Genomic DNA, 71,898 nt, shown 5'->3' with positions numbered 1-71,898 from the left:
TCAGGCCCACATATACGATTTCACACTGACGACACCCAGCACGGACCTACAGTTTCAACTGTGGATATTGTTACACCCAAGGCTCCTGTTTTGCACAGCCAAATTTAAGACTAGTAGAGTGGATTTTCCTTTAACTGCCTTAATTTAACCTTCCGGATTGCCTTTGTTTTTGATGTGGCTGAGGTCCACACGCTGGGACATCTGCACTCCTAGGGCATTCTCTCCCATGATCACCTGTGCTAAGAGTGACTATCCCAGCCTGCTCCTACAAACGTTCCTTCTCATAAAGTTGGAGAACCAGCAAGGTAATTGTCCCTTGGCTCAAGACTCTGACAATGGATAGCTGTGCCTCTGTTGAAAGTTGTCTTAAATCAAATGTGCAATAGAAGGTGAGATTACCCTTTGGCCTCTCCTAGAAGTGCAGACCCTTGCTGATGCCAAATGCACACAGGTTCCCTTCTGCCTTGTCACTAAAGCACAGGTTCGACAGACTTGAATGCTAGTTACATTTGTTTGTATATGATATTTATTTTTACTTCAAGCCATCTTGCTGTTGACTAATAGGCCAAAGATGCTTCAGGTTGTTTTAAGCAATGAGAATGAACCTAGGAGGTCATTTTTGTTGTTGTTGTTGTTCTGACCTTAATTATTTACTGCAAAAAGAAAAGTTCTTTATAAACATGCAAGGGTCGTTTTAATAACTTAAACTCACCTATACATGATACCATCTCCTTTCTGGCAGGCCCTCCCCCAACCCAGAAGGTTTGACAAAGGGGGTTAACTGTAGGACGTTTCGTCCTTCCCCGGCATTGGGTGTGCAGTTTTGAGCCCTGTGTGGAACTTCTGAACTTCGTGCTGTAACTTTCAGAACTCTTAGAAGTGAGTGTGCTCACTGAACTCTAGGGACTGTGTGCTCAACGCTGCCAACACTGTGTATTCAGGACCTGAAGTGAGTACCATGTGGATCCAGACCAATCCAGTGTGAGACTACTGAAGAGCAAAACGGCCACACCAGACAGATGGAGTGCCCCAGCACTTAGCTCCTTAACTATCATCGGAATCATTCAGCCAGCGAGTCCATATCTGCTTTTTTTCCTAATTGTTCACCGAATCCAAATTCCTCCCAGTGACTTGTGACTACTTTCAGCTCATTGCTAAAGTGCTTGCCTAGAATGCCTGGGCCTGCCTTGGTTGGTTGGTTATAAAAATGGTAGCAGGGGAAAAACAATTATTTTTACATATATATATATATTCAACAGATTGAATATATTATCAAAGCTTTTTTTTAATTGTTCTTTAATTTATATGGAGAGCAAACAGGTGCTAATTTGTTTGGATACTGTATAAGCAGTTTTCTATCTTATTTAAGACTGGGTCTCAAGTAACCCAGGCTGGCCTTGAACTCCTTAGGTAGCTTGGGATAGTGTTGAACTTCTGATCCCCCTGCCTCCCCGCCCCATGGCTGTGATTGCGGATGTGTGCATGGGACTGACCCCAGGCTTTGTCCATGCTAGGCCAGCACTCTGCAACTGAGCTAGATCCCAGCCATTTCTCCATCTTTTAAAAGAACAAAACTTTGTTAGATGTGCCATCGTTGCGTTGAATTTTAATTCTTTTTTTTTCTTTCATAAATCATTACAACCTTAAGATATTAAAGACTTTTATTCTGGTTCTACTTCTGCCTTTTCACTCAAAAAATGGTTTTACAAATGATGCCTTGTTTACAGAAAGTTCTCTACCACAGGTCCTAATAGTGCATAAAGTCTCAGTTTCTTGCTTGGGTATCTTAGAGCCTAGCACACTGGCTTTAAAGGACACAGCCAAGAAGCTGATATCTTGACAGTGTTTGTAGACCTTTGTTATAAAAATGAATGTCCTGGAAAGGGTTGGGAGGGAGTTCAACAGCAAAGAAACAAGAATGTCATGTTGTTTAAATTTATAGTTGTCTAAAATGTCATCTCAAGTCAAGTCACTGGTCTGTTTGCATTTGATAGGTTTTTATACTAACTAGCATTGTAAAGTTATTTCATAATTAGAAAATACCTGTGGATATTTGTATAAAAGTGTGAAATAAATTTTTTACGAAAGTGTTCATTGCTTGTTAACACAGCATTGTGTATGTGAAAGCAGACTCTTAAGATTATAAATGATGCCCTGAGACGCCTTTCTTTGTATTTCATCAAGCCAAAGTAAAGCTTTCCACATTTGTTTAGTGTCCCATATAATTTCAGAACAGCTAAAGGTACCTACAGTCATACAATATGAATGTGACTGAAGATTTTTAATCTTATTTATTTTAGTGTGTACACTTGTATGTGTGCACATGTGCCACAGGGCACATGCTGAGGTCGGAGAACAGCTTTTGGGAGTTGGTTCTCTCTGTCCATCATGTGCTACCCATACATCAAGCTTGGATCCTCAGTCTTGGCAGCAGGTACCTGCTGAGCCATCTTACTGGGGTTTGGAGTTGTTTGAAGATGTTGTTGTTGTTTTAAATCCTCCTTTGGGGGCTGGAGAGATGGCTCAGCAGTTAAGAGCACTGACTGTTCTTCCAGAAGTCCTGAATTCAATTCCCAGGACCACATGGTGGCTCACAACCATCTGTAATGGGATCTGATCCTCTCTTGTAGTGTGTCTGAAAACATCAACAGTGTACTCATGTATATAAAAAAAATAAATCTTAAAAAAAAAAAAGAAAAGCCTTCTAGAAACAAACAAAAGATCCAGGCACATAGACATCTAGTGCTGAGAAATCATCTGGTGAGCTGAACAAAACCATTAAATCTTCCTTTGAATCTATTATTTGAATCTATTATTTACCTGTCTTTTTTTTTTTAACAAGTCATAGAAATATAGTCTTACAGGTGGTTTATTCATGATACCTGTAAACTGTGAGCTGTCTCTTTTCATTTTGATGTTCTGCTTCAAAGACTCAAACTTGGTATAAGGTTTTTGTTTGTATTTTTTGTTTTTTGCAATGATCCTATGGCTTAAAAATGAAGATTCATATAGCCAAGTTGCTTCTCCACGGAAATTGTAAACAGTCCAGCTATGATGGGACATTTAGTGAATACCTGATTTGACAGAATCCACCAGTCAGAAAATACTTTCAGCAGGGCATTTTGTTTAGATTTAAGCAGTTTTCTACAACTTCTCTAGCTGGATTATCACAATCAATACAAGAAAATAAAGTACATAGATAGTGTCTAGACAAGCACACCCTGACATGAACACGTTTCCAATCTGACATATATTGTTTGCCTGCTACATTGGGTAACTTTTCCATTACAGTTGTTGTATATTGAGTCTTGCCCTTCTTGGTTCTTTGAAAACAAACAGGTACTGCTACCCAATGAAATATGTAATTGGTACCTGGAATGACTTAGGTCAGTGCCTTTTCATAGCTTCAAGTCACATATCCAGTCTGGATATTCCATACTTACCTACCACAGCAACAGGCAACGATCACAGCCATTGAGTCCACCCTTAGCTGTGGTTTCGCTCGAACTGTGATACAGGTGACATGGAACAGAGGTCCTGCTGTCAGAAGTCACATAGGAATGCTCATGAACAATGATGGTATGGCAGGTTCTCTGCCACAGAGGGACTCATAAAGGAAATGTTGCAAGCAGGAATGCTTTATTATTGCAGATTGCTTGCCTTACATGTCAAGAGTCACAGACAGCCATGGTTTATGCTTTGCCCTCGCGGCTAAGTATTAATATTCCAGGATGTGGGAAGATTGTAGGTGGGAGGTGCTTTCAACTCTCTCCAGACCAGGAAAGCAGGACTAGGATGGGGCTTGTAAAGGAAATGTCTTAATGAGACACCCACGGAAGTGGGAGGAGAGAGTAAGGAATTGAGAGAGAGTTAGGTTTTAAAGGCAGAGTAAAACGCTGGAGGTGGTGAGGTCCTGGCTAATGTGTTCTCAGGACTAGGATGACAAATCACTCATGTAGCCTAAAAAATTATTCAAAGACAGTTCCTGAAGACCAAAGGGTCAGGGAGCCACTGGGAGGAAGAAACAGTGTTCAGAGAGTTGAGACTAGACTTCCGATGTCAGACGTGGCTTTCAAAAGCTAGTAGGAGGCTGTCCTTCCCTCTGGTCCCAATTATGGTCAAGGACAAAAAGCTAGCTTTTTTTTTTTTTTAAAAAAACCATAAAAACTAGTTTCTGCTAACCCCTCGCCAGGGGGTGGGGTGTGGAGCTGGCTGCGCTAGTGGTCTGAATGTAGGAGTTCCCCTTTGCTAATTTAATTCTCTCTGTTTATTATGTGTCTATATATATGAGGGGACATATATATGCCATAGCACCAGTGTGAAGGAGTTGCAGAAGTTGGTTCTACCACGTGGGACCCAGAAACTGAACTCACATCATCAGGCTTGGGGCCAAGCACCTTTACTCCTGTGCCACCTGACTCCACCCCCCCTTTAATTTTATTGTTTTATGTGTGTGTTTGTCTGTGGAATTACAGTTGGTATGAGCCACATGCTAGGAGAGCTGGGAACAAATCCCACACTTCCTCTACAGGTTGCTGGCCCTTTAAAAACAATTGTTTATTTGTAGGGAGCACCCTTGCTTAGGATCTGAGGCCAACTCTGTAGAGATGTTAACAACAGACCTCATCTAGAGGGAAATTCATAAGGGGATGCAAGACTAAGTACTCGGAACATAAGCTCTTAAACAAAGCAAAACGAAAACCCCAGATGGAGAAAGCAGGTCCCAGCCTAGCTCCTCTGCAGGCCAGGCGCTCAAAGGGCAGAGCTAAGCATGTAATGAGTGGTGATTACTCAGGAGGGAAGGAGTCAAGTGTAATTTTGTAGCTGTGAACAATGCTTAAGTGCCTCTTCCTTCTGCCTTGGCCGACTGCCTCTGCCAGGGCAAGGGAGCAGACCAAGAAGAGGTCAGATACAATTTCTTTTTATCCATCTAGAACATCTGCCCCAAGTCCTCAACTATAGGGTCAGAATGTACTGCTTTTGTCATCTCAGATCCTGGCAGGGTTCAATTCACCAATAATTAGTAGATTTAGGTGGGTGGGACGTGTATGTGTGTATCTATGTACACACATACACACACACACACACATACACACACACACACGTGGATATTGGGTTCTGAGAAAATAACATTCTGGCTCTGGCCTCTTTTTTTTAAGATTTATTTATTTTATTTATATGAGTACACTTTAGCTGTCTTCAGATACACAAGAAGAGGGCATCAGATCCCATTATAGATGGTTGTGAGCCACCATGTGGTTGCTGGGAATTAAACTCAGGAAGAGTAGCCAGTGCTCTTAACCACTGAGCCATCTCTTCCAACCCCTGGCTCTGGGCTTTCTAAAGGACCTTTTAAAATTCTCATTTATTACCTGCTCCCACACCTACCTTTTTGATGATCAAACCATGTAGCCTAGCCTGGTCTTAACTCTTAAAGATTTTTTTCTGACACTTTCTTGGAAATATAAACTGGGACAGATGGTATTAGCAGGATATGGTGACACTCCTTTAATCCCAGCACTCAGAAGAGGCACATGGGTCTACTGAGTCCCAGGCTAGACTCAGCTACATAGAAAGTTCCAAAGAAGCCAGGGCTACGTAGGAAGATCTTGTCTCAAAACAACAATAAAAAGATAGCATTAATAATTAGAACTGTTTTGTTTGGTTTTTGAGACAGGGTGTCACAGAGCCAGATTAGATTCACTAGTTAGCTGAGAATGGCATGAACTGATGACCATCCTGTCTCTACCTTCCCAAATTACCTTTATACTTAGCAGAATTAAAACCCCGAATGAAGATACTGACAGTTGAACTGTGAGCCTTTCTGGAGGAGTCTTAAACTTGCCCTGAGAGTAATCCCATTCTAAGTGCAGCCAAAGTGAAGACTGCCTTAAAGATCAACAAGCAGCCATGTATTCAGAGTCTTCTGCCCATGGAATCAAAGTGCCTCTTGTCCGTGGTAACTTCTGTGCCTGGCTGAGCAGCTAGAAATGTCATCCTCCATGCAGACAAGTGGGTGTCTAAGAACACAGACCTGGACAGAGTCAGCGTCACCTCTTAGAATGTGACCCTGCAGGTTAGTGTGTAGTCATAGCTCTGGGCTCTTGTTCCTCCATCTATAAATTAGAGAAATCCTTTCAGCAGTACTTACAGGGAGGAAGTGCTACCATGTAGAAGTAGTTATTAATGTTATGTAATTTTTACTTACACTTTTTATCGTACAGAATTAAAATGTTTTAAGTAGGAAGAGAGCCAAGAGAATGTAGCTGTACGTCATTTTCCAGATGGGGAAACACTGCTAATTTTTACTACTAAAACCTTTTGTCTTCTCATTATCAACCCATGATTTACTGTTGAGTGTTGTAACTACAACTCAAAAACCCAAATGCCCTCTGCTAGTTAAAATCACACTTGAGCCAGTGTGGTAGCCAATGGCTTTAATCCCAGCTATCTGAGAGGCTGAGGCAAAAGGATCTCTTGAATCTGGGAATTCACAGCCATCTTGAGCAATATAAGGAAAACCCATCTCAAAAAAATGTAATTATGAGCCTCTTTTATGTACTTACCAATGGAAGTCGGTTTAAATATCAGTGTTGACCTTGTGGTTGAGACAATGGCTATAACATGGGTGTGGGCTAGCATCTGGGCTTGCATTAATGTCAGTGTGCCTAATTGAGCAGGCATGTTGGATCGCCAAGGCTGATTCTTCCTGCCTTTTTTTTTTTTTTTCTGAAATAGAAATGTACAAAACAATACTTTTTTTTTTGCATGCTTGTTGAGTTTTTTGGGTTTTGTTTGTTTGTGTGTTTGGTTGGTTTTTGAACTAGAGAGATGATCAGTGGCTAAGAACATTTGCTGCTCTAGTAGAAGATTCAGGTCTGGTTTCTAGAATCTACGTGATGCCTCACAACCATTTATACCCCTAGTTCCAGGAGATCTAACATGGACTCTGAGGGCATCAGACACTTGATGTGACACACGTACATACACACAGACAAAACACTCATACACATATAAATAACTAAGTCTTTTAAAGAGTTCTTTTATATTAAAAGTACTTTTTAAGGTTTAGATTTTAATGTGTCTTTGTGAGTGTATATCACATGTGTGCCCTCTGAGGCCAGAGGAGAGCATCCCCTAAAATAATGTACCCTCACCTAATGTAGGTGCTGGGTCCCCTGGATGAGCTGCAAGCATTCCTAACACTTAACCCCTAGTCAAGTACCTTTAAGTGTTGGTCTCTTAAATAGCACAGCCTAAGGACGTTCCTGCTGCAGCTAATTACAGAAATAAGCAGCTAGGAACTGTTACTGTTTGCAGAGCTCTAAGATGGTTCTGGATGCTTAGCCCTCGGCTCCTGATGCTGTTCCAGGGGTTATGACAACTTGAGGATATGGAGCCTGGCTCCACTCGGGACATGCCTTGGTGGTTACATCTGTCACTGCTTCTGTCTGCCACCATGAGCAGAAGCTGCTGCTGCATGGTCCCTCTGACTCAAGCTCAGCCACTACATCTTGCCTCTGCTGCCATGGTGGCCTTTGACTGTCAGAAACCTGTCAAGCATGGTCACAGCAATGAGCAAAGTAACTAATAAAGCTTAATGAAAACGATGAAATTAAAATTCTTGCAAAGGAAACATTGGATGAACAACAGTATTTACATAGGCCAAAGTTTAAGGGTTTTTGTGTATCTGTGGTTTTCTTTCTTGTTGCTGCTGTTTGATTTTGAGACACTGTCAGACTGTATCTCAGGCTGGTCATAAACTGATTGTATAAGCCAATTGAGTTTGTGATCGTTTGGCCTCAGACCCCTGAGAGCTGAGATTATAAGTACACACCACACTAGGTCCAACTTGAATTTGGATACTTATGTAAGATAAAATACTCCTGAGTGGGTTGGAATGGATGGACTCCTGTTTAAAAAGGTAGATTAGTAAGAAAAAAGCAAGCTTATTAGAATGTATATTCCATATGTGTATGTGAGAAATGAACTACAGTTTCACTTGTACACACACACCACGGTACTTGCAATACAGAAAATGAAAGTTGGACATAAAACTAGCATTCTCAGGGATGTGTAACAGCACCTTACAGAGAGCATAGGAAAAAGACTTTGAGTCTAGAGGTAGCAGTTGTGTACAGCAAATGAGTAGCAGAGAAAATCCAGTGTGTAAAGCTTGTGAACAGATCCCCGGGTACCACCTCCAAGTTGGCAAGACGGGAAAACTGGTTTTCAGTCCGCTTCTGTTTTGAAGACTCTGCATGCCGGTTAAGAGGCTAGAACATCTGGACTGTGGAGGGATGGGATGTGGTAGGTCCTGCGGCAGTTACAGTCTTTATTCACATGTATGTAGGTGCAAATGGAAGCCCAGCCTTTATGTCTGTGTCTTCCTTGATATTTTTCCCCCAGTTTTCTTTTTGTTGCTATTGTAAACACTGTCGCATCAGCAACTTCAGGAGGAAGGAAAAGACTTAGGGTTTACATGTCCTGATTATAGTCTATCACTGAGGGAAGCCAAGGCAAAATTCAAGCAGGGCAGGAATCTGGAGATCTGAAGCGGAGACCATGAGGAAATGCTGTTAACTGTCTTGTTCAGTCTATGATCTTATATAACCCAGGACCACCTGCCCAGGGTGCCTCTGTATATGACTTCACAGGCTGAGGAATACTGGCAAAACTTTGGAATATAATATTAAACTTACCCTCTAGCCTCTACCACCCTAGAGCTAAGAATGCTATCTATTGCAATCTGAGATTTTCCTACTCTGCTCTGGCCCTCTTGACTGAAGCTGTCATCAGTATACTCAGTAAATACATTGGTTTATTGCTGTTTTTTTGTCCTATAATTAGGAAATTTTATATAGCGTCTGTCACAGTGGACTACTTTACTCAGGGCAAGGTGAATCCATGTTATAGACCGTGAAAACTCACATTTGGCTCAGAATCAACAAACTCTTGCTCCCTTTGGATCCAAGTTGTGTTTTATGTTCATACCTTTGTTCTCCCTTGTAGCAGGCAAAGGAAACCATAGCTTTGTAATCTGTTCCTCCTTGTAGGCAAATACATGGAGAGCAGAGAGCCCTGCTGTATCTCTTTCTTCCATTCAACACTCCATCACTCCATCCTTTTATGGGGAAGCATATTCTAGACTTACACTCTTTTCAAAATTCAGAACTCAGCAGATTTTTTTTTTTGACCCTGTGGAGAAACATTTCAGTCCTACATGCTAGGTAATTCAGACCTCAGGAGATTTTATCTTGACTCTCTGAGACACAGGAAGAGAAAAGGCCATGCCTTCTGAGTTAAGGTCTAAAAGAGCAGGGGTGTTCACCAACTGAGGTTGGCAAGCAGTTGTTGTGTGTTGAAAAGAAACTGAGGTGTTTGGGAGGAATTGGAACACCCAGAATGTCAGGGATAGTATGCTTAGGAATTTGGTCAATATCTGAAAAAGAGATAGAAAGGAAAGTGAAAAGTTATGGGTTTTGAAAAGCAGGCAGACTTAACAGTGCCGTATGGCAGAAGCTCTGGAAGCAGCTGCCTCATGAGAGAGGTGTCTTCAAAGTATGAGTACAGGAGCTCCCTGACTTAGTCAGGGGTTCTAGTCCTGCACATACATCATGACCAAGAAGCAAGCTGGGGAGGAAAGGGTTTATTCAGCTTACACTTCCACATTGCTGTTCATCACCGAAGGAAATCAGGACTGGAACTCAAGTATGGTCAGGAAGCAGGAGCTGATGCAGAGGCCACGGAGGGATGTTACTTCCTGGCTTGCTTCCCTTGGCTTGCTCAGCTTGCTTTCTTATAGAACCCAGGACTACTAGCCCAGGGATGACACCACCCACAATGGGCCCTCCCACCCTTGATCACTAATTGAGAAAATGCCTTACAGCTGGATCTCATGGCGGCATTTCCTCAAGGGAGGCTCCTTTCTCTGTGATAAGTCCAGGTTGTGTCAAGTTGATACACAAAACCAGCTAGTACACGCCCTAAGGGAATGCTTATTTTTTCCTATCTCCTTAGCTGTCTCCAGGTGAATCAGCCTTCCTATGGGGCCTGACTGTTGACCAGGTGACTGAGGGGCACAACTGAATCAACTCTTAAAGGAGACAGTAGTATGTCTCTACTCAGGGCAAGAGGTAGAACGAAGATGTACATTTTACCAGGTAGCCTTCCCTTCATTAGCCTCAACAAAGCCCTGGTACTTCCTTTTTTTTTTTTTCATATAATATAAAGGGGCAATTGTAGAGCTTTCCTTTCTAGTTTACCAGGAAAACAGGAGGTGAGGTCCAGTCACAGTGGCCTCCAAGGCTACTTCTGTATCAAAGGCAACCTGAACTCATACTCTCAGGCCATGGGCAGTCATATTGGCTCAGAATAAACTTGTCTTATGTTTTTAGTTTGTTTAACTTGGATTTTTTTTTATTGTTTTGTTTTTTGAGATGGAATCTCACTGATGTGAATTAAATCCCCTGAAAAGAAGTGACACCCCCATTGAGCATTCCACAAACAATGACTGGTTTGAACTTCAGTGATGGGGAGAGAGTGGAAATTGCAGGTCCAGAGCCAAATATCTTGAAGTTTTGTTTTGTTTTGTTTCCCCTTTCTTTTTCAAGACAAGATTTTTCTGTTTAGCCCTGGCTGAGATTAAAGGCATGCACCACACCCTAGTCCCCTCACTCTCCAGCCTCCTACCCTTCTGCTTATTGGGCTATTTTTAGCCCTCCAAATAGCTACTTAATTTCCACCTCCGAGTGTAACATAATTCTGGTGACTAATTCCAATCTTTTTGGAACATAGGACAGGCCTCGAAACTTCTACCAACTCAAAATCTACAATGTCCTTAGCCAGCATCTGAGAGAGGCCTACAGCAGAACTTCCCTATCTTTGTTCTAACCCACCTTCCAGATGATTCCAGCAATACATTTTTAAAATTTCTTTTTATATTATGTGCATTGGTGGTTTTGACTGCATATATATCTGTGTGAGGGTGTCATATCACCTGGAACTGGAGTTACAGACAGTTGTGAGCTGCCACGGGTGGCTGGGAATTGAACCCAAGTCCTCTGGAAGAGCAGCCAGTGCTCTTAACTACTGAGCCATCTCTCCAGCCCCACCAATGCATTTTAAAAGAATGCTGATTTATGACCTGCTTTCTTCTTTGACTGTAAATATTTCATGAAATTGTTATCATGGCGGAATACAGAATTTGAGGTGACATAGATCTGTGTTCCCAGGTTATGATAATTCATATTTGGCTCCAGAATAAACCCCCTCTAATTTCATTTGAGGTGGGAGTTGCATGGTTTACATTGATATTAAGTGGTACTTCTCAATCTTCCTAATGCTGGGATCCTAAAATACAGTTCCTTATGTTGTGGTGACCCCCAACCATACAATTATTTTCATTGCTACTTTGTAACTGTAATTTTTTTCAACTTTTATGAATCATAATGTAAATCTCTGGGTTTTCTGATGGTCTTCACAGACCCCTGGGAAAGGGTCGTTTGGCCACCAAATGTAGCCCACATGATGAGAACAGTTGATTTGGAGCCTATGCCTGCTTCAAGCTAAGGTTATCCTCCTTGTCTCTCTCTCCCAAGGGCTAGGAATATAGTCACACACCCTTGGAGAAAAGGCTGCATTTTACATGGACTTTCTTACATTGACAGACCAAGAAGGCCCTTGAATTCCTACATCAATGTGCTAGCTAGTTTCATGTCATCTTGACCCAAGAGTCATTTTGGAAAAGGACACTTGTATTGAGAAAATGACGCCACTAGTCTAACCTGTGGACAAGCCTTCTCTTGATTGATGGTTGATGTTGGAGGGCCCAGCTCACTCTAGGCAGTACCGTCGGTGGACTGGTGGTCCTGGGTACTATAGGAAAGCAGGCTGAGCAATTCATGAAGAACAAACCAGTAGGCAGCACTCCTCTATGGCCTTTGTATTAGCTCCCCTCAAGTGATGGACTGTGATACAGATGTGTAAGCTGAAATAAGCCCTTGAAATTGCTCATGGTCAAGCTGTTTGATCACAGCAATAGAAATCCTAAGTCAATCAGCAAACCAAAACCCAACCCAGGATAAACAGCAAGACCCAGTAGGCCTAGTCAATAAAAAACTACCAATTAATCTTTAACTATGGTCTTCTCCCTGGAATGAACTAAATAAGGCAGCATTCCACTTTAATCAGTATCTTCTTCGTCTTGTTTCTGTCTGTCCCTTTGTAGAGCATGGAGCCACGTATATAATTGTTACCAGCTCAAGTCTAACCCTTGCATTTGTAATGTGCCCAGACTTACAAGGTATTCATTTTTATTTTTTAAATTGAATGTATTTATTTATTTACCTATTTATTTGTGTGCGTGCACGAGTACAGGTGGACATGCAACACACGTGACCCAGCCTCTGCGAGAAGGGCCAGAGGATAACTCTCAGGGTTCAGTTCTCTCCTTTCAGAGTGGATCCTGCTGATCCATCAGAGTTGGTGGCAAGCATCAGTACTCACTAAGTTGTTCTGCTTGCCCCCCAAATTATCTTTTACCAGTGCCAATCCTAGAGTATCTAAATTCAGAGTCCTCTGTATCTATGACCAGCTGTAGATTCTTATTATCTCTCTGTTGCACTTCCTCTTAGTCTCCTGTGCAGGTCCCTATTGGCTCTAATTCTTAGGGGGAAATTTATCTTTTTCCTCCAATATCTACAAAAGCATAAAAGATCTAGTCTGTAACAACTTTGTGTGTGTGTGTGTTTGTTTATTTGTTTAAGGGTTTTTTTTTTTTAATAACTACTCAAAGTGGGCATTGAAAATCTGACTGCTCATAGAAACCTTTAATCTCAGCAGAGGCAGGGGAATCTCAGTGAGTTGGAGGCCAGCAAGTTTTACAGAGCTAGCTCCAGGTCAGCCAAGGTTACATAGAGAGGTGTCTGAAACCAAAACCAAAACAAAAACAAAAACAAAAACAAAAGGACTGCACAGACTGAATCAGCCTACTTCCTGCTTTTTGTCTCCCTTTGTTCCCCTTTGCTTAGGGAAGAGGATTCTTCTCCAGGCTTTCTCCAGGCTTTCTGCAGGCTTGCTGTTTGTGAGCCTTACTGGGGGAGTGGGTGGGAATGGGGGTGGGGGAGAGCAATAGGAGGTGGGGGTTAGGAATCTCTCCTGCTTCAAAGTACTTTCTCCAAATAAAGAACACTGTTTCCAAAGCCAGGTGTTTAGCAGTCCTTGTTTTTAATCCCAACTGCTCCAGAGGCTGAAGTAGGTGAATCTCTGAGTTGGAGACCAGCCTGGTCTATATAGTTAATTCCAGGACAGTTGTATGACCTAGTAAGACTGTCTCAAAAACAAAACAAAATAAAACAAAAGCAACGTTTCCCCTAAAACAAATCCTGATCAATAGATGGACTCCAAACCATGCACTCTGAGTTTTCCTGTTAAGAAGGCGAGTTTGGTGGTAAAATGCTAGATATTCTATAAGGCAAAAGCTCCTAGAGACTTGATTGTCTTCCAGCTGTTTCATAACTCTGTAAACTGTAGAAAACCAGATACAGCAGATCACGCTGTTAGCGGAGGGATCACCAGCGCTGTTTCCCAGCCAAAGCCAATTGTACAGCCTCTGCGAGGTTTTTTTTTTTTTTCTTTTGTATTACCTGTTGTTTGGCTTTGTCTTAAGTCTTTGAATTGGCTCTACAGTTTGTTGTTGTCTTCTAGTGCTCTCCTTTAATTTGTGTGTAAATAAGAAATTTGACACATGGTAATTGACACATGATCTTAATTCTTATCCTTTTTCTTGAAAACGACCTTTCTAGTGCGTTAGGAAATGACAACATGCTCAGAAGGGAAATGGACTAGGATTTGGTGAAGGGACTATTTTTAGGGGTGTGTGTTCAGCCACTGGGGAACTGTGGCCACACAGAGAGGAACACAAAGCCGGCCAGCAGGAAGGAATAGATGACCTTTTTCCCCTTTTGTACTCTCAGCCCTAGGAAGCCAGAGGGCACTGGAGACAGGGTGATACTACCAAACTTGTTTTCCACTCCTTCTCCCAAGCTTTTCTGCTAAACCCGTCCTTCATGGATCATAAATTCTTGGTGAATTTAAGAGTCTGGCTCAAGTCTGCTAAATTAAGGGGAGAGGGATTATGAGTATGGACCAGGACATCCTGGCTCATGCCTTTAAGCTCAGCATTCAGAAGACAAAGGCAGGTGAATCTTTTGAGTTTGAAGCTAGCCGGAGATCATGCATAGTGAGATCCTGTCTCTAAATAAATAAATAAATAAATAAACAAACAGAATTTTTAAAAAGGATTATATAAAACATCCCACACAGATGAGTAACACAGCTCTTTTTAAATGTCCTCTTCAGCACCAGGACAGCTTCTTCAGTTAGAAGCAAAAATGTAAGATGAGAGAGGACAGGGAGAAGGAAGGAGAGAACATTTGACAGACTATGTATGATCTTACATGCTCATTCTCTGTACGTCTGGTGGAAGCTTAAAGAACATGCGTGGGAGAAGAGAAACAGTACTTCATAAAACAGGTGACGGGGCTGATGAGATGGTAAGATGGGTTAAAAACTGTCCAGGCTGTTGTGGGTTGGCCTAGTGCTGTGTAATACAAATGCTAAATTCTGAACCCCAAGATCTGGTTGCTCCCAGATGAGTTAATTCACGTGTACACAAGCCTTGGTTGTGTAAACCTTGCTCCCCAATTTAAAGCTATTGGTTAAGTAAAAGGGGCTATAACCAATTACTGGAAATAATAGAGAGGTAGGCAGTGTTTCAGTTACTGAGCTGGGAGTTGCAGGTAGAGAGAGAATGAGAGAAAGAAGGAAAAAGAAGACAGAGTGGAAGGTCTCCATTAGAACAGGAGTACTTGGTCGAGGGAGAGAAGTGTATCCTGAGAACAAACTGCAGCCCAGCTGAAACTCAAACAGCAAGTAACTTGAGGAGTACAGCTGGGAAGTAACCAGTCAAGCCTAGAAAAATAGATTAGGGATAATTGCCCAGGAATTGTACTAAAGCTGATTAAATAAACCAATAGGACTTTGTTTTGATTATGGGGGGGGGCTGGCCAGGTCATCTTAACAACTAATAGAGTTATTATTAGCATTGACAACACCACCAGTCCAGGCCCCACTACTACTGACAGGTGGAGGGAGATGAACAATGCTGTGTCCGATCTAGCAGAAAGATCTGGAGCTCAAGGAATGATCTAGAAAGAAGAAGAAGAAGAAGAAGAAGAAGAAGAAGAAGAAGAAGAAGAAGAAGAAGAAGAAGAAGAAGAAAGAAGGCAGCAGGAGAGGCTGAAGTTAGAGTAGTGGAAGTGGCCAGCCATGGTGGCACATACCTTTAGCCAAGCACTTGGGAGGCAGAAACAGGCAGAGTTCTTGAATTTGAGGTCAGCCTGGGCTACATAGTGAGTTCCAGGCTGGCCATAGATATATAGTGAGATCCTGTCTTTAAAAAAAAATTAATAATAGAAATGGATGAGAGAAGCTGGAGAGAAGGCTCAGTGGTGTAGAGTTGTTCTTGTAGTGACCTACCAGGCTTGGTCCAAGCACCAACATGCTGGTTCATGGTGATCCAGAATGTCCGTTCTGGAAGGTTTGACGTCCTCATCTGACACCCATAGGCACACACATTGTACACATACATAGATACAGGCAAAACACTTATATACATAATAACATAAAAAATCTTTTGGAGGCCATCTGAATGATACTTAATATTCAACTTTAAATTATTTTCTACTGAGCCTCTGGCACACCATCTATATGAATAGTTCTTATAAAGTTCTAATGAGATGCCTTCTATCAGCTCTTTAGTAAGGTCTGAGCATTGTATAAACATATATAGCTATACTATTTATGCTAACAATAACTTATTAAGGCATTTGTTGTACTTTTCTAGTACTATATTGATACTTAGTGTTTTAGTTAGGGTTTTACTGCTGTGAACAGACACCATGACCAATGCAAGTCTTATAAAGGACAACGTTTATATGGGGCTGGCTTACAGGTTCAGAGGTTCAGTCCATTATCATCAAGGCGGGAACATGGCAGACATGGTGCAGGAAGAGCTGAGAGTTCTAAATCTTCATCTGAAGGTAGACAAGAGAAGATTGGCTTTCAGGCAGCTAGCATGTGAGTCAGTCTTAAAGCCCACACCTACAGTGACACACCTATTCCAACAAGGCCACACCTACTCCAACAGGGCCACACCTTCTAATAGTACCCCTCCCCCCTGGGCTGAGCATATACAACAATCACACTTAGAGAGATTAAGACAGTCACACAAGGAAAGTCATATGGTGAACACAGCACAGTCAAAACATTAAGCGGAACCCAGGCTCTTTTCATTACACTACACTATTTTCCCACAGCCTCCCTAGGACCATCTTTATAGGGCTGTTTTCTAGACTCTTAGCTAAGGGTCACTGACAAGAGCCCCTCCCTCCATGATGCCCATCTCAGTGAAATGGTTGTATAACCAACAACAGTTTTCCATGTTAAGTCATGTCTGTTACTCTGTAGTTTGTAACTGCTTTTGGAGTCATCCAGAACAAACTTAATCCTTTCAAACAACAAGCTCTATAGCATTAGACAGTATGGTGTGGTAGGATACCTGAATTTACTGTCCCAAATATGCTTCCTTTGGCAGATGTATTCGTTTGAGCTCCAGGCCACTGAAGAAAAGCAGTAAGACAGAAAAACAGCTATAAAAATCGGTTGTTTTGTTAAGGCTATTTCAATGTATAATGACTTGTCATTTCTCTAAACAGTCATTTCACTGTACTGTGTTGGAGATATTATATGCTGGGATTCAAGGGCACTTTTTGAAAATTATCATTTCCCAGCTATACGCCACAAATATATGAAATGAGCATCTTGTTCACCTCTCGTTACAGGGTCTGATCCAACAGAGGACTTAATGTTAGAGTAGCTGTAAAGACCCATTAAGAAAAAAAAAACCTAGCCAGGCGGTGGTGGTGCACGCCTTTAATCCCAGCACTTGGGAGGCAGATGGATTTCTGAGGCCAGCCTGGTCTACAGAGTGAGTTCCAGGACAGCCAGGGCTATATAGAGAAACCCTGTCTCGAAAAAGAAAAAAGAAAGAAAGAAAGAAACATTTGGTCAAGGAGATAGACCCTGCTCTGGCCTGGGTGGAGACCTAACGTTGCAGTTGGGCAGTGTCAACCAGCTGCCCAAGGACTCCTAGGAAAGCAGATTCACCTTGTGCTATACTAAAGAGATAGAAGCAATATTTTTTTCCTTTAATGAGATACTGTACATTTCCTTTCCAGAACCCTTCCTTCCCCAACAATGTCCCTACAAACCACCATGAGGTACTGGGTTGGAGTCAGAAAGGCACAAATTTTCCTTTTTTCCTCCTTCCCTTCATCCTCTTTGATGCTGACTAAAACCTAAGTATGCTTTTTCTGATACTTTGGGCTACCTTATCCTTTTCTCTAAGGTTCCCCTTCCCATGCCGTGGCTGACCTCCATTTGACCTCCATGCCAGTAACTGGAACAACGTGGGTTTTTTCGTTTGTTTGTTTTGTTTTCTTTCTCTACGCCATTCTCCTCCTCCAGGCAGCTGCTGACATGCACAGGTTGTCTACTTTGGAGTTTTTTCTTTTAAACTTTAATACAATTATCCTTGAGCTTCTACTTTAGTCTATTCTTAAATTCTTTTATAAATGAGACTAAGAACCCCAAGAGGAGACCACAATTTCTACTGGATACTTGAGGAAAAACTATTTTTCTTTGTCAAAATCATCTGCTTTTGTTTCCAGGTGGACAATATCCCCGCTTTGTGCTACACACAGTTTGTTGGATACAGAATAACAGCTTACTTTAAAGGGACTCTGATCTAATTTCTGTTTTTCTGTCTGGGTGGGGGTGTGGGTTGGGGTGGGCAGGTATTTGTTTCTTTGTTTTGCGATAGGAGTCTATGAATTACAGGCTGGCATGATTTCGAAGGATGACATTTAAACTTCTGACTCCTATACTGCCACCTTCACTTGCAGATCGCTGAGATTATAAGCTTGGGCCAACACAATGTTTCAGGTTTGGGGAGGGTTGTTTTTGTTTTTCCCTTCCTTGTGCTGGGGATGAAACCCAGGGCTTTGGACATGAGCTACATCCCAGCCTTCATAATTCATGTTTTTACAAAATCCAAAAGTGACCAGGTGGAGGTATGAAGTGCTATTATTCTATATGTACTTTATACAACTGATAAAACTTCACACACGTGGTAGGATAGTTTTCTTGCACCTAAGACGCAGCAAGTGTTAGGGTAGCTGGATGTGGGCGTTACAGTGTTCAGAAGACAGACATGATTTCGTGGGATTAGATATTATTAAGTATACTCTAATCCTACATTCACTATTTCTATACATTGAAAAGACGGAGCAGGCACTTTGTGACTCTAAGATAATGAATTAACAGAAAGACAGAATGAAGAGTCTTTAACTACTGTGGCAATATTGCTTGCAGAAAGTGCTTCAACGCGCTCTTCCGGGGACTGTCGAAGCTGTGGTATTCTTTAGAGCCACATCCCCAAGTTCAACTCTTGTACCACTCTTTGGCTGCACCTGTAAATCATGGGTTTACACGACCCAAGGGCGTTTCGAAGACAGGCTCACTGACCCCGAACAGCTTAGCGCTTTTCAGCTGAGACTGCGAGGAAGTACGAAAGACGGGATGCGAAGGGGTGCAAGACAGCTTGAGCAGGACTGTACGAGCCGGGCTCCCAGAAAATTAGCAAAGCTTCCCAGCGCCCTATCTCCCAAAGTGCCAGGATCCAGGCCACTTGCTCCGGGTGGTTTCAGCGGCCCCACCCGACAAGGCGGAGAAGCGTTCCCCTTTTCTTTCTCCGCCTCTGTCCTCCCGGGGCTCCGCCCACACGGGCGTGTCTTTCGCAAGGGGCGGTGGCTAGAGCTCCCTTCTCGCCCGCCTCCGCTTCCTCGGGGCTCCGCCTGTGGGGGCGTGGCTCCAGCGAGGAGGCGGTGGTCTCGGCGCTGACAGCAGCTCCCCGCCCCCGCGGCCCGCCACGTCCCGCACGTAGCGCCCAGGCAGCGGCATAGAGCGGCAGGTTGGCGCCGGGAGCTCCGGCTCCTCCGGCGGGGCTCGGTATGAGGTTGGCAAGGCTGCTGCGGGGCGGCACGAGCGTCAGGCCGCTCTGCGCCGTCCCCTGTGCCAGCCGTAGCCTGGCCTCGGACTCGGCCTCGGGCTCCCGGCCGGCGCCGGAGAGCGGCGTTCCGGGCCAGGTGGACTTCTATGCGCGCTTCTCGCCGTCGCCACTCTCCATGAAGCAGTTCCTGGACTTCGGTGAGGGCGGCCGCCGGGTCGTCGGGCCTTCGTGCGCGGGCCCCGTCCTACCAGGCGCACCCCTCCTCCCTCGTGTCGCCTCCCCTGCGTCTTAGGTGCTTCCTTCCTCCCCGGAGGGTGCGGGCGCTGGCAGGCCGGGCACATAACAAGGGCGTGCGACTATGGTGTGCAGAATAACAAAGCAGGGGCCCCGCGGGCTGCAGCCTTCCGCGCACGTGCCTAGGTGCGCGCTTGGGGACCCGGTGTCTTCGGGGAAGCCTTGCTGGGGTTCAAGGCCAGAGCTCACATTGCTTCGAGGGTGGCGTTCTGCAGAGGCGAGATCAGTGCCAGCACAGCGATGATCGTTTGGAGTGGCGTGATGGCAGGAAAACAAGTTCCTACTGGCCCAGTGCTTTTCTCTCCAGTGTTTCCACCGAGAGCAAATTCGTTTCAACAGCAGTCAGTCTCAAGCACGAGTAAAGTGCATGGTCTTGTCTGTGTGTAACAGATTGCAGAACTGCAGAATTAGGCCTTTGACTTTTGACTTCTCATCAGAAGTAATGAGGGAGAAAGGAAAATGCTTAATATAAACTCTTAACATTGAACTCCGAAAAGTTCTGGAGTAGAAAAAGTTATCTTTTGTGCCGTGCTGTCAGGTTATAACATGGTTATCGAGCATGAGAGATTAGTGGTGTAGATTAGTAGAGATTACTTTATCTTAAAATTGTGGTTTGCAGTGACAGGTGCTTTTCCTTGTATTTATTTACTAAGGGAATATGAAAGGCTCCCGTTTGTGTGTGAGTGTTTTGCTTTTATTAGTAAATGCCTGTACTGTGGTGTAGGAATGTTCACCTTGTTCATGAATACTCCATTAAACTTTGACAAGATGCTTTCCATTATACTGCTACTGTTGACAAGATAGTTACTGCTAAGGTTCCATCTGCAAGGTTGAATTAGTTTCAAATGGAGTGCTGAAATGTGACTTTTTAGTTCAAGTGAAGCTGCTTGCCAACGGATGAATACTTATCAGCTGTTCTGCCGAACATCTGGGGGAAGGGGCAGGTGATTTTCCCAGTATTCCGACAACTGAGTAGGTTCCACTTGATGGTTGGTGACATGGTGTTGATGGTCTTGTCCTTCTGTTGCCTGAAAACCTCTGTGACTGACTCTGTTCTGGTGGTTAGTATTTGTATCGAATCAATGACTTGGGTCAGAATTTACTCAAAAGTCATGAGTCAGAGTTTCTCTCTTCTCTTCTCTTCTCTTCTCTTCTCTTCTCTTCTCTTCTCTTCTCTTCCTCCCTCCCTCCCTCCCCCCCTCCCTCCCCCTCTCTCTCTCTCTCTCTCTCTCTCTCGCTCTCTCTCTCTTATGGAGACTAGGTTTTTCTGTGTGTAGCTTTGGCTGTCCTGGAACTCACTCCTGCTGGCTTTGAACTCACAGAGATCCACCTGCTTCTGCCTCCCAAGTGCTTTAAAAGTGAATTAAAGACATGTGCCACTATTTCCCAGCAGGAATCAGAATTTCTAAAGGCAGCAGTGGGGCATATAGAAGGGGCTTTTCCCAGTTCTCTTCACAGGCCCTGGCCTTATGCAGACAAATTCAGCTTACCCGAATTCTAGGATGGATAGTAATCGTGAAGTATAACAAAGTACCTACATGGTTGTACTGAGCTGTTGGAATTTCTGGAGTTGGAAGGTCATTCTGGAATCAGGGTAGCTTTATAGACCAGTTAGCTCAACTGTGCCTGGATATATTTTTGTTTCTTAGTCCCTTCCTCTCTATGGTAAATCTACCGTTATGGCCTTCCCAAGTGACTCCCTCATTTTCAAACTCCTGATACCTTGTGCCTTCTACTTACTGCCTTTCACTGTGCTTGGTTTCAGGATCAGTAAATGCCTGTGAAAAGACCTCATTTATGTTTCTGCGACAAGAGCTGCCTGTTAGATTGGCAAATATAATGAAAGAAATAAGCCTCCTTCCCGATAATCTTCTCAGGACCCCATCTGTACAGCTGGTACAAAGTTGGTAAGAGCCCATCTTTTTTGTTTCGCTCTGTTTTTTTTTTTTGTTTTGTTTTCGGAAATAGGGTTTCTCTGTGTATCCCTGGCTGTCCTGGAACTTACTCTTATAGAACAGGCTGACCTCAAACTCAAAGATCTACCTGCCTCTGCCTTGGGAGTGCTGGGATTAAAGTCAGACACCACCACTGCTCAGCAAGAGTCCCATCTTGTGTTTACAATTTCAGTGGACATGTGGATTTTGTCCAAGGTTAAAGAAAATACTTTTACATATTTTATTTATTTGGTTTTTGAGACAGGGTCTCACTATGTAACTCTGGCTGGCTTGGAACTCACTATGTACCGTGATGTCCACTTATTTCTGTCTCTGTTTTCCAAGTATTATGATTGATTGACTTATTTGAGATAGGGTCTCACTATGTATCTCTGGCTGGCCTAGAACTTTCTGTAGACTAGGCTGATCTCAAACTCAAAGAGGTCTGCTAGACTTTTTTCTCCCTAGTGCTGAGATTAAAGGTGTGTGCCTAAGAATAGACATACCACACATGTGCAGGTGTCTATAGAGGCCAGATGAGGACACAAGCTCCCTTGGAACTAGAGTTATGGGCAGTTGTGTGCTGCCTGATGTAGGTGGTGGGAATCCAGTCTGAGTCCTCCTTGAGAGTAGCATGTGTCCTTAACTATTGGACCACCTCTCTTGTCCTGCATATACTCTTCAGTAGACTCTGAAAGCAGTTGAAGCATTCCTCTGCTCTGTGTCTATCCTGTCTTCGAAACACTGTATTTCATTAAAGTCTCTTGGTTTTAAGAGAGCACATTGGGCCTGCACAGAAGTACTGATGCTAAATTTAAGATTTATGTTACTGTATCTGCAAGAGTGTTATATTCTACTGAGAAAAGTAGCTACTATTTGTTGGCTACTATTTGCTGGCTATATATATTTGTTTGTTTGTTTGGTTTTTGTTTGTTTGTTTGTTTGTTTTTTTCGAGACAGGGTTTCTCTGTGTAGCCCTGGCTGTCCTGGAACTCACTCTGTAGACCAGGCTGGTCTTGAACTCAGAAATCCGCCTGCCTCTGCCTCCCAAGTGCTGGGATTAAAGGCGTGCGCCACCACTGCCCGGCTGTTGGCTATACTTATATACACATTTCTTTTTATTTATTTATTTTCAACCATGCCTGATAGGTGTTATTAACTCCTTTTACTAGTGAGGAAGCTAAGACATGATACAGTTTTTGTCCAGGTGTGAGCACAGACACTGGAGCCCTGGGTTTCAATCCTGTATGTGTCTGTCTCTGTTATACCATGGTATCTCAGAGTGATAGCATGTATCCAGGGCTGCATGTACCTTATTATAAAGTGAGTTTATTTTGGTGAAGTGCATCTTTTTCTAAATTACAGACTAGGGGATGAAGATGTAGTGTGGTAGAGTGGTTGCTGGCATACACTAGGTCCTGGTTTCAACCTCTAGCACTGCATAAACCACAGGAAGTGGTATACACCTGCCATCCCAGCACCCTTGGGAAGTGGCGGCAGAAGAATCAGAAGTTTAAGGTCGTGCTTAGTTACATAGCAAGTTCTAGGCCAGACTCATCTATGTGAGATCCTGTTGCAAACAATAAAAAGATCACAAAAGTTACAACTTTCTTCTGCTTTTTAGTAGCATCTGTATTAATAAGTTCAGTGTGATAATGTAGTGTGCACACAGTTCTGCATTGATCAGTTTTTTAGTAACATCTGTATTAACAAGTTTGGTGTGATGGGGTGGTATAGTGTGAACATATGTCCTGTATTGATCAATGTTTCCCTTTTAAAAATAGAAGTTATTGTAATTACACAGAAACTGCAATTTTGCCAAAATAATAAGGTTTTTATATTTTAAAAAGTTTTTTATGTGTATAGCTGTTTTGCCTGGTTATGTATCTGTGCACCAAAGGTGTGTCTGGTGCCTGTGGAGGCCAGATGGAGGCATCAGATCCCCTGAACCTTCAGTTACAGATGGTTGTGAGCTGACTTAGGGTTGCTGAAAACTGATCTCAGGTCCTCTGGAAGAGCAGAGAATTCCTTTAGCCACTGAGCAGTTTTAAGTGTATATTTTTATGTGACCGCCTGTCCAAATCCTTTATATTTCTAATATTTGTTTATTTTGAGACTGTCTTCCTGCCTTTACCTCCCTAGTGCTGGGATTATAGGCATGTGCCACCACAGCCTGCTTGTTAATTTAAAAGTGTTAACTAATGTTGTTTTAAATTACATTTTACAATTTTTTTTATGTGTATGTATGTGTGAGAGAGTACCATGTGCTCGGATTCTGGTGGTGGTTGGAGAACAGCTTGCAAGAGTCAGCTCTCTCGTTCCACCATATGGTCCCAGGGATCAAACTTTGTTAGTAGGCTGGAGGACTGATGCCTTTACCCACTGAGCCATCTTTCTGGTACTCAGTCTTTTCTAGTTTGAGACATTGTCTTGTGCAGGCCTGGGGCTCAGTATACAGACTAAGCTGACATGAAACTTGCAGAGATTCTCTTGCCTCTACCTCCTTGGAACTGGTATTACAGGAATGTGCTACCATGTCCAGTTACTGTGTCCAGATAAAAGCTGCTTTTTTCTGTTTTTTGAAACGGGCTCATTGTGTATTCCTGGCTAGGCTAGAACTCACACTGCAGACCAGGCTGACCTTGAACTCACAGAGATCCACCTTCTGCTTCCCTAGTGCAGGAATGAACAGTGTGAGCCAGCATGCCAAGGGGGAGAAAAGCTTTGTTTTGTTTTGGGTTTTTCAAGACAGGGTTTCTCTGTGTAGCCCTGGCTGTCCTGGAACTCACTCTGTAGACCAGGCTGGCCTCGAACTCAGAAATCCACCTGCCTCTGTCTCCCAAGTGCTGGGATTAAAGGTGTGCGCCACCACTGCCCGGCTTGTTTTGTTTTGTTTTAGGTGGAGGAAAAGCTTTAAACAAAAGTTTTGTTTGTATGCATGGCCAGGGTCAAGTATGAAGTGGAAAAAAATGTAACTACAGAATATTTCTGATTATGATTAATGGAGATGCTAGTTTTCTCTTCGTAGGTATTATAGTTTGTGAGATAAGCTGATCAAACATTTATTTAAAAACAAGGGGGCTAGAGAGATACAGCTCGGAAGTTAAGAGTGCTTACTTAGCACTGTTGCAGAGGAACCCTGTTCTGTTTCCAGCACCTGTAACTCCAGTTGCAAGGGATCCAATACCTGGAGTCCGAGGACCCCGGTACTCACATGTGCACGTGCTCCCAACACACAAATACATGTAATTAAAAATAAGTCATGATAAAAAAGAAGACAAACAAGGGCCTAGAAAGTTGGCTCAGTGGTTAAGAGTGTTCACTGCTCTTCCAGAGGACCAAGGTTAGGCTACTCATAGCTGCCTGTAACTCCAGCTCCAGGGGATTTGTCATGCTCTTCTGACCTCTGAGGGAACACACACACAGAAATTAAAAGAAAATATTAAGGAGTAAAAGAATGACTGCCGAATATTGGTCCCCAGAGGCTAGTTAGTTCATGTATGGAGCCGCTGCAAATGTAGTTACATGAGGAAAGTGGTCTAGAAAGTATCATGGGATTCATAGCAGAGAATATAATCTTCCATTCCTTACAATTCTTCATTTGAACTAGCTCATCCTGCTTTTTGAAATCTGGTCTTGTCTTACAAGGGGTAGGAATTTAAATATCCCCTAAAGACTACTTTTTCTTGCCAGTGAAGATAAATTTCAGGGCTAAAGCAGGGTGGTGGCCGTGAGAATCACTGACTTTTGAGTGCAGCAAGGCCTGGCTAGGCTTCATGGAGTGTTTTCCCCCGAAACTCCATCCATCCTCTTTAAAGTAGGTGCGTGTGTGTGTGTGTGTGTGTGTGTGTGTGTGTGTCCATCTGTTTAATTATGTCTACATGATTGTATGCAATGTGTGTGGCTGCTCACAGAGACCAGAAGAGTGTATTGGGTCCCCTGGAGCTAGAGTCATTGATTGCAAACTGTCCTCTGTAAGTGCTGGGAACTGAACTTGTGTTGTCTAGAAGAGCAGAAGGTGCTTTTAACCAATGTGCCATCTCTTCATCCTGAACATAGATACTTCTATGATGTGCCTAGAACTTCACTCAAATGCTAGTGGGTGTAAAATTCCTATTTGAGGACCAGTATGCAGCTCAGCTAATAGAGCACTTGCTCAGTGTGCACAAAGCCCAGACTTGATCCCTAGAACTGCTTGAAGCTGGCCTTGGTGGTATGCCTGGCTTGCATGAGACCCTGTCTGAAATATAAGAAAACAATCCCACTTAAATTATAATTTGTAGGCGTATTCTACATTTAAAATTATAAAATATCAAAAACACCCTTTGTGCTAATTTTACAACATGAATAAACTCAGGTCTCTGGTTTGTGTTTCAGGTATATCCAAAGCCTTCAGGAGCTGCTTGATTTTAAAGACAAGAGTGCTGAAGATGCTAAAACTATTTATGAGTAAGTATCATTGTACCATCCTATTCTGAATACAATTTTATATTCTTTTTAAAAATAACTTATTTAATTTCATTTTATATGCATGGGTGTGAGGGAGCTGGAATTACAGACAGTTCTGAGCCACCATGTGGTTGCTGGGGATTGAACCCAGGTTCTCTAGAAGAGCAGCCAGTGCTCTTAACCACTGAACCATCTCTTCAACTCCCAATTTCATATTTTTTAAACACCATACAAAAATGTAAATGTGGTTGCCTTAATTTGCTATTGGTCCACTTTAAGGAAACCGACTTACACTGAGGATTCTTTAACTGTACAACATAGTTACTGTATCCATGTATAGCAACCCACACAGGTACTAAAGACATCAAGACAGTATAAACCAGGGAGCTGGACTGGATGTAGACCATGCTACACAGCCCTCTCTACTGTAAGAAGAGACAGTTGAAATGTGATGACCAGTAGAAATCTAGATGTTACCTGGATGCCTCTTGGTCTGTTAACCTGAGGAGGGCATGACATTCCCAGAGGGACAGCCACCTCTGCTCCACTACTTGTTCATGTGTGTATACGCTGCCTGGATAGTCGGAAATTAGTGGAGCAGTTGAGGCACATACCTTTAATCCTAGCACTTGGGAGGCAGAGCCAGGAGGATCTCTGTAAGTTCGAGGCCAGCCTGGTCTATATAGTGAGTTCCAGGACAGCTAAGGCTACACAGAGAAATCCTGTCTTTAAAAACCAAGCGGGGAAAAAAGTTTCAAGTCTAGATTTTTTTGTGTAAGATCTCTAATTTTGAAGCATAGCAACTGCTTATGCTTCTTTTGTTATATAGAAGAGGTATAAAAATATCTCTGGGTTTCCACGGTCTGTGATTTAATATAATGTAAATCCTATGCCCAGTTTCATAGTCCTGATATCAGAGTTGATAAACCCAGTTAGTTAGTCAGGGAGTTATCTGCTTATAATGAATGTTGTTAAAGAATATAAAGACCTGTCTTCAGAAACTGTCATGTCTTTTTTTTTTAAGGAGAAGGTGCTGGCTTTGGTTTTGTTTTTAAAGGGAATGTCAGTAATACATACTTTTAGTTTTAAAGTAACTCATCAGATGTTCACTCTCTAGGTGAGTGGTGTCATTCAGTGTTTAAAGCAACTCTACAGAGATAGTGCATTTATACACAAAGAGGGTTCGTAGCTTGAGGTCTTGTAGCTAGTAAATGATAGGCCTAGGCACACAACGAAAGGCAAACGGTAGAATATCCTATAAATGCTACAGCAGGACCCTTTGAAAACCATCACCGTGAGCCGAGCCTAGGGGATGGGGTGAGCAGTCAGGCCGAGTAATGCTGTCATCTATATTCCTTTAAAAATTCACGCATATGCAGGCTCCTGTGCGTGTGTGTGGAGGCCGGAGGACAGCCTTGGGTATCAGCCTCTGGAATGTATGTCATCTACCTACTTTGAGGCAAGGTCTCTTGTCTTAGAGAAAGTCAGTCAGGCTAGATTGGCCAGTGAATTCCAGTAGTCCTATCTGTTCCTCCCACCCTGAGGTTACAGATGTGTGTCAGTCACCACACTTGACGTGATCAATGAGTACAGACAGAACTCAGGTCATTATGCTTGTGTGGCAAGCACTTTAGCAGCTGAACTGTCTCCCCAAACCAGGTTTTGTTTTCTGAGACAGTCTCATGTGGCTCAGGCTTTCTTGGAAACCACTGTATAGTCCAGTCTGGCTTCTGGTCCACAGTGAGCTACCTGCTTTGGCCTCTGCCTGGCATTGCAGGTGAGTCACTGTGGCCTGCTCAACAGGTTTTGTTCTAAAGAGAGGAACAGAAAGGTAAGTAAGGAGGGGATTGGAATTTTCAGTTGTTTTGAAAAAAATTTAAAATTGTATTTTGTCTTAATAGCTTGGTTTTGAAGTTATTCCCAGCTAAGAATTCCAAAAGTGAGGAAATCATTGGTGCTAGTGGCACTCAAGCTGCTGTCTCGGGAGAGAGCTCCTTCAAAGGCACGACTAGTCAGGAGATTGGCTTGTTGCATCACAATTAAGACTTCTTTCTTTTATCTTACTCCTTAAATTGACAAAAACAAGAATGCAGTGTGACTTGAAAATCAATCAATATCTCTCTTCTCTCCTCTCTCTCTCTCTCTCTCTCTCTGTCTCTCTCTTTTTATGTTTTTCGAGTCTCTCTCTCTCTCTCTCTTTTTATGTTTTTCGAGACGGGGTATCTCTGTATAGCCCTGGCTATCCTGGAACTCACTCTGTAGACCAGGAAAAGCTCTTCTAACCCAGCAATTTTCTTTTTCTCATCCATTTGGTTTTTGTGTTTAGGTTTGGTTTTTTTGTTTTTGTTTTGTTCTGTTTTTCAAGACAGGGTTCCTCTGTACAGCTCTGGTTATTCTTGAACTCTGTAGACCAGGCTGGCCTCAAACTCAGAGATGCCCTGCCTCTGCCTCCCTGAGGGCTGAGATTACAGGTGTGTGCCACCATCGCCCAGTTTCTCACCCACAATGTAAATTCAGGGTGAATGAAATCAGAGTTCTTTTTTCGATTTTCTATTCCGGGTGGTCTCTTTTCTCTGAACTCTAGGGAGGAGAGCCATAGCCAGCTTCCTTGGCTCATCCAGCTTGATTCCTTGGGGAGCGTTTCCCTAGAAACAAGGAACTTTTCTTAGGCGGTGTGTCTCTGGAATGCCATCCTCTTTAGTGAGCCTCAGATGATGGATAAGGGAAACCCTTACACTGTTCGCAGTAGTATGTAGCATCACAGGAATCCAAAAATTATGTAAGCTTCCTTTTTGAGATCCTTGCACCTTGTGAGGTCTGTGTATCTTACGTGCTGAAATGAATGTACACAAGTGTGGGAAAGCCTTCACTGACTCCTCTTTCTCTGAAGGAGGGCTTTTTGTAGCTGCAGCTTGTATCTTAGTATTGAAGCCACTTGTCGAAATACTTGGCAGTTCTGACCGAGAGCTTTGTTTAGATTCACAGACACAGTGATAAGGATCAGAAACCGGCACAATGATGTCATTCCTACCATGGCCCAGGGTGTGACTGAATACAAGGAGAGCTTCGGGGTGGATCCTGTCACCAGCCAGAATGTTCAGTACTTTTTGGATCGGTTCTACATGAGTCGCATCTCAATTAGAATGCTACTCAACCAGCACTGTAAGTATCCCGAAGTTGAAAGAAGTAGCTAATTGTTATGTGTAGCGAGTGCTCTTATAATTATCCGGAAAATGTCCCTTTAGAGTGAACATTACTGCTCTTTAAAGAAGGCATGTTTATTGACTTTAAAAATACCATCTTTACGCTTAAGGAAAGTACTCGTTCTCCTGTTTAGTACTGTTTAAGTCTGGAAAGCGGTGTTAGGCAAATGTGCTTACTTGGTTTGGTTCTTCGCTTTTGATAGCTTTATTGTTTGGTGGAAAAGGAAGTCCATCTCACCGAAAACACATTGGAAGCATAAATCCAAACTGCGATGTAGTCGAGGTCATTAAAGGTAAGTGCATCTGTCCTTTGTAGCAGGATTCGGAGTCAGAGCTGAGCGTTGGTCCTTCCCTTACAACTCTCGCTGTATCATGAGAGCAAGTGCTAGGCTTGGAATCACTTCATGACATTAATTATACAGGATATAAGGTGAGTGTCTTCCCAACAGAATTCTCTGTTAGTAAAGTTTTGTATGTTAGCAAGTGTAGTTATCTGTTTTCCTTCGAAAATTCACATCTTTCCCCATCCTCCCTAAAAAATGGCCATTGAGATGGCTCAGTGTGTGAAGACTTAGAACCTAAATTTGATCCCCAGACCTTACCTAGTTGGAAGGAGAGAACTAACTACTGAACATTGTCCCTTTGATCTCCATACCTGTCCCTTGGCATGCACATGCCCACAGATACGCACACATACACAGGAAGTGCAGTGAAATATTCAGGTTCCGAGTCTGTCCTTTCTAGTTCCTAATTCAAAGAGTGAGTGAAAATTCGTAACAGTTTAATTTGCATCTTTTCAAGCATGTATGTTTGTTTTTTCAAACAGGATTTTCTCTGTGTAGTCTTGGCTCTGTAGACCAGGCTGGCCTTAAACTCACAGAGATCTACCCTCTTCTGCCTCCTGAGTGCTGGGATTAAAGATATGTGCCACCCCTAACTGGCTATTATCAAGCATTATTTATTGACATAACATGCACATCAATGTATAAGTTGATCTAGTTTTTGTTATTTTAAGTATATAGGTGTTTTGCCCACATTTATGCCTGTACATCATATGCACGCCTGGTGCTCTTGGAGGCTAGAAGAAGGGGTGGGATCTTCTGGAACTAAAATTACAGATGGTTGTGAGCCATCATGTAGATACTGAGAATTGAACCCAGGTCCTCTGCAAAAGCAGCCTGTGCTGGGTTTTTGCTGTTTTTCCTTGAGGCAGTGTTTCTCCATGTGTCTCTGACTATCCTGGAAGATGCTTTCTAGGCCTCCTGCCTCTGTCTCCTGGGTGCTGGTTTTAAAAACATGTACTGCCTGTGTTGAGTCTTCTCTGCAGCTGCTGTGGTTTCTTGTTTTTAGAAGATGGAGTGTTCCACACATTTTGGTACAAACTCATAGCCATGTGGACATAGCCCACATTTTTGAGTGGCTCTTTAGAATGTAACAGAGTGCTAGCCTATCCTTCCTGTAATGTTAAATTAGGTTGTTCTCATTTTCCCTTCCTGTTACTCACACTGTCCTAGTGAACATGGGTAGATACATAGTGATTTTTGCTACTAGAAGGCAAGAATCTTAGGCTTGCCAGACGTGGTGGTACACATCCTTGATCCTAGCATTCAAGACCAGGACCAGCCAGGGAATTCGAGATTAGACCAGCTGGAGTTACATTGTAAGACTGATAACTCAACAACAATAATAACAAATCGTAGAATTAAAAACATTTTTAGGCATTTAAGTTTTCAGTACTACCCCCCCCAAAAAAAAAGGTAACAAACAATAGATAAAAATGTAGACTTCTAGAACCCTGACCAACTCTTTCTGAGATGTCTCAAAGATAAATATATATGCACATATATATATTTAATGTATATCATAATCTCTTTAGCCTGTGCTGTTTCCTTTGCTTTGTTCATGGCATGTTTCTGCCCTTTCTGTCATCTTTCTGTTACGGCTCAGGCTTTGCGACGTAGCAGACCTTCCCTTGCTAAGATTGCTGAAGTATATTTCTTCTGCAGAGAGTTTTAAGTTTTCATTTGTCAATACTGTTGGCCTCCTGTTGGGTAAGATAGAAGTACATTTCTTTAATGTTTCTTTGTTCTGTTTGCTTCACACTAGATGGCTATGAGAACGCTAGGCGGCTTTGTGATTTGTATTATGTTAACTCTCCTGAACTAGAACTTGAAGAACTAAATGGTAAGCCTGCCTGGGGGCACCTGTCCTAAGTAGTGGGTGTTCTGATAGCCAAGGAGCGAGTTGTGATTTGCTCAAACAGTAAAGGGCTCTTCCCTCAACTCCATCACTAAGTGTGAAGGCAGAAGAGTCATGTGTGCAGCCCACATCCACACTTACTGAGTTTAGTTTGAATATTTTGCTGTTTTGTTTTAGTTCTCTTTATTTTTTTTTAACTGATAATTTTGATTCTTTGCTATTTTCTTCAGCTACGGAATACTAAGAAAAATTTAAAAATTTTTGTGTACAGCTCGTAGCAAAGTTTATCTTTTTTTCTACTTCCTGAATTGTAAGTCAGTTTTTATTGTTGAAGGCAGAAGGCTGGGTGTGTGAAAGACAGGAAGTGCTTACCTGTCTGAGCGGCTCTGAAGGCCTTCACCCTGCCTTTGGATAAAGGGTTCAGAGTTTTGGACAGAGACTGCTAATGGTCATTTGACGAGGAAACCTCTCCTATGTTAAGATGATCCTTTGAGAAGGTGATGGGAAGAAATACGTTTTAATAGGCTTGAGCTAAACCACAGTCTGAACCTCTGAATATGAGCAATGCGCACTTACCTAGTTGGGGTAGCGTGGCTCGTGGTTTCTTCTGATGGTGCCACCCAGTCAGTAAGAACCCCATGCCACAGGTGAGAGTTTAGGAACTTGAGCTGTATAGAAGTTTCAAGATCTCCCACTCATGTTTCCAAGTGGGAGCTTTTCAGAGGACAGTTTGGTTCACTGCTTGAGTTATAGTCCAGTTTTTTACTGGTCAGAGTATTCTGGAAGTACAGTGTCTTACCACTTTGTTCTCCCAGAGGTCTATGTTGTACATATCTCTTGGGTAATAATGCTAGCTTTTTTTTGTTTTTCTTTTTCTTCTTTTAAATCAAATGTTTTATCCATAGAAATGTCTGAAATAAAATAGACAGTATTCTACCCAGGTGAAACATTTTTTTTTTCTTCTAAGATATCCATCTTGGGAATTACAATCCTACCTGAAGATCAAATTCTTTTAAGACTTGCTGTCCTAGAGAAGCATGGGAGGATGGGTGGCTAGCCTCTTACACCAGAGTGTGAGAAATAGCATCAGGACTCTTATCCCTGTCATCTGTGAGTGTGAGTACAGGGTTCAAACTTTAAGACAGTGAAGAAGTGGGGTGCGAGTCCCCCCATAGCACCTCCCTCCATCAGTAATGTTCGCTCTTTGTCACCCCACAGTTTATTCTTAAGAATGCTTTGAGCACATCTCTCTGTACTTTCATATGTTTCTCTTCTGCTCTGTAGCGAAATCACCAGGACAGACAATACAAGTGGTTTATGTACCATCCCATCTCTATCACATGGTGTTTGAACTGTTCAAGGTTTGTAAAATAGTATTGTGTCACATTTACCAGTCCTTTCCTGAGCTTAGGAATCTGCTCTGAAAACCATATTCCTTTGGGCTTCTATTCCATGATGCTATGCCATTTTATGTGCATATTATACCACTCTGCTGGAAGTGAGCCTTTTGTCTATACAAATGGTGCCTCCATACAGACCAGGGAGCCAGAAAGACCTGGAGCTGAGTAAAGACTCTGCTGCTTGGTATGTAACCTTGGGCAAATGACTCAACGGCTCTCAACCCCAGTCCTCTTTGAAGCTAGGGTAATACTCTCCAGGGAAGACTGGGAAAGATGTATTGAGTGGCCATTGTAATAGAGCATCCTACAAGTGCTTAAATTTATGTTTGTATTTTCATGAACCAAAATATGTACAAATTGTATTTCCCAACTTTCTACCCCTGAGCAAGTCCCACTTACATGCCTTTGTTTTCATGTTTCTTAGGAAGTTGTTGATACTGGACTTAGAGAACTATTTGCTGTTTATACATATTTGGAAAACTCAGTAAAAGCATGCTGGTTGTGTTGAGAGTTGCCTTCCCTGCCACTGGGACACTTGCTAGGTGGTTGATAAATGTGGTTGGTTCCTGCAGTTGAAAAATGGCTATCCTAGATCAGCAGGCTGTGCCACCTCCTGCTTAGGTGCTCAGACTCCTGCCGGCAGCAGAGCGGAGGAGCGGGAGAGCTGCCTTTCTGTGGACTAATGCACAGTAACAGTAGGCTGGCCAGGCGGAGGGGCACACTCCTGTGACTGTGATCCCAGCACCTTTGAGGTGGAAGCAGGAAAGGTTTACTAAGCATTTTAGACCACTCTGAGCAGCATAGCAAGACCCTGGCTTAGAATCCAGAAAGAAAAGAAAATACAGAACAACATACTGAACCATAGAAAACTAAGAAAGTAAGGGTGGGACGTACTCGCTTTGCTTTGACAAGTCAAGAGCTGTGGCACCTATATTAATCTATCAAAGTGCCTAAAAAGCCATTGTCCCTAACACGTTTGAACTTTTTTATCCCCTTGAAATTTCAGTCATGCAAAGATTTTACCCTATAATACTTAATAAAACTTTATGTAAGCTGTGACATATTTATCTAATGTCCATGACAGTGGCTTTTGTTTGGAACCTAGTATTGAACCGGGGGGAAACAAGTATAATCTCCTCTCCTTGGGTCTGCTCAGTCATTAGCAGCCAGGGATTACTCTTAATTCCCATGTCAGGTCCCAGCTTCCTCTGGCTTTATCGGTTTCTACTCTAGTGTCACAGGTCCTGTTACTAACCCATGTTTAGGCAATGCAGGCCTCGTGTGCCTCCTACCTTTTAGAAACTAGTCAAAACATTTTATGTATAAATACTTTTAGTTTCAAACCAATGAGAAAGGAAACTTAAAATTCACATAATGTATATATATTTCAAAATTATAAGTAGTTGCTTTTAAAAAACTATACTTTAATATAATCCTAATATGTTTCAGAATGCAATGAGAGCCACCATGGAGCACCATGCGGACAAAGGTGTTTATCCCCCGATTCAAGTTCACGTCACACTGGGTGAGGAGGATTTGACTGTGAAGGTAATTTCTGTAAAAGAAATGGATGTGTAGGCATGTAAAAATAATATAATATGTCTAATTTCTGTAGTGTGTAATTTATTCTCACGGGAAAGAATTTCAGTCAACCAGATAATAAGCACTTTGCCTTGTTTATCTGGCAAATTATAGAATTATCTTTTGAGTCTGTTTCTATTCTGGTCCTTAATCCAGATGATGCAGGTTGAAGGAACACCTGGAGACAGACTTTGATCAGTGAGAACCTTCAGTATTTGGGCACACTCAGTGTGATGGAAAACATTAATCTTACTGTGGTTTCAACCCCTTATTCCATCTGCTCTGTTCTGTCTTCAGCAGACCCTCTTAGGGCAGGGTGTAGCCTGATCTCAGTCAGGTAGGGTTGAGAGCTTGGGGCCTTCTGGTGGGCTTTCCTGGGTGGGAGCATAGCTCTCAGAATACAGCCCCACGGTTGAGCTTTCCAAAGCCCTATGGCTATCTTTCCTCACTGTCCTGCTTACCTCTGGTTAGCCTGTTATTTATTTTAGTTTGAGCATGTGCTTGGAGCCCTCAAAGTGATCCCTGGGACTGGAGAGATGGCTCAGAGGTTAAGAGCACTGGCTGCTTGTCTTGGTTTGGGTTTTATTGCTATGAAGAGACACTGTGATCAAGGCAGCTCTTATAAAGGCAATTATTTAATTGGGGCTGGCTTACAGTTTCAGAGGTTTAGTCCATTATCATCATGGTGGGAAGCATGGCAGTATGCAGGCCGACTTACTTGTTGCTGGGGGAACAAAGAGTTCTACGTCTTGATCCAAAGGCACCCAGGAGGATCTCTTCCACACTAGATGGAACTTGAGCATAGGACTTCAAAGCCAGCCTACATAGTGACACACTTCCTCCAACAGGGCCACACCTACTCCAACAAGGCCACACCTCCTAATAGTGCCAATTCTCATGGGCCAAGCATATTCATACCATCACACTGTTCTTCTAGAGGACCAGGGTTCAATTCCCAGCACCGACATGGCAGCTCTGTCTGTATAACTCGAGTTCCAGGGGATCTGACACCTCACACAGGCAGACATGCAGGCAACAGTAAATGTAAAATAAAAATTAAAAAAAAGTTTTTATTTTAAAAAGTATTCCATTTCTTCTGATTGTTTCAGACTTAATAGTGGTAGGGTGCTGTGGAACTCAAACTCAGCCAAGCAAGCCTTCTGAGTGGCTGTCAGTGCCTACTGCTACCTGTCACTGGCGGGGGCTGGGAGCAAGACTGAGAGGACCGTGAGCCAAAGCCACACAGAGCCAACTGTTCAATACTTTGTTGAACAAGTGCCTCTCAGTTGCTTTATTTTCAGGGGTTCTGACAAAATTTTTGTCTTTTTTTTTTGGTGCTATGTTGGAAGAGTGAGTGTGGGGAGCCCTTTCTTTTGGCAGATGGCAGTAAGGTTGTCCTGAGAACAGCCTGGGGTTCAGGTTTTCTTCAGAAGGTTTTCTGTAGGTGCTCTTCCTTTCCTCTGCCTTTGTGTGATTGGTTTTAGCTGTCTGTTTTTGTTTTGTTTTGTTTTTTGACTGACACTCTTAGATCTTCTTTTGGATTGTGTTCTAGAATTCACTGTGATGTTAGTCAGTGTGGACCTTTGTTTTTCTCTGGGACCTCTGGACTCGTTTGTCTTATTTTCTTCTTCTCCTGTTCCCCATGGGAAAAGCAGCTTGAAAGAGAAGGGATTTGTTTTGGCTCATAGAGGGTGTGACAGAGCACCATGCTGGGGAAGGAGCTCCAGGCTCTGGCTGCCTTGTGGCCATAGTCAGGAAATAGCTGTGATACTGGGGTTCGGGTAGCCGCCTTTTTTGCAAGCTAGCCCAAGACCAGGGGGTTATGCTACTTTTAGCATGGGTCTCTCCACCTAAATTATCGTAATTAAGATAATCCCTCATCGGGATTGCCAGAAGTAACCTAATCTAGGTACCCTTCCCCCCGTGGCATAATTAGAAGTAATGTATCTAGGTAGCCCCCCACAGACAAGCCCAGAGACTATCTTCTAGGTGAGTGTAGATCCTATTGGGTTGATAGTCAGTCAGTATTAACCCATCATCCCAGTTTCCTTTGGAATCAGTTTCTGCTGCGAGCAGGTTGGGTTGGAGGGATGGAAGTCAGGTCAGCCAGCTTGGCAGCATCCACCTTTCTCCACTGAGCCGCTCACTAGCCCCTTCCTAGACTACAGACTCAGCTCTTCTACTGAAGTTTTATATCCAGTGGCTTTTAGATTTTTAAAGAATTTTAAAAAATTGTTCCTTATAATATTCTGTTCTGGCTTTCTCTTTTGTCACTTTGAAGGTAGTCATTATATTTGTTTATTTGTTTATTTATTTGAAATTATAATTTATTTACTTCCTATTTTTCTCTTCTTCCTATACTGTCTCCTTTGGATTTCTGTTTTTTTTTTTAAAAAATTGGCTTTTTATTCAAATGAGTGAAGCACAAATAATATATAGCAGTTGGACGCATTTGCTGTACGGGTTGTATGAAATTCGCAACTAGAATCATTTTCAGGTTGTATTTTTTATTTTATGCTCATGAGTGTTTTGTTTGCATGTGTATTTATGTACCATGTGTGTGCCTGATACCCATAGAGCTCAGAAGAGGGTGCTGGATCCTCTGGAACTTGAATAGTGGATAGTTGTAAGCCACCATGTGGGTGCTGGGAACCAAACCTAGGTCTTCCACAAGAGCAGCCAGTGCTCTGAACTGTGAAGGCATCTCTCCAGCTTCATTTAAAAGTAACAACAAAACAGTCAGGAAGGATTCCTTTCCTCTGGGCCTGGATTGACATGAGTTGGCTCAGGGACTCAGTGTTGGAAGAACAGTAAGTCGGGGGTCAGATAGGGGCTGTGGATGATGGCAGCAGCTCTTGGCCAGATGCTTTGAGCAATAGTTTGTGCGCTGAAGGTGAGCTGGCACTCTGCTTCCCTGCCTTCCTCGTGGTAGCACTTAACTCTTCCAGGACCTTTCCTTGGCACAGGCTCAGGTTCACGTTTGGACTCGGAGCTTTTGGCAGTCTCTTAAACAGTCTTAGAAACTGCCCTGAATATTTTATATAATCCACCACATTCGTTATCATGTTGACTGCAAAGCAGAGGTTATTCATCAGGTCTAGCCATGACCCCTGGCTTAGATTGTCTGTCAGCCTCTAGTGACATGCCATCTCTCACAGCCCCACAGTCCTTTCTGATCCATGTTTTCTTCAGACTGCCAGGAATTACCTCTTGTTATGTACATGCCACGTAGTCTTAAGGCTAGGAAGTTAGTCTGTTGCCAGAAGGTTAAGTAAAGAAAATGAGGAAATATTTATTCAAAACTTCCTTTTAGTGGTGTATGCATGCTGTGTGTGTGTATGTGTGAGTATACACATACAGACACACACACACACAGAGGTATGATCATTTGGAGGTCCGAGGACAACTTTGGATGTCAGTCTTCACCTTATACCTTGTTTGAGACAGGGTCCCTTTGTTTTTGCTACTGTGTGAGCCAAACTAGCTGGCCTGCAGTCATCCAGCCTCTGCCTCCATCTTGCCTCAGAAGCTCTGGGATTGTTAGTAGTACTGCTCCACTTTTAGATTTATTTTATGTATGTGAATGTTGTGTCTGCATATGTATCTGTATACTACATACATACCTTGTACCCATGGATGTAAGAAGAGGGTATCAGATCCTCTGAAATTTGAGTATGAATGGTTGTGAGCCACCATGTGGGTGCTAGAACTGAACCTGGGTCCTCTGCAGGAACAACAGGTGCTCTTAACCTCTGAGCCATCTCTTTAGCATCCCTCCCTCCTTTATCCTAATTAGTCTGTTGTGACATGCCTCTCACTTAGGGTTCCCAGTGCACCCACACTTCTTACCAGGGAAGAACAGCCAAACATTGAGTTAGCCCCTGAAACTACTCATCCCAGAGCTTTTTATTCATTGCACTGAAATAAGTCACTTTGCAGGCCTTTGAATTCACAGCCAAGAGCAGTTTTATGCATAATTCTAAACACAGGTTCTTTGTAAAGGCCTTACATACGTTGATACTGTAGTTACTTAGTTCTAGCTGTATGAGAGGGAGAGCTTCAAATGATATCTCAAGGCAAACTTTTTACCTTTGAAAATCTCAATAGGGCTCTGAGTGTAGCTTCTAGAGTGTGGGAGGGGGTTGGCCCTCCACATACCGCATAGGAAATGAAAGTAGCTATATAATTCTTAGTATGTTTCTAGGATATATACATTATCATCTTAAATAATATATGAAAACTCAACTGTAATCCATTTACATGATAACTTTTGTCTATATTATGTACTGTATGCGTATGCTAAAAGCATATTTGTTAAGAACATCAACTTAGGTCTTATGACAGAAGGGATATTTATAGTAAATTAGAATATAGGCTAGGAAAGTAGTCTATATTAATTATAAAGGAAAACAGTAGACATAATGGGTAATTTAATTACAAATTCAATCTACCATGTGGTTACTTGGCTTGAAAAATGACAGAATAGCAAAGATATAACTAGTGAGTCCTTTAACTCACTAAAAGGTTATCTGGGATTCTGTGTTGCAAAGTTGGGTTTATTTGTTGTGTCTGCATGTGTCGAGCACAGGTGTGGAGGTCAGAGGTGGAGCAGGGTGATGCTTGTTCCTTTATATGCACTTTAGGGATTGATCAGGTCCTTAGGCTCAGTGCCAAGTATCTTTACCATTGGGCCATCTCATGGTCCTTAGTTTTGCTTTATTGAGACAGAATATTACATTATAGCACAAGCTAGTCTCTAGTTATGGCAATCCTCCTGCCTCCGCCTCCTGTATGCTAAGATTGTAGGTATGTAGTACCACACTGAATTCCTTAAAAAAGAGATTTCTTTTAGTTTATCTGTATGTGTCTATGGGTCACACATGTGTACAGTGCCTGTGGAGGCCAGAAGTAGGTGTTGGATCCCCTGGAACTGGAGTTACTGATGGTTTTGAGTCACTGTGTAGGAGCTAGGAACCAAACCCAGGCCTCTGGAAGAGCAGCCAGTGCTCTTAACTGCAAAGCCATCTTTCTAGCCCATTTACACTTCAGTTTTATAATATATTTACGAAGTTAGAACTGTGAGCATTTCTAACTTGTTCATTGTTGCCTATTTTTTGTAGACCACTCTCTTGCTAATACACAAGAGTGTTCTACATAACATTTAAATGGCTCACAGCATTCTGTTTTAGAATGCATTTTGTGTAGGCCCCATGTATGTTACTCTCTGATTGTTCTTAAAACCATGATGGATATTCTCATGTGTACTTTGCCTACTTTAGTGTTTTTAGGATAAACTTAGGAGGTGGCACTGAAGTATAGAGTATCCTTGTTCTTTTATTTATTTTATTCTGGTTATAGTATTGCCCACCAGGAAGGATTAACTTCGTGTTAGCTACACCATTGAGGGCAGTATTAAAATTTGCAGCTTGGATTTATAAAAGCAGCCTCCTCCCCAACGTAGTTCAGTCACAATGCTGTAATGCGTGGGACCCGGTCACAGTTTGATCCTGTCTCCTCTTAGATGAGTGACCGGGGAGGTGGTGTTCCTCTGAGGAAGATTGACAGACTCTTCAACTACATGTACTCAACTGCACCCCGGCCTCGTGTGGAAACGTCCCGTGCGGTGCCCCTGGTATGTGGTGGAGAAGGGCTGTGGTGTCCGTCATCCACCATCAGAATGTGACTTTCCCAATACCAGTTAAGCCGATTTCACAGGAGCTTACAAGGAAGGAAAATGCTTCAAAACTTTAGAGACAAATACTTCTGTCTGAATTTAAAGAGCCCTGGGACATTTTTTAATTGAAACAGGCACGCACAAGTCAGATGGTAGTTTGAGGTTTTTCTGGTAGCGATGTCATAGCAGCCTTTTCTGTGGTAAACCATATGTAATAGTCAATTTCAGTATGAAGACTGCATAAGGACTGTACTAGTCATTGGTCATCACTGACTTAACGTGAGTTTCCCCCCAAGTATTTGTATTTAGAAAGACCTCATTGGTAGACACAACTGAAAGTCTGCTCTCTTTTTATTTTTGTCCTTCACCTGCCATTGGCTCTAGTGCCCTGGGATTAAAGACATATGCCACAATGCCCAGATTTTTACATTTTTAAAAGTTTTAATGTTATTATTATTTTTGTTTGTAAGTGTATGAGTGTTTTGGTTGCAGCTCAGCCCTAGGGCAGGGAGAAAGTTGGAACTTGGTTAGTTGTCTTGGGGGGCCACCTGGAAACAGTGGAATATAAGACAGATACTAGTGCGATGGCTCTGTGGGCAAATGCTTGCCTTCTAATGCCGATGACATCATTTGATCCCCAGATCCCATGGTGGCAGGAGAGAAATGATTCCTGGAAGTGGTCCTCCCCTCCACGCATAGAACATTATACGTACATACCTGCACTCATAAACACACAAATAATATGAAAAAATAATGAGTGGGGGAAAAGTCAGAGCCTATTCGTGTTATTAGTGATGCTTCTGTTCACATAAACATTGAGGAACACCACCAAAAGCATGGCTTGGTGATGGAGACCGTTTTTATCTTTCCCCAAGTGTCTGTAGAATTTACTTAGGGAAAGAAGGATCAGATACTGGAAACAGGTTGAACAAAGACCCAGAAGTCCTGTGTTGAAGGAAGTCAGGGAAGGACATTGGCTCCATTAGACAGGAGAGCAGGCGGCAGAGACCTGATCTTGTCTTGGAAGCTCTTTCTAGAAGTTTGGCTTTTCTCTCTAGGGTGGGGGAGCACTGGTATGCTTTGAAGATTCTGGAGCAGGGGAGTGATCTGTCCGTGAGAATAAGGAAGCAGACTGTCACAGATCATTCACAGGTTCAGAACAAAGGCTGGAGATCCATGGTGTGAAGTCCCGAGATTCCCATCTATCGTTAGGGAAGCTGCATCCAGACATTTTCTAGTCTTGCTCCTAAACGAAACGGTGTGCTTTAGATGAAAGTGCTGAAAGCTCTATTGGGGAACCCAGGAGCAGGGCAGCAAAGAAAAGCAATATGCCTTCTTCAGACTTCCACAAATCATTTTATAGACAGAATAAAAGGCTTTTTAGGTCCATAGTTGGTGAGCTAATGGGCCCAGCTAAACTCCGGCTTAATCCTTCCGCATGATTGTGTTTTACAAGCTCTGTCAGCTGCACGGGCTGATGGCTTTGCGGTACTCAGACGTTTATCTTAGTCGGAAAAATGTTTCATGGTGCAGACCTCTGAACAGAACTGTTTTCTCATTGAACAGGCTGGGTTTGGTTACGGATTGCCCATATCACGCCTCTATGCACAGTACTTCCAGGGAGACCTAAAGCTGTATTCCTTGGAGGGCTACGGGACAGATGCCGTCATCTATATTAAGGTAATAACCAAGGCTTCTTGATTTAACTGTAGTTAAATTTTTATTTGTACATGTATGTGTGTGAGTTTATGTGTACCATATGTATCCAAGAGCCCTCAGAGGCCAGGAGTGGCCATGGGGTCCCTGCAGCTGGAGTTACAGACAGTTGTGAGGTACCGTGTAGGTGCTGGGAACTGAACCTTGTGTTGCTATAGGAGCAGTCAGTACTTTGAGCCATTAGGCCGGCTTTTCAGCTCGTTAACCCAACTTCTTTTAATGATAAGAAAAGGTACCAATGAAAAAGTGTAACGGGATTTTACTAAACCACATGGTATTTGATAAATGTAGAGATACTTATATGGGACTGTACCTACTTTGGTAGTTGAGGGCAGTGGGAAAGAAATAGAGAATCCTGAATGTGCAAGAAAGACCCTGGGTACACTCCACAGCACTGTAAAAAAGAAGTAAATTAAAGCTATTTAATGTGCAACATGACCAGTCATTGAGCTGCTCTTTAAAAAAAATGTTTGTTGTTTATTTAGTGTGTGTTGTATGTTCATGGACACACATGCATGGGATCAGAGGACAAGTTTTAGTTCTCTCCTTTCCCCATGTGGGTTTGGAGATTAAACATGGGTCTTCTCCCCAGCCACCTGAAGTAGTTCTTTTAAACACGTTTGTTTGTTGTTTGTTTGTTTGTTTGCGGGGACATCAGATGTGTGGAGAGGAGAACTCGCTGGGGTTTGTTCCTCTGACCACGTGGGTCTTGAGATTACATTGAGATCACTAGGCTTGATGGCAAGCGTCTTTACCTGCTGAGCCACGCATACTCAAGCAAATCAGTGTCATGATAGTGACAGTTTTTTTAAAAGTACTGGTTACGCTTTTGGTGCCTCCAGTTTCTTGTTCTGGCCACTAGATGGCACCTATTTTATAGGCTATGCTCAAAAATTTTGTGAAAAAAGTTGGCCTGAAAAGATTAAATTCTTTATAGCCATGTTACTTTCCCTCACATGTCTTTGTGAGGAACTTAAATAGGACCATATCAGCATGACATTTTTGACACTAAATATGTCATGTTGGTTTATGTTTAGACTGCTCAGAGCGTGGAGGTGGAAAGTTTTTCTATTTGGGATCACACCCAGTCACATGACAGACCTTATTCAGCATCACCAGGAGGGAAGTTCTAGTTTCATACTGTCAGCATCATCTTGGGAACTATCAGTGGCCCATTGTCACGATTCTGACAATTCCTACTGTGAAGACAGTAACAGAAATCATAGTTTATCACTGGCTCCCAGTATTCACAGGAAGCTGTAGAGTAAGGAATGAATGGTTGTGTGTGACCAAAACTGACTTTAATGCAGGAGGAGAAAACACAGTGCTTCCTTCATGTACAAGATCCCATGTCAAGTCTCCAGCCTGGGTGCCGGGGAGTGAAACACACAGGGTGCAAACAAAAGGACCAAGCACTGGTCATGTAAAAGCCAAGGTGCCCAGACTGAGCTTTGTGTTTACTGCTGCGAATATCGGTGTATTCCATTTTTAAGATTTTTAGATGTTTATTTTATGTGTACAGTGTTTTGCGTACATCTGAGTCTCTATACTACGTGTCTGTCTGCTGTGTGTGGAAGTCGGAATAGGGCAGCAGGTTTTCTGTCCTGGAGTTATAGGTAATGGTGAGCACCATGTGAGTGCCAGGAACTGAACCCCGGTCCTCTGCAGCAAGTGCTCGTAACTACCGAGCCATCTCCATTCCTGCGTATTGTTTTTATATTACTATATAGTGAAAAAGATTGGCTTTCTTCTCATTACATCTTTGTATGAATATTAAGGTAGATATGCTGATTTTATACTTACCATTTTTTTAAAGTAGCTGACTCCTGGCTGGGCTTTCACTTTGCATAAGATGTCTATTCTGCTTGGGTAGACATTTCCAGGCTGGCTAGTAGATAACTGAAGCATCAAACCCAATCACTGTGTTATCGGTGCCCCAAACTGTAGTAAATAGCATGTTCCTAATATATCTACCCTGAAGATGGTGAGTGGTTAGTAATTAGTTGATAAGATGCCAGTAGAACCCTGTTTGCTTTGTAGTCATTGTTTGCCACTGTATATTATCTCAGGTAATGAATTCTTAAACGTGCCTGACTTTTTTTCCAACCCTAGGCTCTGTCAACAGAATCCATCGAAAGACTCCCTGTGTATAATAAAGCTGCCTGGAAGCATTACAAAACCAATCACGAGGCTGATGACTGGTGTGTGCCCAGCAGAGAGCCCAAAGATATGACTACATTCCGAAGCTCTTAAATGCACGTGGGACGCCTGGCAGATCCAGATGTGGTTTTTGCTAAATTTGGAAGAGATGTATTTGGAACCACGTTGTACCAAATATGTCATGTGTGATTTTTTTCACAATTAGTGTTTGCCAAAGCTCCTAAAGGATCGATTTTACCAACTTTATTCTGATATGTTTGGTTAATTGGACGTGTTTTTGAACACACATAATTCCCTTGGTGTGGTATGGAGTGTGAAGTCCTTGGTTTCTGTAGGAAGCTGAGTATTTCTTTCAAGTTTTCATTTATGTCTGCTAGAAGCATCTAAAAACTGTGGAGTAGCTGGTTAGCAGCCTCTCTGCTTTTGGAGTTCTGTCATCTGTGAGTGGTGACACCTAATCAGATAGTCTTCTTATCTCCCACGAAGCAGAACCCAGTGGTCCATTAAAACCCACACAAATCGACAGAGTGCTGAATTGATCATGGCATCGTTTTATTGCAGTGATTGTAATGACTGGTTCCCCATGGAGCTAAGTCCAGAGCACGAGTAGTGCGTTCACAATCAACGCAAGGGATTTTCTCTAAAAACAAAGTCTCACTGTGTAGCCCCAGCTGGCCTTGAGTTTACAGTGCCCATGGTGTCCTGAGCATTGTAATAAGAAGGGTGTGCCTCCACATCTGGCTTATAAGAGAAATGCTATTCCCAAACAACCCAAGTGGCAGCAGAGAATAAACTGGGAGTGAAGCACTCAGTGGCCCAGGCTGAACCGACTGACTTGAGATTGGATGGAGATTTTGACGAAAGTGAGTTTCTCTGGGTCCGACCCAGGCATCCAGAGGCTGAAGGCCAGGGATGAGGTGAGGCTCATGGCTGGCCTGGCTGGAACTACATTTGGTAGTGAATAGTGACTACTGCTGTTGCCCAAGTAACAGACTGGATTGGGAAGCATGGGTGCCCCATTTTCAGGTCAGGTTGCAACATGTTAGGGGATATAATCTGAACTCAGGCCTGCTGCAATCTAAAGTGTTATCAGCAGGGAGACCAGGGTGACAGCAAGAGGTCAGGTGACCAGAGGCTCAGTCACCTTGGTTTTAACTGGTGACTAAGGACATGTACTTTTCTAAAATATCCAGATTCTTTTTAAATCAAAAGTCCACTTATATTGATTACTGAATTCTTTTGCAGCTATGTGGTGATTTAAAGTCTGCAGCAAATGCTTTGAAGTATTGATGTTATTTGTGTCAAAACACAGAGCTATGGGAGCTGTGGACACCTGGGCTCTCAGTGACCCAAAGTCACATAGAATTGGAACCACAGCCAGAGCTATCTCTGCTGATCACCATCCAGTGTCTGGGATATCCTCACCTCTCTGTTAAGTGATGGAGAAGTACTTGGAAAACCTGCTTTGCCACTTATCTGGAAGAATTTGGGGGTTTAGTTTGGAAAATGTAGTGAGTTAAAACATGTCACCCTTGACAGGATTTATTAATTACTACTCTGTGTCCCATAAATATATACATATGTAATACAAAAGCCAAATCATGCAACATGGCACAAAATAGAATTTTAGTGCCAATGACAGAAACATGTAGGTTGAGCATGCTCCAGGGTGGTCAGTCCAGGATCTTTATGTGTGAGGTGAGGGGCCTGAAACTCAGGTCCTCTTGGCCCAGGGATTTTTAGCTAATACTACCAAATGTTGGAAAATACACACCTTATACCTGCTGTTCCTAATTGAGGACTTTGTAAGAAATAATAGGCTATGTTCATGAGTGACATTTATTCAGTGTGTCGCACTTATTAGCTTTAAATCACATTTTACTGCAATGATGAAATATTTTGGAATCTTTTGTACAACTGTCAATAAATGTACTATTTTTACTTGTGAAATACTTTGCCCTCTCTAAGCAATTAAAAAATTGTCCCCCTCTCTGCTTAAGAGCTAGGAAATGTTTTCAGACAAGTAAAATTATTTTACTTTAATCTCTTTGTAAGGTGTAGCACCTTTTTGCTTTGTTGTTATGGTAATGGATGGGACTGGATGTGACAGCTCTAGGGGACACTTCTCAGTTGCTTTTAAAGATACATAGAAGTTTTTAGATTCTCAAGGTGAGCCATTTTGTCTGCCAGCGTTGGTTTTATGTGGTATAGGTACAAAAATAGATTTAATGGTTGGGGAATGGACAGCAAGTGAGTCTTATAACCGGGGCAGTTAATGAGTGTGTTATAGGAAAGGCTTGTAAGAATATTCCACACTGTAATACCAAATGCTGGCTGGTTTTGATGCCTTTACACTTAATAATGGTCAGTGTCTTCCACTGTGAAGTTTCTACATGAAGACATAGAATCAGAATTCTACTGTAGTGTAAAACATTTTCGAGGTGACAGTAAACAGAAAGCAGGGTCAGCATTTTTAAAAAATTAATTTGAGCCACTTAAGGACTTTGGAAATATACTCCTGTCTTTTAGACAGCAGTCTGTTTCATCTTCAAGGCTCAATATCTGTAAAGGTTCAAGAAATTATAACTAGTTGCCAGCACACTGGCTCAGCAGGTGAAAGCAACGGTTGTCAAGCCTGGGTTAGGGTTAGGGTTGGAGATCTTTTCTCAACACGTATGATGGAAGGAGAGCGAGGACCCGCTACCCCATAACTTGTCTTTAGATCTCCACGTGTGCACTGTGCACGTGAGCATTCCCTACACACACCACGCTACTAAACGTCAGCTGTGCCTTGTACTCTTAACTATCTCATGGTGTTTGAGGCAGGTTTCCACTGTGTATAGTCTAATGTGAAAGCAGGTAGAGTTTGTGTGGTTTGAGTTACCCTAGATTTTCCTTTTCTATATACTGCCAGTGATCGACATGCACTGGAGAACTGGTGGCTAATTTTGAAAAGCTATATAAGTAAATGAAGTAATTTTCCACAGTAGAAATGACAGTAGGGAAGGACTTAACCAGCACTGCCTTCTACTTAACACTGGTGGGATCTCTACACTTCTTTAGTCAAGACATTGTATGTCCTATTCCTCATTGATAGCATGAGGCCACCGTACCTTCCTTTTACAGTCAGTAAGGTCCAGCCAGCTTGGTGGCACACACCTGTAAGTGGATCTCTGAACTTGAGCCAGCCTGGTCAGGGTAGGGAGTTTCAGGTAAGCCAAGGCTACATATATGGATTCTGCTTGCTGTATTTTTTTTTTTTTTAAATCAGGTCCAGAGGGGAAAGAGTTGTGTGGTTCTGTGCAACTCTGAGTGGCTAATTGGGGAGGGACCCCAGCCGGCAAACTTCTTTGAGTTAATGTCATCAGTTTTACGAGGAGATAACAAAGTCGAAAGGATGGGTGGCCAGGCTTAGGTTTGGTTGTTTTTATTGAAGGAACTTCTCATTATATCTGATTAACTTGTGGTCTCAGTACTATTAATTTTCTCATAGTCAAACCCAAGACATTAAAAAAAATAGAATTAACGCTTTCTGAAGGAAAACTGAATGCATTCCTATTTTACACAATCCTGGCATTCTTAAATTACTGTATCATTTGTTCTACCTTTGTGTTTGCAAAGAATTAAACATTGCTCTGTCCACTTTTCTTTGCCTGTAGTCTTCATATTACTTCAGCATATTTTAATCATAGGTTTCAGAAAGAAAACACAAGAGTGTCTTATTTTGTTGGCTTCCTAAAGCTTTTACTCAGCTAGGGATAAAGAGTGCTTTAAACTTGAGTACTGCATAAGCCAAGCATGGTGGCGTATGTTGCTAGTCCAGGGGCATGTGTCTCTAATTTTTGGGTTACAGAGGAGGTAGAAGCAGGAAGATCAGAAGTTCAAGGCCATCCTTGGCTACATATCGAGTTTTGGGTCTATTTGGGATATTTTAGACCCTGTCACATATCAGTGAATAGTGTCAACTGTTTTAAGTTACAGATTTTTGAGCAAAAATTTCCAAGTAAGAGAAACTCAGCAGTTATTTTCTGAGATTCTGGAAGTCCCTGCAGTGGGAGAACAGTGGATGAGATTTATAACTGTGACTGAAATATTGCCACTTGCTTAGCAGAAAGTTTTAAAATGTTGAAAAGGTCTTTTAAAAATAGCATATGAGCAGTACAGTTTGTGTTTGACTCAGACAAAAAGCTGCAGCATTCTCTGTGGGTTTGTGCTAGGTGTCCTGTAATGGATGTTCCAGTGTCTCATACCATCACAGTGTGTAGAAGAATGGTAAGCACTTAGCAGCTATCCTGCTGTGTGCAACAACAGTACAGTATGACATTACTTGTTTATTTTAAAAATGGAGGCTATGTTATGCTATATCTGAAACAGAATGGGAAAGGCAACCAGGTTTTTTTCTAGTACAGCATAAAAATAGTTATTTTAATATGAACTGGTCAAATCTCTTCTACATAGCTCCAAAGGCTTGTCTGTGATAGGCAGTTACATCTACCAAATGAGTAATGATGATGCCTTTACCATCACTGCCCATTCTCCATGATGCCTTAAAATGGGTCAGGAGGCAAGCAAACGGTGGTAGTCACCAACACAAGGAAAGGCAGGGAAAAGATTAAACATGAAGAAGATGAGAAGAATAGCCAACAGCGATGTGAAGATGTTTAAAGTACAGAGGAAGCAAGTACTCACTGGGTGGAAATGCAGGCATAAAAACTCTTTTGCTGGTAATTCCAAGGAGGACATTTTTGGGGTCCCCCTTCTTGTACAGCATACATTTCTAAGTGAGTCAGGGGTTAGTCACATTTCATGAGAACACGATGCTCAGTAGGAAGCCAACTAGACAACACAGGCCTATTGTCTACTGCTGGAAAGCTGGGCACAGTTAGAGGTTAAAGCAGGAGCCAGGTGTGTTAACAGGCAGTCTTTTGCCCACACTTTCTGGGAGGTGACAGATACAAAGATTTCTCTCTTAGAACTTAATCATGGGGAAGAGTGGGTAGGTAAAGTGCATGTTTGTAAGTACAAGGATCAGAGTTTGAATCCCAATACCCAACTAAAAGAAAGGAAAGCTGGGTGTCAGTGCATATCTGTCATCCTTGTGCTCGGGGAGTAGGTGCAGGAAGAGCCCTTGGGCCGATTTCAGACTAGCTGATGGTGAACTCGGGGTTCAGTGAGAGACCTCATCTCAAGAAACACGCTGGAGGTGGGAGAGGAAGAAGATACTTCTGGCATTTATATTTGAGTGCACAGGTGAGTATATCCATCACACTCCCTCTCTCTCTGTCTCTCTCTGTCTCTCTCTGTCTCTCTGTCTCTCTCTGTCTCTCTCTTTCTGTCTCTCTCTCTGTCTCTGTCTCTCTCTCTCTCTCTCTCTCTCTCTCTCTCTCTCTCTCACACACACACACACACACACACACACACACACTAGGCTTACAATCTTAACTCTTTCCGTAATGCCTTGAAGGAGGTACTGAATGCTTATCTTGAGGAAGCTCTCATACTTCAAGTGGCCTTTGATGCCTAGAAAACCCTCTGTGTCTTACTTCCGCAGGACTGCTTGGCTGCTGGGGCACAGTGGCCAATTGGAAACCTCTGCCCTAGCAGCACAAGAAAAATTCTGTGCCTTCAGAAATCCTGCCATTCAGGGGCATTGTGGGTGCAAGGTCAGATTCCTGATATAGAAACAGCGTTGGTCCTGTAGCTCATGGCTGCAGTAAGGCTACACTCCTAGATTTGGGTGCTCAGTGATGGTGTAACCCCTCCCCCACTTTCTAAATGAAATCCATATAATGTGAAACTAACCATTTTTTTTAAAAAAGATTTATTTATTATGTATACAGTGTTCTGCTTGCATGTATGCCTGTACACCAGAAGAGGGCACCAGATTTCATTATAGATGGTTATGAGCCACCATGTGGTTGCTGGAAATTGAACTCAGGACCTGTGGAAGAGCAGCCAGAGCGTTTAATCTCTGAGCCATCTTTCTAGACCCTGAAACTAACCATTTTAAAATGTAATCTAAAGCAAAAAGCATAACCCAAAGTTTATACTTTCAGGGGCCATTTCGTTTATAATTTAATTTTTATTTGGGTGCATGTACACACACACACACACACACACACACACACACACACACACACCATGACATGTTTGCAGAGGTTGGAAGACAACTTTCAGGAGTCAGTTTTATCTCCACTGGGAGGTCTCAGGGATTGAACTTTGGTTCTCAGTCTTGGTGGCAAACACCTTTACTTGTAGAACCGTCTTGCTGGCCTGCAGGGATGATTTCTGTGGTTTTGGTAAAGTATACTTTCCCTGAAAGTATAAACTTTGAGTTATACTTTTTGTTTTGGATTATATTTTAAAATGGTTAGTTTCAGGGGCTGGAAAGATGACTCAGAGTAAATATGTCCACAATGGTATATAACCATGCGTCTACCTATTTCCAGAATAGACTCCATTGTCTCACCCCCCCAAAGTAAACCCTGAACCATTGAGCAGGGCTTGGTTTTGTTTTCCTTTCTTTCTACCATGGCAGTTTCTAGCAAAGTCTAGTCCTGAAATCTGTATTGAGGCTTTTTCTGCATTAACCTGTAGAAGCAAGCTGCCCTAAATTACCTCTTGGACATACTTCTTCACAGGAGTGTTCTAAACCCGCCTAAGCTTGAGGTCAACCTGCTTATATTTTAAACTCCCCAAATTAAACACCCTAAATGGAAACTTTATTTTTTAAAAAAAATAATTGGGTAACTGATATGATTCCTTTTCTAAACCATTGCTATTCATGCTTTTTCCTAAGACGCATTTTACACTCACTGAGTGTTATAGCTTCAGCATGCCTCCATTTGCCAGCCATTCCTGAACCCGTGTCTAACTAAAATAGGACTCATTGTCACCCCAAGTCACAGGCTCTGGAATGTCACAGCTGCCACCACGACCACAATCTGTCCCCTGTGCCAAGTTCTGATAGTAGCTACTGGAATGGTGTGGGCTAGAGAAGTCATGTGATGGCCCCAATCAAGAGTGCACAGTAAGTCCCAGTGAAACAGGTAGAGAGGTCTGGAGGACCCAGCAGGTATTCAGGAGAGGAGAAGCAACCAGAGAACAGAGATTGACAGCTGGCATTTGGATCCTAAAACTTACCTGTTGTTTAGAGCATCATCGTATCCGGTGTGTGTACATGCCGACGTGGTTCCTGAGCAATTACACAGAAGCAGATATTTAAGGATTTTTAATTATCCTTAATGGGCTCATAATAATTATACACATTTATGAGCTATATCGTCAGCATAGTCCCTCCCAAGAATTTCTCATTTCTTTGTTTGGGGAACATTCAAAAATCCTATTTTGAAGTCTATAACATGTTATTACTAACAGTGGTCACCCTCTAGTGTAAAGCACACTGGGGCTTTTCTTGGCTCTCTGTATGTTTTACCTCATCCCAACCTCTCTGCCCTCTCCTGTCTCTCATTACCCCAGTTCCACGCTCTCTTATTAGCTGACTGATCATCCATCCATAGTTGAGTGAGATCACCTAATGTTTGGCTTTCCGTACCGAGCTTATCTGTCCTGGTTCCTTCTGCATTACCACCCTTGTAAGATTCTTAATACTTTGTAACTTTTTTATTATGTATTTTTATGTGTGTGGATGTTTTACCTGCATGTGTTGCTTATGCACCATGTACATGTTGTGCTTACAGAGGCCAAAAGACTTTCTGGGATTGGAGTTACAGATGTTTGTGAGCCATCACGTGGGTGCTGGGAATTGAACCCAGGTCCTTTGGAAGAGCAGCTTTGCTGCTCTTTACTGCTAAGCCATCTCTCCAGGTCCCGTGGATTTCAATATTTCTAATGGATGAAGAGTCTTTTATTGTGTACGCACTATGTTTCCATTTATTTTGTCATCACAGATGGGTACCTAAGCTGATTCCATCTCCTCGAAGAAACCATCTCTGGAGAAGGAGCTTATGTTTGTTGTTAGCCTGTATTAATCCATGAAGTGTTCAATGGTGCCCAGTTTCTGTGGGGTAAGGAAAAATCTGAATAAGCTGCAGATTGATAGCAGGGTAGTTAGTACTTAACTGAGGAGAACCTCACACAAAAAGATAAAAGATAAATTTAAAATTTCCATCATATTAAGTTTTACAATGGACCACTGTTCACTGGGCCTTGTCTGCACAGAAGGACAGGTCTAGATAGCTTTCCCTAATGACCAACTAGCTGCTTGCAGAGTTTATCTTCCAGTCTTTGGAATTTTCTCTCTGCTTCACTGTTTGGGCAATGTCCTTCACATTTTCTTGAGTTAAGATGAAATCATTTTTACAGCAGACACCTAGACGCTTAGGGAAAAATACTTATTTAGTGCTTAAACTCGAAGTTTTGTTTAGTTTATTTTATGTCTGAGTGTTCTGCAGCATGTCCATCTTCGTGCCAGAAGAGGGCATCAGTTCCCTTTATAGATGGTTGTGAACCACCATGTGGGTACTGAAAATTGAACTCAGGACCTCTGGAAGAACAGCCAGTGCTCTTAACCACTGAGCCATCTCTCCAGCCTCCAAACATGAACTTGTGAATGCTTACTCTATACTAGGTGTTATGAGACACTAGAACACTAAAAGAGACAAGCATTGGGCTTGACACCATGTCTTATGGTTGTTACCTGGTTACCAGAAGGCCAAGGGAGGAGGATTGTTTGAATCTAGCCTGGGTAACATAGACTCTATTTCCTAAATACAGACATGCATGTGTGCACACAAAACCCATACTCATATAGCTTTTCTAGTAACTAGAAAATTCAAAGGCTCACAGATAATTGGGTACTTATTTCCATAACCATATTTTATAATTTTAAATTTATATGAACAAAATATGTTTCAAATTCATAAAGATTACTGTGACTTTTTAAATTAATCAAGAAGTATTTTTGCCACAGAACCTGTACTTTAAAAAAGTCAGCATAAGTTTTCATTATATAGCATTTTTCTTTTCTTTTTTCTTTCTTTTCTTCTTTCTTTCTTTCTCTTCCTTCCTTAAATTTTTCTTTCTCTCTTCCTTCTTTCATTGCTTTTTTCTTTTTTTGTTTTTTCTTTTGTTTTTTCGAGACAGAGTTTCTCTCTATAGCCTGGAACTCATTCTGTAGACCGGGCTGGCCTTGAACTCAGAAATCCACCTGTCTCTGCCTCCCAAGTGCTGGAATTAAAGGCGTGTGCCACCACTGCCTGGCTGCTTTTTTCTTTTTTAAATTTATATTATTTATTATATATGCATACATCTGCATGTATACCTGTATGCTAGAAGAGGGTGTCGGATCCCATTACAGATGGTTGTGAGCCACCATGTGGTTGCTGGGAATTGAACTCAGGAGCTCTGGAAGAGCAGCCGGTGCTCCTAATCCCTGAGCTGTGTCTCTAGCTCTATATAGCATTTCCAAACAAGGTTTTTTTTTTTTTGATTCTCCTCCCCACTTCTCCATCCCTGACCTGCCTGGCACTCTTCCATCTACCCAACTATAGCTTTCTGCTTTTATGGTTCCTGTGTCCTTGACCCCTCTCCCACACTTAATACTTCTCTTTCTCTTTCTTGGTCTCCTTTCTACTTTCACAGCCTACTTACACACTCACACACACCCTGCAATACACATCCATATGAATGTAGGCTGTATATGATAAAGAACACACTATTTTTATCTTTCAGAGTCTGTTAATACGAATATTTTAATACCTGCATTTTCTACAGCGGTGGCATTAGTCTTGGCATCTTTGGAATAGCACTTTGTGGGCATCAGTAGATGGCAGAGCTCATGTCAGTTCAAGAGGGGATTAGGATGGTGTTCTGCATACGTGCTAGAATGAGTGTACATAGCTTTTAGAAAACTATTCTGAAAACTGGACACATTCAAATGGGAGATCTTCTGATTCGCCTTAGGGGGCTATTGGGCACTTTGGCCAAGTGCTTTTAAATTAATAAGGTGAAAACACTCATCGCTCTCTACGTAAACTAGCCTTTCCCTTTTAAGTCTGGGCATGCAACGTTGAACAAAGTGTCAATACAGCCTGATGACACTGACCACACTGTCTGTTAACCTGTGATGTGGAGGCCCTTGTAGTTTGTGTAAGTAGAACCTGCATGTTTATACAATAATAAAATCATCCAATGGTGCATTTCCCAGCTATCTCCATTGGTGAGTCAGGTATAATCACACTGTATTAAACACAATCTGAAGTATTGAACATAAGATAAAAACATCCTGGTCACACCCAATCTAAAGTAGTGTCTAGAATTTAAAAAAATGGAGCCGGGGAGATGGCTTGATACTTAAGACCACTTCCTGCTCTTCTGGAGGACCCAAGTTCAATTATTAGCACCAATGTTGGGTGGCTCACAACCACCTGCAACAACAGCTCCATGAGATCAGACAGGGTCTTCTGGACTCCGTGGGAACTTGTACACATATGGAGTATACACACACACACACACACACACACACACACACACACACACAGAGTCAACCTTTTGTTGGTCCTCCTGGCATACTCTCTGCTTCCCTGGTGTCTGAGCAGTCTTTCTAACCTATGCTTACATGTCCCGCATCAAAAGTTGCTTTATTTCTTATCAAATAAAGATTCTATTCTTAAACATTGTGCTCAATAGTTTTGTTAGAAAAAAAAAAGGCAAAGATTTTATGCCTTTCCAATGAGCTTCTCTCAGGAGCATTTAAGGGAAGTGGGTCTGCCTTACTGTGACTTAAGTATTACTGCTTTGGGCACAGTGATACTTTTGAGATACACTCTGTTAAATAAACACAATGTTCTGAGAAGTTCAGAGATCTCAGTCAACCCAAAGAAACAAAGGAGGCATTCCTGGATACAAGGTTTATGAAGTGGATAATATATTCTCTTAAATGTCCATTGTCACCAGAAGACATGATCACTCTGCTGTTTGTGTTTGCAATATTGTCCTTAAATCTAAATTATCCATTGAACACATTAGTAGGCCCCTGTGCTGAATTGGCAGTTTCTGATGCTCGGTACAAGTCATCATAAACATTCCCTTGTAACTTTGCGTCTTTCCAGTTGGGTTGGGCCTTTCTCATTACATCCTATGCCATGAACTTTATGGTACATTACTTCCAGTTGATGTTTGGCCCGGAGAGTTGGCTCAGAAGTTAAGATGTCTTTCTGCTGTTCTAGAGGACATACATTCTGTTCCCAACACCCATAGTGGGCGACTCACAGATGCCTTCAACTCCAGCTCCGGGGGGATCCAATGCTTCTGACCTGCTGGCACCACACTCAGGCACATACACACAGACACGCATACTTACACATCACTAAAAAGAAAACAAACCTTTAAAATCCAAAGGATGATAAATGGGTCAGGTTAATGGTTACGAGGGTCAGGTAGGGAAGAAGGCAAAGTAAATTTAGGTTATTATTAAAGTTGAAGGTTGTTGCTGGATATCAGGCCCATGGCAGCTCAGCACATTGCATTCCATTATGCTGCAGACTCTGATTATTTGTGCATGTTCTTTTTAATGTATAAGTACATTTATATTATTGGGATGGTTTTAAATGCAGCAAGAGTTCTTGTTGAGGGCTGCGAATGCAGCTCAAGGCTAGTGCCTATTCAGCCTATGCGCACATCCAAACTGCTTAACGGTGAGACTGGCGGTGGGACTTGTGTTGTTTTCTCCCACGTTAGTTTAAGGCAGACAGGAAAACAGATGAGAATAATCTACAGATTATATAACAGTTACATTTTTTTTCTTTAAGATTTATAAAAAAAAACAATGTTTGGCTATTATTTTAAAATTTTCTTAGGGCTAGAGAGATGGCCCAGCACTTAAGAGCACCGACTGCTCTTCCAGTTGTCCTGAGTTCAATTTTCAGCAACTACATGGTGGCTCATGACCATCTGTAATAGGATCCGATGCCCTCTTATGATATGCCCGAAGGCAGTGTACACACATACATAAAATAAACAAATCTTTAAAGATGGAAACTTATATAGTTCTTGACTATTAAATAGGAATAAATTATTTCCCCTGAACCTATTACCTTCTACAAACCTATATATTTATCAGACATATATTCTTTTTAAAAATAGAAATATAGGCTTTAATCTTAGCACTCAGGATGCAGAGGCTAGCCTGGTCTACAGAGTTCCAGGCCAGTCAGAATGACATAAGACCCTGTCTCAAAATAATATTTAAAGCATAAAACCTTTTTGTCTATTAATCTGCTTAACACGTTATTCTTTTCCTTACAACATTTTTCACGTCAGAATCTATAATACACTGTTAAAGGATGCATAACTTTCCATTGTATCAACTATGTTGGTTGAACTAAGATATTCATGCCATTGCTGTTAGGAATACCGCTGGAGTAACAGGACACTAACTGCGATTCACTGTATCCTTTTTAGCAGGGAGCTTTCCTGTGATGGTTAATTCTGTTGCTCAACTTGACACCATCTAGAACCACCTTGGAGACAAACACCCGGGAGTGTCAGGAAGAGAATTTCTAGCCTGGGATACCCAAGATGAGAGCAGTTACTCTAAATGCGGGCGACACCAATACACCTGCTGAGGCTTGGGCTGAACAAGGAGAAATGTCATTGCAATATGACCAGCTCCCGAAAGCTGTTGCTGCCACGCTTTCCCCTCAGGATGGACTGTTTGATCAAAGCATGCACACAGGTAAACCTCTCCTTTAGGTTTCATGGGTCAGGTATTTTGTCTGAGCAATGAGAAAAGTGAGGAATGCAGCTTCTAACCCAGGATCTCATAAATACTAAGTACTGCCCCACCACTGAGCTACACGCTCAGGCCTCATTCCTTCCTAAGTGAGATGGCGGACCACACAGGAATACTTGTGAACCAGAACCCTGGAGTTATCAGGCATCGTGAAATATAAACCCAATGAAGTTTATAAGCTGGAGATATGAGAGTTGGAGCCTTGGAGTTAAAAAGAAATTTGAAAAAATATTCTAAACAATTCAGGGGACTCTTTCTTTAATTCCTTTGGAAGAAGACAGCCAAGGGCTTAAAGGACTCTGGTGAGAAAGCAGGAAAGGCCCAGACTCCATTTTTTATTGCGCCCTCTTTGGTAACCAACCTCCAACAGGAAAGGAGGGAGTCAAAGGAAAGGCGTTGTGAGACCCACAGCCCAAGATGTGCGAAGATAGAAGAATTTCCCTCTGTGTCGGGTGACACTGAGTTTGAAATGGAAGTGGGGATGCTCAGGTTTGAAGCTCAGGTGTGCGGGTGTCTTAGGCTTGATTCCCTGGAAACGGAGTGATGAAGGGGACATTCGCCACAGTCACAACTGAAGCTACTCCTGGAAGGCCTGGAGGAAGACAGCCTGGGAGAGTGCAGCAAGCTTCCTCAGCCAGGCTGTAACTGAGGACTCAGAGCTCCTGAGCTGGGTGTCTTTTTAGAAGGTGAGACGCTTGCCCACTGTATCCTTGTATCAGCCAGTTAGACACAGTCATGCCCTGGGGAGGGTCATAAACGTGGGTGAGATAATTGGAAAATTCAGCGGATATTCCCAGCAGCCAGGGGTTATTCACAGGTACCATGAATGAAGTGCCATTTCGCAGACTAGGAGGAAGAATGCAGGGATGGATACGCCCTCGGCACACCCCTCAACCCCTGCTCCTGCGACCCCGCCCTCCTCCCCTCTTTGCATGGCTTTCCTCACTTCTGTGCTACTATTGGGCTCTTGGGAAAGTCACTCTGCAGGTATGGGTGAGTTTTTCTGACTGATACACTGTTTTCATTGCTATCCATGTGCTCCTTTCTGGGCAGGAGGAAATCCTTGACTCGACCCTTTCTCGACTTTGTGCTTGGCTTTCCACACAGACCCAGAGCATCTCCCGCCAGCGTCTAAGTAAACGCTCCCGCTCAGAGTGGAAGATGACAGGAGGCGGGTGCCACAGGATCAGAGGGAACAGACAATGCTACTCAGAGCCATTTATTCCTCATATAATTTTTATGACCCGACTTCCCTTGAGGCCTAAGTTATATATTTTTTAATGTCCTAAGTTACATGCTTCAGATGTTTAAAAAATCATTTTCTTTGCCTTTCTACTGTAACACCCTTCCCCGGGGCGATGGATGCGCGACGTACGTGAATGGAGGACAAAGAGATTCAGAGAAGGCATCTCAGATAGCATCTCAAAATATTATCCTGCCTCAGTCACATCCAAGGACACTAACAGGACCCGGGGGTGGGAGCAATGAAATCTTTTAACAGTCTTTGATGGCTGGTGGAAAATGGAAAGAAAGCGGATGATCAAAGACAGGGAAAAGCCTCAGCGTTCTTCAAGCACAAAGAAAGAGGGTACTGTAAATTGTAGGCAGGGAGAGAACTTGCCTCTCTTCTGGTTTCTGTTGCTGTTGTTTGTTTGTTTTAATAGTTTGTCTTGGGCAGAGGTTACTGACAGGAAGCCTCTAGATGTTAGCAAAGAACATGAGTATCTCCTGAAATATTATGAAAAAGACCCGAAAAATGGGGAGCAGAAGTCCAAAGGGTTAGAGAATATGCGGTATAGAAAGACTTCCAGAGCCCTCGCTCTCCCAGGAGCTCATGGGAGCTGTAAATCCGGCTCCTGTTTTAGGGAGTGGGACCCTACAAGGGATCATTAACACGGTTTGATCTCTGTGACGCATCCGTCAACACTGTTCCTTCTTTGCATCATTGTCTCAAATTTGTGGTGGTCCACTCTTCTTCATGTAGTAGGCTCTGTCCTATGTGGCACTACTGTATTTAAGCTGGTCCTGGCTTGCTCTTCAGTGTCTGATGCCATGATATTCTCAGTATAGTGCATGACCACAAACATGGCAATACAGTGGGTTGGTTTCCTTTTCACAGGAAGGCAATTTGGGATTGGCTTGTTCCTAAGATCACAATGAGGAGTATATGTATGTGTATGTGTGTATGTGTGAACATGTGTGCACACACACACACACACACACACACACATGTAAAACACTGAGTCCTGTCTCCTTTGCCTTCTCAGGTTTTTGCACATTAGAAATCATATGTGGTAAGTCAGACTCATGCTGCAGGCAATGACTCTTTGCTTCAGCCTTGTTAACCTAGTGTGGGGCTCTCTGAACCTCTTAATTTTTTTTCCTAACTCACACAGGGCTTTTGGGCTAAGAATCTGTAAATGTGTGTATGTGTAGGTGCACGTGCACTATATGTATGTGTGCACATATGTGCAAGTATGTGTGCCAACTTACACAGAGACCTGAAGAGGGTGTCGGGCCTGTTCCATCCCTCTGCATTATCCTCTAGAGACAGCACTCCATTTAGAGAAAGAGAGAGAGATGAGATGAGTCTTAAGAATGCCCATAGTTCTGAGAAGCCATGATCCTTTTCTAGGAAAGGCAGACACTTTTCTCGGTGCTTTCCTCATTGCCGGGATGAAACACAAGACAAAATGAGCTTAGGGAAGTGTTTTAGTTAGGGTTTTACTGCTGTGAACAGACACCATGACCAAGGCAACTCTTATAAGAACAACATTTAATTGGGGCTGGCTTACAGGTTCAGAGGTTCAGTCCAGTATCATCAAGGCGGGAGCATGGCAGCATCCAGGCAAGCACAGTGTTAGAGGAGCTGAGAGTTCTACATCTTTATCTGCAAGCCTCTAAGAGAAGACTGATTTCCAGGCAGCTAGGACTAGGATATTAAAAGCCCATACCCACAGTGACACACCTACTCCAACAAGGCTACACGTCCTAACAATGCCACTCCCTGGTCCAAGCATATACAAATCATCACAGGAAGGAAAGCCTTGTCTTGGCTCACTGTTACAGCATGCCATGGTGATGGCACGGAGGTTGCTGTTTGAGGCTGCTGACCACATCACAGCTTCGGCCAGTGGACCACAACATGGAAGCAGAGAGACACACGTGAGGTGCTTGGCTCACAGTCTCCATTTTAGCCACCCTAGGACCCCAGTCCATGGAATGATGCCACCACATGCAGGGTGGATCTCCTTTCCACTGTCAAACCTCCCTGGAAAGACCTTCACAGACACCCTCAGAGTCTGTCTCCCATGTGAGCCTAAAGCCTATCAAGTTGGCCATAAAAATTAATCGTCAGGAAAAGAAAGTGAAGAACCAAACCCAAGTTGGTTGTCACTTCCGCTACAAAAGTGTTTTACATGATTTAGAGAAAAAAACTAGTGATTCAGAAAGAATTTTATAAAGGCTTATGAATACATTCAAAGTCAATTTTATGGCTCATGGCCGGCAATATTAATGGAAACAATAGTAATAAAAGGTATTCTTTATAGTAATAAAAACCTGAAACAAGGACTCATAGATCATATTTTGCCAGTTTCTAAGGCAGTTAACTTTTCCAGTGTAATTAAAGAGAAAGTAGACTTAAAAAAAAACCCAGACAAGTAGGCTCTATATTAAACTTAGCTGTCACCATGTGACATCCTAGGGCCAGTGAGATGACTCAGTTGATCAAGGTGCCTGGTTCCATCCCTGATGACCTTGAGTTCCATCTGCAGAGCTCACCCAGGGGAAGCAGAGAAGCTGCTACTCCCACAAGTTGACCTCTGACCTCTACAAGGTGCCACAGCATGTGATCACACACAAGTAAATGTAAACATTTATAAATTGTTAATAGAAATGGCCTTGTCTTCCTACTTGGTGGCGGGAGAGACAGAAGCCACCCATTGGGTGCTTCTAATTTGAGGTTCAGTTGACTCCTCTTGTTTTTCACTCTTGCAAGATTCTAGCTAAAAATTTGATGACGTAAAGCTTATGTTAGTGTGGCTTATGGCTATGGCTTTGTATCACTTGCTCTGTGGCCTACCACCAGAGCCTCCTGTGTTCCACTCAGGGATCCCTGGTCCCATACCATATAGCTGCCTACCAAAGCCTCGTCTTCCTTGTCTTCAGAGCTGCCTAAGCACAGTTTGCCAGGGAGAAGTGACTCACCAGGGGCATGTAGACGGTACCTGACACCCTGAGGTCAGGAATTATTTTTTCAGGAATTATTAGGGATTTGAGGAGGAAGGTTGGGGAGAGCTCTCCTCGTATCGTAAATACCACACTCTGTGGCTATGCAGTATTATACATTCTAAGAGAATGGGACTTTTGCTGGACCTCACAGGTCAGCTAATGGTACCTCTTGAGGTCATTTACCACTCGAGACTGCTATCCTGCATTGTACACAGCCTGTTTGTTTTACCTGACTTTAAGAGAACAGTGTAACATTCACTCTTACTGTGCTTGAATTTCCCACGTAGTGAACTTTTACAACCTCAACTGATGCATAGTTTTAATCTTAAATTATGCATTCTTCTGGGCCCCGATTCAAAGGGCAGTACATGCATGTTTGTATGTGTGTCATGAGAACCATTTCCTGAAAACAGCAAATGGATGAAAGCTGCTTTATAAAACAAGTATCTGCCATAAATTCTGAAAACGACATATGGATCCTACTTGACAGTGTTTGCTTGTTCGTTATCTGGGTCAGTTGGGGTCAGCCGGAGCCAGTGACTTAATCCCTTGTAAAACTCTTAAGATTTCTGTAAATTATCCCTCATCCCTCCCCTGTTTGATGTTTGCTCTGCTGTTCAGTAAGTACAGAGCAAAAGCCCTTTGTTAGGGACAGACGGTACAGATTAAGACAAGACAGCATTCAGGCAGGCATGCATTCAGACTCATGACAGACAGAAGGCAGACGGAAGACACAGGAAAAAATCGGAGAATTCAAACTCCGTATGGCTTGCTCTCGGTTAAACTGCTTCAAGAGGACACCTCTGATTTCTTTGATGCAACACAGAGACACATTAGTGACCCAAGTTTATAACTGAGATGCTTAACCGGTGCAACACACCTTTTGGGTAGAAAGGTGGGGGCTGCAGCCTTTGTGATGTCAGGGAGAGAACCTCCTTGGGACTCTGCCTGTGCAGAGGGAAACAGAACCAAGGGATGAGAAAAGATGACAGAGGCCTGACCACATGTTTGAATACCTGCATCCAGCTGCAGTCAGATCCCTCTGAAGCCCAGGGCACTTCAGATTCCTGAAACAATGAGTTCTTGTCTACTTAAGCTAGTGTGCGTTAAGTGTTGCTTCTGGAAACCCAGGGTCCTAGTTAATTAGGCATGCCAGAGTTCCCTTTACACAGTAGAAACGTAGCTTATCCTTAGCACATTTTCTGATAACTACATTCAAAAAGCAAGAACCGGTATCAGAAGAGGTCTTTATTTGCAATGTAAGTGGCACTAAGTACTTAGTTACTTATAAAAGTAACCACAGCGGGCTCACCATTTCTGAAGGAGAATGCTGTGCTCCAAAGCTGTGCAAGACTTGGAGCTTATTTCGTGAGTTAAAGCAGGCTGCTGATTGTGACAGGCTCTGGGCTCTGATTTATTGCCCTCACATGCTTCTTGTATGGTTCACATTCCAGAGAGAGGGATCTGGATTCTCTGTCTTTGGATCAGATAGGCGTTTGTGACACTTGAGTTTCTGGAATATAATACGAGTGATGTGGGTGTCTGAAGCTAGGCTGGAAAAAGAATCCAGCTTCTGGATCAGTGAGATGACTCAGTGGGTAAAGGTGCTTGCTGCCAAACCTGATGGCCCAAGTTTGATTCCTGGAACCTACATTGTGGAGGGAGAAAACCGACCCTGGCAAACTGTCTTGTGAGTTCATTTGCCATGTGTTTCCTTTGGCAAATGTAGGTTTGCATGATGGCAATATCAGGACTATTGAAATCTTGTAATTGCTCAAACCTGTAATATCACAACACGTCCAATATGCACTGTGTAGCACGTTTATACTGTATCCATTTCCATAGCAACAGAGTAGAATTTACAAAGCGGAATATTTCACATATTTAATTGCACCAAAAATGATTACCACCTTATTTCAACTGACATCTATTTACTACAGCGCTAATTGAATTAACTTGATTTTCCTGTCTTCTGTATTTTTGATGCCCTGACATTTAGGGCGTCATATGGATCTAGGAAGAGACTGTCCCAACCAGGGTTCACTGGCTCCTAAACATAGTGAACATCTTTGGTATGGACCAGCCTTCTGTATTTAACTAACTCTCACACATCCGTCCTTCATCTTCCTCAGCCCAGGTCATTTCACAACCCGACAAACAGAGACCACCTGATACCCTAGAGACTTCCAGATCAACTCAGAGTAGCTAACACAGGCCACTGGGGCAAGCTTTCTCCTTGTTCCTTTCTTTCTTACCAAGGCTGGTACTTCCTTGTTGTATGAGTTACCTTTTCCATTGCCATAATAAAACAGCATGACTCAAAGTAGCTTGTGGAAAAGTTTATCTTGGCTTATGGCTTTTTTTTTTGCATGTGTGTGTGTGTGTGTGTGTGTGTGTGTCTGTGATGGGGAGGGAGGCTGATAGCAGGTGACAGGAGCAGGAAGTTTAGTGCTCAGATTTCTGCACCGGAAGGAGAGAGTGAAGTGGACATAGGGTGAGGTTATAGATTCGCAAAATCCCCCTCCAGTGATACACTTCCTCCAGCAAGGCCACAACTCTTAAAGGTTCCCATAACCTTCCTAAACAATGCCTCCACCCAGGGACCAAGTGTTCAAATCTCAAGCCTATGGGGTAGATTTCATAATCTGGCCACCACAATTGTTGATCCTTAATAATATGGCATACCTCTGTCTGTTGGGAAAACTGGGTGACAAATTCTTTTCTTCAAAGGCCTTGGCCTCTCTGTGTCAGCATTGTACCACCTATGAAATTTTAAATCCTGAGACTTCAAAGAGAATATACAGTGGAACTACTATAGCTTATCAAATAAAATTGTGCATGTGTGTGCACGTATACACAAATCAAATGGAACCAAAGATGATGAAAAGCATGTCTCCTTTCCACTCCAGCCTTCCAATTTTCCAGAAGCACAGCTAAGTCAGTAGCTTATGAACTGTACATATAACAAGGAAGTGATGTCACAGGGTTCTTGTGACCAAACTATGCTAGAAGAGTCTAGCATGGGTCCATACATCCAAATTTGGCCTGAGTCCAAAGATTTCTACATAAGGCAACTCTAGAGAAAACTGCAGCTGTCTGCAAACATTCCCTGGTCCCCACTCTGACCAGTTGCTCTGCCCTTAGCACACTAGCTGGTGAAGGGTCATTTACCATTGTGTGTGGATGTCCCCATGCTGACACTGTCACAGGTCGGATGTCCCCATGCTCACACCATCATGGGTCAGATGTCTCCACCCACACACTGTCACAGGTCGGATGTCCCCATGCTCACACCATTATGGGTCAGATGTGTCCACGCACATACTGTCATGGGTCAGATATCCCCATGCTTACACCATCACAGGTCATTTATTCTGCCTATTTTCCACCCTTAGGTATTCTTTCGGTGTTTATCAATTCCTAAGGTTACTCCATGCCTGATATAACCACTTAAAATTATTTTTTGATCAAAATTAAATAAGCACTGAGACATTTGGTCTAGGGACTCCTTTATTGCTCTTAGAAACATTGTATCAATTGATAATTTTTGAAGTTCATCCACTTCAATTCCTGTTTTCTTACAGATTTAAATTTAAAGATACTTTAACAGACTTTAACAAGTAAATCTGCAAGTTAGTACTTTCATTCTGGTCTGATCTCTTTTCTGCTTTTATAGACATACTGTTTGTCTTTAAAATGGGGAAGAGAAGGTGATAAAATCAACACTAAGTTATAGAAACCGATTCCTTGTACATGGTTGGTTTTCTTTATTGCTAACTGGATAAAAACCAAGTACCAAATATAGTGGTGCATGCCTTTAATCCCAGCATTCAGACTCAGAGGTGAGTTCAAGGCCAGTCTGGTCTACATAGCAGATTCTAGCCAGGGCAACAGAACAAGATTCTGTTTCCAAAGAAATCCTTTATGCAAGGAACTTGTGGTCAAATGACATTTTCAAGCATGGTCCAAAGGAAGGAATGTCATCGACAGCCATGGTCCGAGGTGTCATTTTTATTAAACACATTAATTCATGAAGAAAATGATACTTATGACCATGTATGGATTGCCTTGGGGAGTGCTACTCACTTATTGGCAAAACTAAATACACAAATAATAAAATAAAAACTACCCACTAACTCACTTCACAGTCTTGTCTACATATATTCCCAAGGGTATAATTTTTTCTTTTCAATTAAATGGTACAGGAAAAAAATTGTTTTTTTTAGAAATCACTTACTGAGCTGGGTGTAGAGATGTGCACCTGTAACCCAGCACTTAAAAAGTAGAGGCAGGAGGATATCCAAGAGTTCCACCCTAGCCAAGGGCTAAGTAATGAGGTCCTGTATCTAAAACGAAACGGTGAAAATCACTTACTGAATCCTACCAAATATACTAACATGTAAAAATATTATCTCTTTGGTGGAATAAATCCTATAGTAAAAAATCTATGTAATGACTATTTTTATCCACAAAAGAATTCTATTCAATACAAGATGTAGCACAAAACTAGGCAATACTAATACTCAAATCTTATTATAAAGCTTTGATATTTAGCTGTAATGTGCTTATAAAACTATTTTGATTCACTACTGTCCATATTAGGTATATCCTGTAGCCCTTTATTTGTCAGTTGAAAAGACATTATGTTCTGAGAACAGTAGAGATAATTTCAATTTCCGTGTCCCTCACAAACCCAGTCCTTATCCTGCTCCGTTTCTTCCATCACCCTCGCCTTTCCCATCCCAGGGGTGTTCCCAGCAGGGAAAGCTCCACCTCAGAAAAGACTCTCTGAGGTCCTCCCTCAATAGCGTAGGTCTAAATATGAAGAGACCTGGTCATAGGTATCCTAACGAGTGAGCAGAACTAAGACAAGTGGTCATGTGACACCTGGAGTAAGTGGCAGTTAGGAGTGAGCAAAAGAGACACCAGGCGTGGTGGCTGCAGGTAGGATGCTTGTAGCTGAAGAAGACAAGCAGATGCTAAGATCTCTAAGACCTTTGGAATGGCCCACTACCTCAGGAAAGTGAATGTATCTTCACCAAACCAACAAAATCCCACAGATCAGCGGCATCAATGTCCTCTGGGAACTCGATAAAAAATACAGCCTTAGACCCCCCAAATCAGTCATAGTGAAAGAAACTCCCAGGGAGACTCAGCACTCTGTTGCTTTTTCAACAAATGCTACGGGTGAGATGATAGTTCCAGAACTTTTATGCTAGAAGGAGCCAGCCAGGCCTGGTGTCCTTCACTGTGTCCTCCCAGCATAGTGGCCGGTCAGGTGTGTCCTCAGCACTTAGGACTCCAGCTCAGGCTCTTGGTGTCTGTGCCTTGACATTGGCTTGTTTCCCCCTTCTTCTTCTGCCAGAATCTAGAAAGTTTAAGTGCTAAACCTTAAATTTTAGGAAATCATCTGTTTTCACACTTGGTGAACTAAATAAAGAAAATTATTCAAGTAATTTGCATATTCAAGATTGGATCTATGGAAGGAAAAAGCTCCAGGTAACTCAGATCATCAGTAAAATAACATTTAGAAATCCTGTCATGGTTATTATAACTCATTAGACAAATGATCATACCAGCTTTCACACTGGTCTGGTCATCAGGGCCCGAACAAGAGATTTCTAGCCATTAGGAAGTGCTCACCTCATAATGATATAGTTAGAATATAAATGTGAGATTACTACTTGACTTTCTTTTCACTCATTTGTCAAATACTCATATCACTTAGAATGAACGCCCACAGGTTCCAAGCAGTGCCTCAGGAAGGTGCTCATGATGGTGTATGCCTGCCAGCACAGAAGTACTGTACAGGAGGAGCCTGGGTCTTGATCTCTTTGCTGTGGAAGGCTGGGTCATGATGCTTGTGGTGGTTTGAATGAAAATGGACCCCATAGGCACTATTAAGAGCTGTGGCCTTGTTGGACAGGTGTGGTCTTGTTGGAGTAGCTGTGGTCTTGTTGGAGTAGCTGTGATCTTGTTGGAGTAGCTGTGGTCTTGTTGGAGTGGGTGTGGCTTTGTTGCAAGAAGTGTGTCACTGGGGATGGGCTTTGAGGTTTCAGATGCTCAAGCCAGGCCCCATGTCACTCTCTCTTCTGGCTGCCTGCCAATCCAGATATAGAACTCCCAGCTACCTCTCCAGCATCATGTCAGCCTGCATGCCACCATGCTTTCAGCCATGATGACAAAACACTAAACCTCTGAACCTGTAAACCGCCCCAATTAAATGTTTTCCTTTATAAGAGTTGCCGTGGTCGTGAAGTGTCTTCACAGCAATAGAAACCCTAACAAAACCAATGTTCTTCAAGTCTCAAGGTATCCCTTCCAGCCTCTGGGCCCTAGAATTTCCTGCCCAAACATGCTTTTTACATAAAGTGCTTGAAATCCTCATTACAGATCTTCCTAAGGACAGGCTATTGCCAAGAAGTAGGCAGAGCAGCTGTTTACTTGGGAGGGGACCTATCTTGAACGTGTGGGATGGAGTTTGCATTCATGTATGCAAAGACAAGACTGAGATAGGGGTGTGAATAAAGGAACTAATGGTAGGTTAGAACCAATCTTCCCTGCCCCATTGAGAGAAACTATGAAGGATTCAATGATTCCAGATTCGAACTTGGCTTCCAAAGGAGGTAGGAAAACCAGACTCTGTTGTAACCATTTACTAACTTGATTTATAATTCTCTTTAGACAAATGATTTTGTGGGCTTCCATTAGCATTCTTGTTCCAGGCCCCATAAGCATTAGAGGTCAGTTGGCCACCCACATAGTCTCACGGAAAACTTCTGTATTCCCAAATATATGGAGTCTTTAGCTCCCGCTACTCAGTTCTCTGAGATTCACCCATAAAGGTTGGTTCATTTCAGACTGTTTTACAGACAGGCAGGGTTAAGGAACAGCCCTGAAATAATGCCAAGACCCCTGCTTTAAATAAGACAAAAAAAAAAAAGATTGTTCTTAGGGTAGGAAAAGAGACTTAAAATGTGCCAGGAAAAACGCCACCACCACCACCAACGACAACAACAACAAAATCATTCAAGAACTCTATCACGATTAGCTGCTGGCATGTCAAATCAGGCAGCATGATGGAATGGTGAATTCAAGGACTGCATAGAGTAACATAGCAGTCTAGAGAGTTTCAGCTCTGAGAATACGCCTGGCATTAATATCCCGGATACAAGATGCATAACCTTTGGGTAATTTAACGTCTGTGCCCAAGTTTCTTGCCTGTAAAAAGAGAATGACAATAAGATCTGTTTTCCAGGGAGGTTATGAGTTGACTTAAAATGGATGTGTGTGATGTACCTGCACGTGGTAAGTGTTCAGTAGATAGATGCCTGCAAATTCTTGTGTGTGTGTGTGTGTGTGTGTGTGTGTGTGTACATGTGTATTGAAGCTGGGGGGTGTCAGAGTTAGTAGTAATGTGCTTGTCTAGGGTGTGATCTCTAGTAGCAGTTAAAGTAGGAAATCCCTAAGGAGACATTAGCTGAGGGTTTCTGATTGGTTACACTTAAGTTTTATTTTACTGTTTCAGTTGGGCTTTGGTTGCACAGAACCCAGGCGTACATCCTGGCGCTACAGTTACTTGGATCACTTAACCTCTGGCTTCCAGGTCTGTGGAGTGGAGATGGCAATGTCGGGGTATGATCTCATGGTGTGTTTGTAGGAATGGTGCTAGGTGGTTTGTGGGATTCAGCTTGTATCACTGGCAGAAGCAATTCTTATGTCTTTAGGATTTTACAAGCCACTGGACAACTTTAATTTAGCAACGACTACAAACTAGACCTCTTTCTCTCAGAGGGCCATTTGCCAACACAGTGTGATTACAACAGAGAAACATTTAAGAGACAGCGTAGGCTTAGATTTTTCAAAACCTACTTTAATAAGGGTTCTTAAATGATTTAACTTCCCTTCTAGCCACCATCTACCTGAGGTAGTGGAAAGGAAAGGTTAATAGGGAAAGGGGGGGATGTGGACCTGTTTAGAAATAGTTCTTTGGAGTGATTCCAATCTTTGTTGTCAGGATATCAACCATAGTAGCTCTATCCAATCACAAACAGCTGTTTGATCCAGAAGACACTGCCAGGCTCTGCCAATTGTCCTGAGTCAGCTGAAGCAGCAAAAAGCCACTGGACTATCATGAGAAGTTCTTTGGTACATTCTTTCTAAAAAGTTACCACAAATAATAATCAGCAAAGAGTGGCAAGGTGAACCAATGCCACAGCATGGTCCACTGTGTGTTGGGTTATATTTATACCCTATTCAAACATCATGCGTCCTCTCAAGATTCTGTTCCAGCAAAATATAACGTGCCCCTTTTCCAGGCAGCTTCCAGAAAAAAACATATGTCTGTTCTCAGCAAAACATCCTCTCATAAGACAGTCTCCAGAAAAACATCACATGACACAACTGAGTCTCCAAATAAACCAGAAATTTCTACTTCAAGATAGCACTGATACAGCCCAGCATGGGAGCTGACACTGTTCAATGTTTTCAGTTGTTAATAGACCAATAGCATGCACAGAAGTGTGTTTTAGGCACTGTGGGACTCTATTGCTTGAAGGGGATGGGTGCACACACAGTGATCCAGAGAAGATCAGCTTAGAATGTCTGAGAGGACATGAAAGTGTTGTCCTTATAGCCACTGAGACTGGAGCTCTATTTCTATCATTTCTACCAGAACTTTTGGATCTCACTATAAATCACTGGCTGGTCTGGAATGCACTGTGTAGACTAGGCTGGACTTGAACTCACAGAGATCTGCCTGGTTCTGCCTCCTGAGCTCTTGGATCAATAGTGTGTGCCATAATACCTGGTAGGTTTTCCTTAACTCTTAAAGGTAAGAGATTGTAATGCCTACCCCGTTTTCCGTATGAGGTTTCTGTAGGTCAGAATGAAATAAGAGATATGAAAGTGCTTTATAAAATGCCATCCCTCTCCTAGACTTTGATAAATTCTAGGTACATTCTTACCATGAGCCTTTTCTCTTTGAAAGCAAAGACAAAACAAACAGAAGGATCCTTTGTACAATATACAATTATTTCTGCTAAGGGAACATCACTCAATTTTAAAAGAAGAATTGGCCATATACATCAATACTACTTAATGTACATTTTGATTGTCTATTTATGCAAGTAGATCTAATATCTGATCATGCTATTTAGACATATGCAAATGGATTATGAATAAAATAGTATATTGTAGTTTAGATTTAAGTAATGGGAAAGAATCTGTATTCAAAAGAACAAAAATCAAGAGTTCTGCTCCTATGTGATTTATTTATTTTTAACATTCATTCATTCATTCATTCATCCATTCATTTATATATGCTTTGGTGTTTTGTCTGCAAGCATGTCTGTATGAAGGTGTTGGATCTCCTGGAGTTAGAGTTACAGAAGAGTTGTGAGCTGCCATGTAGATGGTCCTCTGGAAGATCTGCCAGTGTTCTTAACCACTGAGCCATCTCTCCAGCCCCCTATGTGATTTAAAACAAACGTTCTTCCTTCTGCCAGGTATAAAATGACATTAGCCTGACTGGTGGCCAATCAGTGAGACACTCTTCACCAAGGTGGGTTGACATCTGATTGCAGCCTGTGGAGAGGCCATGCAGCGAGGCCCTGGTTTCCTATGAGGCAAGAGTAAGACAGGAGACTCATTAAAGCAGTGTTTTAGACTAATTCATACCCAAGTCTCTATTTGTAGCTAGGTGGCAAGAGTTCACAATTAAATCATGAAGGGTTTATATGGTTTATTCAGCAGCAGAAAAATAATAATCATATGTGTGAATCATATGGTTTGAGACTCATAGCTGATTACCATTTTCCCTTCTAGGAAGCAAAGACCTAGGAAGTGCATCTGGGGATTAATAAGGATGTGGCACTGAAGGGTTTCTGGGTTTCTTAAACTTCAAATTTCCCCTTCGCAGATACAGAGACCATAAGTCCAGGGGGTTGGGATGCTCCTCCTCACTCTGACAGGCCCTGGTATGCAGTTATAATATGTCTATGAGATACTAGATTCCAGATTTCAGTCACACTTGCTTTGATTCATCTTTGGACATAAATCCATAGGACGCTGCAAGTCCAGAAAATTTTTTCTGGACATTCCCTCAAATTCCCCAGAGTCAACCTTTCTTAAAAAAAAAAAAAAACCTCTGGATTTCACAGTGATGGTGAGAACTTCATAGCAGAAGTATGTTATTTAGGATTTCTTGATAATGGTAACTATATAGACCTTTTATTTTTTAAAGCAAAGTCTTATTTTTTATGTGTGTAGGTATTTTGCCTACATGTGTGTCTGTGCACCACATACGTGCCTGGTGCCTGTGAAGTTCCAGAAGGGGGTGTTGGATTCCCCTGGAACAGGAGTTACAGACAGTTGTAAGTGAAGTACCATGAAGGTACTTAGAATCAAACTTAGGTCCTCTGGAGGAGCAGGCACTGCTCTCAACCACTGAGCCATCTCTCTCGCCCCAGCTGTGTAGACTTTCTGCCTGTTCTCTTATTGGATAGCAGTACACCCAAAAGCAGGAAGCAGCAAGTCAATTCCCAGTTTTACCATTGTAAAACTGTGCTGTCATTAGCTGTATTTAATTTATTTTATTGGAAGTGTCTGTAGCATTTATTTACTGAGGAGCCACAAGGCAGAGAGCCCAGTAGATGAATACGAAGCTGTCTTTGTATCTGGTGATAATGCAGATTTTAGTATCTGTACTTAATAGAGCGTCGGGAGCCAAACCCAGGAAACTACCTGCTGTTCTAAGAGAACCTAAGAAGTTACCTGCTGTTCTAGAAAGCCTAGTCAGTGCAAGGTTAAGAAAGGACGTTCACGGGTCTCAGGCCCCAGGAACTTAAAGAACGTCTGGCATTTCCTGGGAGCCGGTTATGAGGTGGGATGGTCTAGGGCAATAAGCATTCAATAGTGGGATAGCCCTAAGCAATGACCCTCACCCAAGCTTCCTGGTTTGCTGTGTCTTTATAACCTGCTCCCAAAATTAAAGTTTCAGAGCTTGATCAGAACCCCAGACTTGCTCTCATTCCTTGTGTCTCTTGTCCCTTCATTCTTTCATCTCCTTCCCTAAGATCTCGTCGAATCCCCGTGGAGTGGGGCAATAGAGAGCACTAGGGAATATAGAGTCATTTTGTATCTACAAGGAATATGGCCCTTATTTAGAGC

General features: G+C 42.5%; 2 protein-coding genes across 4 annotated transcripts in view; both read left to right on the top strand.

Annotated features, from left to right (window-relative positions):
- Positions 1-2,094, top strand: part of Itga6 (integrin subunit alpha 6) — a 75,082-nt gene extending 72,988 nt beyond the window's left edge. For 2 of the 3 annotated variants that reach the window (XM_028762921.1, XM_028762920.1), the window contains one exon: positions 1-2,094. This exon is cut by the window's left edge and continues 242 nt beyond it. The gene's annotated coding sequence lies outside the window, so the exon portion shown is untranslated. The other variant, XR_003710780.1, reaches the window with a different exon arrangement.
- Positions 2,095-19,036: 16,942 nt separating this feature from the next.
- Pdk1 (pyruvate dehydrogenase kinase 1) lies at positions 19,037-47,389 on the top strand. The gene is made up of 12 exons (XM_028762960.1): positions 19,037-19,329; positions 21,192-21,333; positions 25,738-25,809; positions 28,787-28,971; positions 29,216-29,305; positions 31,119-31,196; positions 32,496-32,572; positions 34,061-34,159; positions 39,714-39,824; positions 41,433-41,546; positions 43,695-44,659; positions 44,988-47,389. Exons 1-11 carry the CDS (start codon positions 19,134-19,136, stop codon positions 43,833-43,835), a joined length of 1,305 nt encoding a protein of 434 aa, XP_028618793.1. The 5' UTR covers positions 19,037-19,133; the 3' UTR covers positions 43,836-44,659; positions 44,988-47,389.
- Positions 47,390-71,898: the final 24,509 nt, after the last annotated feature.

This window comes from Grammomys surdaster, unplaced genomic scaffold (genome assembly GCF_004785775.1).
Source record: "Grammomys surdaster isolate TR1022 unplaced genomic scaffold, NIH_TR_1.0 136, whole genome shotgun sequence".
In the NCBI taxonomy this organism is placed as follows: domain Eukaryota; kingdom Metazoa; phylum Chordata; class Mammalia; order Rodentia; family Muridae; genus Grammomys; species Grammomys surdaster.
Note: the sequence above shows the minus strand (reverse complement) of the source record. Positions and strands in the feature narration are given on the sequence as shown.

What these genes read in the sequence shown, in the direction of transcription:
- Pdk1 (XM_028762960.1), top strand. Translation starts at nt 19,134, where the DNA reads ATGAGGTTGGCAAGGCTGCTGCGGGGCGGCACGAGCGTCAGGCCGCTC. An exon ending in TGGTGTTTGAACTGTTCAAG is followed by an intron (nt 32,573 to 34,060) that starts GTTTGTAAAATA and finishes AATATGTTTCAG; the next exon opens with AATGCAATGAGAGCCACCAT. An exon ending in CGTCCCGTGCGGTGCCCCTG is followed by an intron (nt 39,825 to 41,432) that starts GTATGTGGTGGA and finishes CTCATTGAACAG; the next exon opens with GCTGGGTTTGGTTACGGATT.